The sequence below is a fragment of the Callithrix jacchus genome, chromosome 3 (assembly GCF_049354715.1).
Source record: "Callithrix jacchus isolate 240 chromosome 3, calJac240_pri, whole genome shotgun sequence".
NCBI classification, from domain to species: domain Eukaryota; kingdom Metazoa; phylum Chordata; class Mammalia; order Primates; family Cebidae; genus Callithrix; species Callithrix jacchus.
In genome coordinates, this window is record NC_133504.1 from 85,614,650 (window position 1) to 85,675,597 (window position 60,948).

At 34.5% G+C, this 60,948-nt stretch overlaps 1 long non-coding RNA gene across 3 annotated transcripts; it reads right to left on the minus strand.

The window, feature by feature from the left end:
- Positions 1–2,882: 2,882 nt before the first annotated feature.
- On the minus strand, positions 2,883–53,007 carry LOC118152220 (uncharacterized). 3 transcript variants are annotated; one of them, XR_013533417.1, is made up of 9 exons: positions 52,291–53,007; positions 51,852–51,880; positions 49,874–49,939; positions 49,477–49,568; positions 16,235–16,358; positions 9,711–9,857; positions 8,643–8,770; positions 5,243–5,350; positions 2,883–3,185 (listed from the first exon to the last, which is right to left on the minus strand). It is a non-coding gene; the product is annotated as an uncharacterized LOC118152220 (long non-coding RNA). The 3 variants fall into 3 exon arrangements; XR_013533415.1 differs by lacking the exon at positions 51,852–51,880 and having other exon boundaries at positions 2,885–3,185; XR_013533416.1 differs by lacking the exons at positions 49,874–49,939; positions 51,852–51,880 and having other exon boundaries at positions 2,886–3,185.
- Positions 53,008–60,948: the final 7,941 nt, after the last annotated feature.

A 60,948-nucleotide genomic window follows, 5' to 3' on the forward strand; every position in this document is an offset into this window, starting at 1 on the left:
CACCCTACCTTCTGTGTTAGTTATTCAGTTATTCATGAATTGATACAAACTTTAAGATTTTTACTTTCAAGACAGATATTTTCAAATAGATTTGTCTTTTCAAGCCCTAGAAGGGGATTAAGATATCCCCTTTGTATATATGCACTCACACACATATCCACACATAACATAATGGATTGTGTCTCAGTACTTACACATTCATGTATTATTATGCCTCTTTCCATATCCAGGTTAGCAGAATGCATTTCTGCATGTATGTGCATGAACTTCCAGTATATAGTGTTGCAGCCACACCCACATACTTTCCCAATTGTTATCTTCTGCCTTGCACATTACTATTTCCCAACTTTCATGGCCTCTAGCATAAACATACCTTTCCTCCCCTGTTTACTGATTTACTTTTCACCAGATAAACATTATCTTGTGACCATGACCTGCCTGCTCATCTGTCAGCCTTTGCAAACCAGGGGAACTGTGACTGCCCAAGATCCCTTACCAGGGGAAAATATTAATCAGTTGTAAAGTTTAGAGCTTGCACAACGGAAGCTGACACTTCTGAAAAGTCTACCAAATATCTGTAGCCAGCAGATGTTACTCTGCATGTTTTAGGCTTAACGACCTTTCCTAGCATGTAAAGTTTATAACATTTCATTTCTCAGTAAATGTAAATGAAAACCTACTATTTAAGAAAGAATATCCTAGGGAAAACAAATCAGTATCAGTTCTCTAGTTTCAATGCTTACAGTAAGTGCATATTTCTCATGTTTTACTCATAAAGGCATCCCTTTAACAAATAAGTTTTGACGCTTTCTAAAATTCAGCAGGGGCAGCCTAAATCAGTAAGAACATTGAGAAGCCAAAGTTTTCACACAAGGATCACATACACATTTGCTTGCATTACATTAAGTTAATAATCAAGAAATATGGTTGAAAATATGTATGCCGTTGATGACCACAAGTGTCTGTATTACAGCTTATATGCCTATGCTAAAAGTTACTGCATGCAAAGAATGCCCAGCACCAACTTGCTTTTTCTGACACCATGTTAGTTGGAATTATCATACATCTACAGCAAAAAATAAAATTGTTGAATCAAAAAGGATAAATTTAACCCTTGCAATCTAAGAAATGTGTGATATATGACTCTCACACCATGGACAAGAAAAAAAAATACTTTAACCATTGGCACTAGCCATGTTTTAAACTTCTCTCACTAGAAGGATGAAATTCCTTGTCAGTTTGAGTTTATTCAGGACACAATTTTATATTCCATTCTTTTGAGTATAAAACTATCATTCATTAAAAAAAATTTTAGTATGAATTTCCAGTGCAAAAACTCTGTTGTTTCTCCAAGTTATAGTTTTTACATGAAACTGGTTTTTGTGCTGTAACTGTTGAAACTTGTAATAAACAGCAAAAGAAAAAAATTTCAGTATCATTTTCTTTAACACCAGGGTCTCAAAATGAGTCATTTTTATACACAGTCTAACAAAGAGAGGCAAACCAAGTAAAGGCCAGAGATTTCTTTGACAGAGCAGATCTGTTTGTTGTCCATGTTATTAGCTTCTAGTATTGCATAGTAAAACACCCCAAGTGGATTCCAAATGTGCAGCAAATTTATATAAACTTACCAATTTTTTTTCTCGGCTGTGTTTTCCATTTCTTTCCCTTCCTGCCTGACAATATGTTGCCATGCTATAAAAGCCCTAATGCCCATTTTCAACGATTAGCTGTACATCAGCATTACCACCACAAATCCACAAGTTTCACATCAAGCATTAAATGGGATGAATATTGATCTGCTAAAGAGGATTTATTTATTTCTAGCTCTATCCAAAGATCAACTGCTAGCAGCTTTTGGGGGATCTGTGAAGCTCTCACAGCACAAAGCTACTGCATACATGACACTGGACTTGACATTTCAGTTCTGGAAGAAAACCAAACAGTAAATTCAGTGCAATAATCCTAGATAAATGAGATGATCACTAGAAAAGCTGAGATAGTTAAGTGGTCTATCAGAGAAGTCCAACGGATGGTATTGAACAGTTGCTACATAGAATCCTCACTCATGTCAATATGGTCCAAAGCACCCATCATATCAGATGCCAATATAATCACATTAAAACAATCTCTACCTCCTGCTTTCCTTTCTCTGCGTGTGTATTTTTCTGGATTTACAAGTGATTGTAAATAATGCACAATGTGACAAAGCTGTAGCCTGACAATTGTTTTGAATATGTATAAGCTGTATGGTAATATAGTGTTAAATATAGAAAATGCATTAAATCAACTTATGCTATGTAGCATGCGGGAATGCAGCTTCATATTCTTACTGGTCAATTAAAGGATGATGGGGCATCTTCTTTTTAAAAAGCAATAAAGGCCAAATTCTGTCTTAAATTTTTCAAGGTCACTGTGAAGTTCCTTTCCTTCTACCCTAATTTGTAATACCTATCCTCCTCCGTCCCATTCAAATACTGTAATTACCTTAAACTTACAACTGACATTCGCTGAATCAAGTAATACTCAGTGTTTGCATAAATTCAGTGTTGCTAAGAGAGGGGCCCTTTAAATTTCCCACAACAAAAATTTTACTTCTACCCATATGGGCATTTCATAAATATTTTTTCCTCTTAAAATCTCTTTTTATCAGAAAATGTGAAAATTTGAGTACATCCAGCTTATTTAATAGCATTAGACAAAATAATCTTTCTTTCATCGTCAGAAGTATGAAAAATAAAATTTTTGTCTATAAATATTATAAATGCTTATATTAATTATCTTGGTGTAACTCATCACACATTCATTTAAAAATCTAGCAACTCAGTCCTATAAATACAGATAAAATAATTTATAATGAAGACTGGTGTAGTAAAAATGATTGTGTTATGTGCCGTTTTAATATCAGTTTATTCATATTAAAACAGGTACATAAGCATTATCTTATTAGCTCACAAACTGTGTAAAAGCCAGGGTGGTGTCTTACTCCAGTTGTACAGGGAAGAATTCAAGAGGGTAAGTTATTTATTCAGTGATGGCGAAATGCTCCAGCTCAGTTCTTCTCATGCCAGCTCCCAGGTTCTCATTCACAGACTTTGTGGTCTGCAAGTGTCCAGCTTGGCGGTCCATACAAAACAAATTAGCTGGAAAACTGTCCATTTCACTTTGCTTTGTAGAGACAACATCTGAAAGTAAGTGTATCATAAATCAACAGAGGTCAAGGGAAAGTTTAACTAAGCCACTTCCTCACCAAAGAGAAAAAAAAATTCTTAGATTTTCTTCCAACCTCCACTATATAATCATGCTTTTCTGTTTAATTGTTTACATTCATTTTGATTACACCTGTCAAACTGTGTGTGGAGTAAGAGGATGTAAATAACTCTTAAAAAAAAAAAAGAAGTGACATAAGACTGGAAGTTTTGTAGCTCTAAAATAATGGGAGCAAAATCTCAAATCATAACTTTATCCTTTTGGAGAAAAATATTTTCATATTAATCATGTTTCTGGAAGTTGGAATATTATGTTTTGTTGTGGATATTTGAAACCTTTGGTAGCAGATGTCCTTGGAGAGATACCACTTAACTTAATTAGGGTTTATTCGCAGACTGGTGTGTCTAGATTGCCAAGGCCAAATGATGTTTATCAGTCTAAATAGTGTCATTGGAAGATAGAAAGACTGGAATAAGCAATGCATAATGATCTTCACTTTCTCATTGTGCAGTCCATTTTAATTCATGTTAGTCACCCAGAAAATAGAGATCATAAATACTGATTTTTAAAAAGACACTGTAATACACACAAACTGCATGACACAATAGTTTGGGGGTTTCTTCTGAGATTTTTCAATCACACATTTTGAAAATCTTTTAAAAATTGGTAATTATTTGGTTTTAGGCGTTTTTTTCCCCAAAGGAAATTAAAGCATTATAATAATATCATATGCCAATTAATAGTTCCTTTTTAGAAGATGTGTTTTCCACATCTCTGAATCATATATGCTTTGGGAAGGAAAACAATATCCCCCTTAAAGGAAAATTCAGGAGGCAGAGGTGGGACATGGGATGGTTATCACATAAAATTGTGATCCTGTATTTAGGGCATTTCTTAAGCATTGATCCAGGAAACTGGAAAAGTCTTCAGTTTGAAGGCATTGATGACATTATAGAATATGGATTTATTTTGATAGTATAACCTATCATTGGTACTTTTCAAAGTTACCTATGCATGAGAACAGTTTACTCTCTTGGTTCATGTTGTCTGCCCTCTCCTTCAAGGTCTCATTTTCCTTCTAAGAATCTCCTATCTCTGGCAGTTTTTGTGACATAAAACTCGCTATACATGGAAAATTTCTGTAAAAATCAGAGACTTGAAGACATTAAGAATCCCTAATGTCAACAAGCCATTCTTCTCTGTTATGCTTAAAAGTGATCAGTAGGCATAGAGTAGGACTCCAATAAGTAGTTTTATACTAAACTACTTTTAAAACTTTTTCACCATGACACTCAAATACTTAAGAGGAAATCAATCTATTTAAAAATATTAGGAAATGCATTAATGGATAACTTATAAAATTTTTAAAACAAATACATATTTTTTAAGATTCTAAAGTCATTTTATATATATCTTAGTAGATATGATTCTAGTATGCCTGCAGAAGGCTTACTAAAGTTGAGGGTGCAGAATATTTGCCTCATTCTTCTTGGGCATAATGCTGTTACCTAATAATAACGTCTTTCTTCAGAAACACTTAATAACATACGCTACATTAAAGCTGACAGCAATGCTTTCAGTTAGGATAACCTGGCACAATTTCAGAAAGGAAGGAAAACATCCCTTCTTTTCCAGCTTAAAAAAAAAAATATATGGTCAGCCATGCCTTTTCCCTTTCTGTTGGGTATGTAAGACAATATCCATTCTCCCTATTGTTGAAGGTAAACCAAGGCCATTTAGGTAATGTGTTGCTTTTGTCTTGATTGTTTATGCCAGGTATGAGCAAACACATAAGCAAAGTGCCAAAGGCAAGCTGTCAAGTCATTGTACTGAGAGCTGGACTAGAAATTCAAGTTGACTTAGTTAATCAAATGGCTCAATGTAAAAAAGAGGGTGGAAGTACTGTTTTGTGCTAGCTTATTTCAGAGACAGATATGCTTAGATCTCTGCTACCATTTTTTCCAATTTCCTACCAAGCATAAATTGGTTTTATTCACATTATTGTTCTTTCTCACGTTTCAGTTGGTCTTACCAGAGAAAATGGCTCAATGTGGTAGCAACGATTTGGAGAATACCAATCCTTTGATTTAGACAACAAGTTTTTATTTCTTCTCGCCCATTGTTCTGGATGCTTTTTCTTCTTTTTATAAACAGAACAGAACAAAAGACTATTGTTCTTAATATGCACTGCATGTGCTAGTAACATATATGGGAAAATTTAACAGGAGGGATTTTTTTTTTCCAGTTACATATATGCCTAAGCAGAAGTGCTAGCAGCATAAAATGATGCAATAAACCTCTCTAACAGTAGCTGATTTGTATGCAACAATGACCATAAGGTAACTCTTCAGCAAACCTGAATCTCATATATAATGCATAGCAGTTAATAAATCATAGTAAAATCAGATGGCTTAGAGCCAACAATACCCACCTAGTAATGGAAAGGGGTGGAAAGATTTATAGAGAGACAAATTCTGTTGGGATTTTGCTTTTAAGATGCTCACCAACTGCAGTGGAGTATCTGACATGGTTTCTAGCTAGACTTGTATTCTGTCGATACACTCCATCTTTTTGTCTGAGGATCTTTTGCAGAAAGCTGCTACCCTTTTTCTTCTACCACCAGGTGGAGTGTTTTCTACCATTATTTAAGGTTTTACACTTCAGCCCAATACACATGAGGGGAAAATGTTCTTTTTGAACATCTCGTTTTTTAAGTAAGATTTTAGTAAGCTGCTTTCCTCAATCAAATGCATTCAGATAAATAAACCTTAAAGCCTCCTCTCAAAAAACAAATTGTTGCTTTAAATGATGTCACATATCTTGACAGAGAAGCAGAGTTATATTTTTGCTTTATATTTTCAGAACAAAGTGTTCTGAGATGTGCTTATTGGATCTCACTGCCAGTGTTTTACTGGCTCTACCATGTGAATCTTAAAAATGCAGAATTTGCAAATTTGTCACATGTCACGGGAAAGAATATTGAGGACAACATGTGCTATACAGATCTGAGAGAAGCATTTACTTCAAATCTGTTTCTGGTTATTGGTAGGTCTTGGCCAATTTCCGGTGCTGACATGGGCTATTGAGATGTGTGGCAAACATGTCACCTCGGAGTTAGAAATATTTGAACCTACTGAATTATGATCCTCTACAAATTCTTAGCATTAAAAGAAATGAAGATAAATTGCTGAAGGGGGGGTGTTAGAAATTGTTAATGCCTCCACTTAGTTTTCTACATAATTGTCTATCCTGTGCAGACTCATATTTTTATTTTAGATTGAAACTTTACATTTTTCATTTACTGCTGGATTTTGATGAAATGTAGAACAGAGATCATCTTCCTGAATGCTCTAATGCTCATATACATATTTTCACTAAAAAACATTGTGTATCATAGTGTCTATTTAATGAGGTATGTTGAAATTAAAATGGATAAAATAGCACATAACATCTCAATCTTTTAATTTTTTTAAATTGTCTAGAGCATTAGAAATATTTACGTTCAATTATGGTAGCCACAAGATGGCAGTAATTCCTTATTAAATGGACAATCCTCTCTGCTCTGGATGGCCGGGTAGTGACTGACTCCTGGTAAGAGAGGTAGGAAAATAAAGAGAAGGTCCTCTTCGGGTTAAGAGTGAAAATAAAATGGTGCAAAGATTCAAAATAATAGAAGTGGCCTAAAGTAGAGTAAAATAGTTTTATCCTGATATCTATCATCAGGTTTTAAGATGGCAAAAATTTCAAGAGAAATGGTGTAATCAATCAGACTATTATTATAAAATATTATAAAATGACTACTTTGAAATAATCTGGAGATGTGACTAGTTTTATTTCTATGTGTAGTAATTAATTTCCTGTGACTATAAAATCTCAGGCTTGTTTTGGCAGGTTTAATCCTTGGCTCTCATGTGATGGTGCTGCATTAGTAACAGTGATTGTAGGCAATAGCTTGAGAGTCAGAGATGCTTCACTGTAAAAACAATCCCATGTCTCTGAAATAAAATATTAATTCAAAACAAAATAACTGGTGACAAAAATACATAATGAAGTGCCCTAACATTATATGTACCCTAGAACTCTCTGTGTTTGAGGGACTCAGAGCAGACTATATTTCAGGAGTGCTGGTGTATACCGGAGTGTAGACAACAAAGCAAATTTGAAAATAATAGGTTATTTTTCTGCTTAGTCTCTAGAATTAGCCCCAATTGATAAAGTGATCTTTATTTTTGTGAATGTTAACCGACATAGATAAGATATTTAGAAATTGGATTTTTATAAATACAAACTAATTGAAAATTGGAGATTTATTGTCATAAATACATATTTAAAAATTATATCAATCAGATAAAGCTATATAATAGCAACAAAGCTAAGGAAAGCAATGGATCAGAAAGTTATCATGGTGATTTGAAAGGCTAAATATGGCTAAAGTCTGAAAAATAACACATAAAATCAATGTTTCTACTATTTGATAAATTGGATTAACTTTTATACATCTGATGGAAAGGAATTTTATTCATTTTTGTCTGTAGGTGCAAAATCTAGTTTGACCTCATTTTATACCAATATTTTCTAATTTCCTACTGTGTATTAGAATTCTGATTATAGCATTTCAGAGTTGTGATATATTTTCTTTTTTCTATACATGAAAAATAAAGGATCAAGAGAGTTATATGGATGCTTAAGCCTCAAAATGTTATTACTGGGTACCATATTGTGTACTAAAATTTGCAGAGAGACTAGATCTTAAGTGTTCTCTCACACACATGAAAAGGTAACTATGCAAAGAGATGAATATGTTAATTAGCTTGATTATGGTAATCATTTCACAATATGCACATGTATCAGAACATGGCACTGTACACCAAAAATAATATACAATTTCTATTCATCAATTATGCCTTAATAATGCTGGAAAAAATGTTATTATTAAGAATATTTCAGTAATTAGAACAAAGGAGTATTTTGAAAACTAATCCTTATTATTTTAACTTATTTTTTTGTATTATATAATTTGCTAGCATAAATCAAATGAGTGAAAAATATTTATTTCTATTCTTCCTCATACTAAATTATCCAAATGATTATTTGTAGAAACAATTTGATGAAATTAACTGAATTCTCTTATTAAATATATTGGCAGAAGCTAAATCTAGTTCTTATAAATGTACAGTCAAAGATGGTTCACTGTAAAAACAATCCTATGTTCCTGAAATAAAATATTAATTCAAAATAAAATAACTGGTGATAAAAGTACATAATGAAGTGCCCTCACATTACATGTGCCCTAGAATTCTCTGTGCTTGAAGAACTCAGAACAGACTATATTTTAAGGGAGTACTGGTATATACAGGAGTGTAGATAATTGCAATTTATATATAATGTAATATACATATAAATATATAATTGTAATATATATTTACAGTTACCTCCGTGCATATTAAAGCCATGTGAATGTTGTCTTCTTTGGAGCTGAGTTCAAATCAGATGTACAGTTATTATAGCATGAGCATTGGTGAAGTTTGGTCACGATTTCTTCGTGAAAACTATGTTTGAACTATGTTTGAAAGGGGAGAGACTTTGTTCAGAAAGAGAAAGGGAAAGAGAGGAAGAGGGTGTTCAAATGAACCTGTTTCTTTTATCTTGTCCATTTCTAAGCTTATGATATAATAATACTTTAGAGTATAAATTTGAAAATTCCAGAAATACTAGGAAAATACATGTAAGTGGACACTTCTGAAGCTATAAAACTTTCAAAAGGAGAAAATGAAGACTCAGAATCTAAACTTTTTTCTCAAAAACCCTTCTGATTATAATCATCAAAGCCTTAAAAAGTTAACAGTTTGATTTAACATTAAAAACTACAGAGATGGCTGGCAAGATAACAGAATAGGAATAGCTCTGGTCTGCAGCTCCCAGAGAGATCAACACAGAAGATGGTTGATTTCTGCATTTCCAACTAAGGTACCCGGGTCATCTCTTTAGGACTGGTTAGATGTGGGTGCATCCCATAGAGGGTGAGCCAAAGCAGGATGGGTTGTTGCCTCACCTGGGAATTGCAAGGGGTCAGGGAACTCCCTCCTATAGCCAAGGGAAGCTCTGAAGGACTGTGCCATAAGGTACCATGCATTCCGACCCATCTGCTATACTTTTCCCACAGACTTGGCAACCCACAGACCAGGAGATTCCCTTGAGTGCCTACACCACCAGGGCCCTGGGTTTCAAGCACAAAACTGGGCAGCCATTTGGGCAGACACTGAGCTAGTGGCAGGAGGTTTTTTAATACCCCAGTGGCACCTGGAATGCCAGTGAGACAGAACCATTCACTCCTCTGGAAAGAAAGCTGAAGTCAGGGAACTAAATGGTCTAGCTCAGCGGATCCCACCCCCTACAGAGCCCAGCAAGCTAAGATCCATTGGCTTGAAATTCTTACTGCCAGCACAGCAGTCTGAAGTTGACCTGAAATGCTTGAACTTGGTGCGGGGAGGGGCATTCACCATTACTGAAGCTTGCGTAGGCAGTTTTTCCCTCACAGTATAAGCAAAGCTGCCAGGACTTTCAAAGCTGTGGAGCCCACGTCAGCTCTGCAAAGTGGCTATAGTTGGACTGCCTCTCTGGATTCCTCCTCTCTGGGCAGGCCAACTCTGAAAGAAAGGCAGGAGCTCCAGTCAGGGGCTTATAGATAAAACTCTCATCTCCCTGGGACAGAGCACCTGGGAAAGGGGAGGTTGTGGGTGTAGCTTCAGCTAATTGAAATGTTCCTGCTTGCTGGCTCTGAAGAGAGCAGCACATATCCCAGCACAGCACTTGCACTCTGCTAAGGGACAGACTACCTCCTCAAGTGGGTCCCTGACCTCAATGCTGCCTAACTAGGAGACATCTCCCAGCAGGGGCTGGCAGATACCTCACACAGGAAAGCTCTGGCTGGCATCTGTCAGGTTCCCCTATGGAATGAAGCTTCCAGAGGAAGGAACAGGCAGCAATCTTTGCTGTTCTACAGCCTCCACTGGTGATACCCAGGAAAACAGGGTCTGGAGTGGATCTCCAGCAAACTGCAGCAGATCTGCAGCAGAGACACCTGACTGTTAGAAGGAAAACTAACAAACAGAAAGAAATAGCATTAACATCAACAAAAAACATATCCACACAAAAACTGCACCTGTAGGTTACCAATATCCAAGACCAAAGGTAGATAAATCCATGACAGTGAGGAAAAACCAGCTCGAAAAGACTAAAATTTCCAAAAACCAGAATGCCTCTTCTTCTCCAGAGGATCACGATTCCTTGCCAGCAAGGGAACCAAACTGGGCAGAGAATGAGTTTGACGAGTTGACAGAAGTAGGCTTTAGAAGGTGACTAATAACAAACTCCTCTGAGCTAAATGAGCATGTTCTAACCCAAGGAAAGGAAGCTAAGAACCTTGAAAATAGGTTAGATGAATTGCTAACTAGAATAACCAGTGTAGAGAAGAACGTAAGTAACCTGATGTAGCTGAAAAACATACGAGAATTTCGTGAAACATACACAAGTATCAATAGCTGAATCAATTAAGCAGAAGAAAGGATATCAGAGACTGAAGATCAACTTAATGAAATAAATCCTGAAGAAAAGCTTAGAGAAAAAAGAATGAAAAGGAATGAACAAAGCCTCTAAGAAAATATGAGACTATGTGAAAAGACCAAACCTATGTTTGATTGGTGTACTTAAAAGTGATGGGGAGAATAGAACGAAGTTGAAAAACACTTTCAGGATATTATCCAGAAGAACTTCCCCAATCTAGCATGACAGGCAAACATTCAAATTCAGAAAATACAGAGACCACCACAAACATACTCCTCCGGAGGAGCAACCCTAAGACACATAATTGTCAGATTAACCAAGGTTGAAATGAAAGAAAAAATGTTAATGGTAGCCAGAAAGAAAGGTTGGGTTTCCCACAAAGGAAAGCCCATTCGACTAACAGCAGATGTCTCTACAGAAACCCTATAAGCCAGAAGAGAGTAGGGGCCAATATTCTTTAAAAAATCAATTTTCAACCCAGAATTACATATCAAACTAAACTAAGCTTCATCAGTAAAGGAGGAATAAAATCCTTTACAGACAAGCAACTACTGAGAGGTTTCATCACCACCAGGCCTACCTTACAAGAGTTCCTGAAGGAAGCACTAAATATGGAAAGAAACAACCCATACTAGCCACTGCAAAATGATACCAAATTGTAAAGACCATCAACACTATGAAGAAACCATATCACCTAATGGGCAAAATAACCAGCTAGCATCATAATGACAGGATCAAAGTCACACATGACAATATTAACCATAAATGTAAATGGGCTAAATCATCCAATTAAAAGACACAGACTGGCAAATTAGATAGAGTCAAAACCCATTGGTATGCTGTATTCAAGGGAGCTTCTCAATTGTAGACAAACATAGGCTCAAAATAAAGGAATGGAGAAATATTTACCAAGTAAATGAAAAGCAAAAAAAAAAAAAATGAGTTGCAATACTCGTCTCTGATAAAACACACTTTAAACAAATAAAGATCAAAAAAGACAAAGAAGGGCATTACATGATAGTAAAGGGATCAATACAGCAAGAAGTAACTATCCTAAATATATATACACCCAATACAGGAGCACACCGATTCATAAAGCAAGTTCTTTCAGACCTAAAGAAACTTAGACTCCCATACAATAATAGTGGAAGAATTTAACACCTCACTGTGAATATTCAATGAGACAGAAAATAAGCAAGAATATTCAGGACTTGAACTCATATTAGATAGATCAATGAGACAGAAAATTAGCAAGAGTATTAAGGACTTGAACTCAATTCTGGACCAAGTGGACCTAATAGACATCTATAGAACTCTCCACACCAAATCAAAAGAATATACATTCTCTTCAGCACCACATCACACTTATTCTAAAATTGACCACACAATTGGTAGTAAAACACTCTTCCACAAATACCAAAGAGTGGAAATAAACAGTCTTTCAGACTACAGTGCAATCAAATTAGAACTCAGGATTAAGAAACTCACTCAAAACTGCACAACTACATGGAAACTGAGCGATCTGCTTCTGAATAACTACTGGGTACATAATGAAATTAAGACAGAAATAAGTAAGTTCTTTGAAACCCATGAAAACAAAGACACAAACATATCAGAATCTCTGGGACACAGCTAAAGCAGTGTTTAGAGGGAAATTTATAGCACTAAGTACCCATAAGAGGGAGCTGGAAAGATCTAAAATCAACATCATAACATCACAATGAAAAAAAAACTAGAGAAGCAAGAGCAAACAAATTCAAAAGCTAGCAGAAGACAAGAAATATCTAAGATCAGAGAAGAACTGAATGAGATAAAGATATGAAAAACCCTTCAAAAAATGAATGAATCCAGGAACTGGTTTTTTGAAAAGATTAACAAAATAGGTAGACCATTAGCCAGACTAATAAACAAGAAAAGATAGAAGAATCAAATAGACACAATAAAAAAGCGGATATCACCTCTGATCCCACAGAAATACAAACTACTGTCAGAAAATACTATAAACACCTCTATGCAAACAAACTAGAAAATCTAGAAGAAATTGATAAATTCCTGGACACATATACCCTCCCAAGACTCAGGAAGAAGCCAATACCTGAATAGACCAATAACAAGTTCTGAAATTGAGGCAGTAATTAATAGCCTACCAACCAAAGAAAGCCCATGACTAGATAGATTCACAGCCGAATTCTACCAGAGGTGCAAAGAGGACCTGGTACCATTCCTTTTGAAACTATTCTAAACCATAGAAAAAAAGAGACTTCTTCCTAACTCATTTTATGAGGCCAGGATCATCCTGATAATAAAACACACACACACACACAAAGAAAATTTCAGGCCAATACCCCTGATGAACATCAATGCAAAAATTCTCAATAAAATATGGCAAACAACATCCAGAAGCATATCAAAAAGCTTATCCAGCATGATCAAGTCAGCTTCATTCCTGGGATGCAAGTCTGGTTCAACATATGCAAATCACTAAACAATTTGTCACATAAACAGAACCAATGACAAAAACCACATGATTATCTCAATAGATTCAGAAAAGGCCTTTGATAAAATTCAGTAGCCCTTCATGCTAAAAACTCTCGATAAACTATGTATCAATGGAACATATCTCAAAATAGTAAGAGCTGTTTATTACAAACCCACAGCCAATATCATACTGAATGGGCAAAAGCTCTGGAATCATTCCCTTTAAAAACTGGCATAAGACAAAGATGCCCTCTCTCACTACTCCTGTTCAACATAGTATTGGAAGTTCTGGTCAGGGCACTCAGCAAGAGAAAGAAATAAAGCACATTTGAATAGGAAGAGAGGAAGTCAAATTTGCCTCTGTTTCTAGAAGACATGATTGTATATTTAGAAAACCCCATAATATCAGCCTCAAATCTCCCTAATCTGATAAGCAACTTCAACAGTCTCAGGATAAAAAAAAATCAATGTGTATTCCTATACACCAAAAATAGACCAACAGAGAGCCAAATCATGAGTGAACTCCCATTGAGAATCACTACAAAGAGAACAAAATACCTAGGAATACAACTCACAAGGGATGTGAAGCACTGCTTCAAGGAGAATTACAAATTATTGCTCAAGGAAATAAGAGAGAACACAATCAAATGGAAAAACATTTCATGCTCATGAATAGGAAGAATCAATATCTTGAAAATAACCATACTGCCCAGAGAAATTTATAGATTCAATGCTATCCCCATCAAGCTACCATTGACTTTCTTCACACAAGTAGAAAAAGCTACTTTAAATTTCATATGAAACCAAAAAAGAGCACCTATAGGGAAGACAGTCTTAAGCAAAATGAACAAAGCTAGAGGCATCACACTACCTGACTTTAAAGTATACTACAAGGCTACAGTAACCAAAACAGCATGGTACTGGTACCAAAATATATAGACCAATGGTATGTATATATAGATCAAGATATATAAACCAATGGAACAGAACAGAGGCCTCAGAAATAAGACAACACATCTACAACTATCTTATCTTTGACAAACCTGACAAAAACAAGCAATGAGGAAAAGATTCCCTATTTAATAAATTGTGTTGGGAAAACTGGCTAGCCATAAGCAGAAAATGAAAACTGGACAATTCCTTACACCTTATACAAAAATTAACTCAAGTTGGATTAAATATAAACACTAAAATCATAAAATTCCTTGAAGAATACCTAGGCAATATTTTTCAGGATATAGGCATGGGCAAAGACTTCATGGCTAAAACACCAAAGGCAATGGCAACAAAAGCCAAAATTGACAAGTGGGATCTAATTCAAGTAAAGAGCTTCTGAATAGCAATAGAAACTATCATCAGAGTGAACAGGCATCCTACAGAAAGGGAGAAAATATTTGCAATCTATCCATCTGACAAAGGACTAATATCCAGAATGTACAAGGAACTTGAACATATTTTCAAGAAAAAAAGCAAGCAACACCATCAAAAAGTGAGTGAAGGATATGAACAGACACTTCTCAAAAGAAGACATTTATGCAGCCAACAAACATATGAAAAACAGCTCATCATCACTGGTCATTAGAGAAAAGCACCCGCATGTTTATTTCAGCACTATTCACAATAGCAAAGACTTGGAACCAACTTGCATGCCCATCAATGATAGACTGGATGAAGGAAATGTGGTGCATATACACCATGGAATACAATGCAGCTATAAAAAGGGATGAGTTCATGTACTTTGTAGAGACATAGATGAAGTTGGAAACCATCATTCTTAGCAAACTAATACAGGAACAGAAAACCAAACACTGCATGTTCTCACTTATAAGTGGAGGTCGAACAATGAGAACACATTGTCATGGGGAGGGAAATGTCACATATTGGGGCCTGTCGAGAACTGGGGGCTAGGGGAAGGATAGCATTAAAAGAAACACCTAATGTAGATGATTCACATGCAGTGAATCACCATGACATTTGTATACCTATGTAACAAATCTGCACATTCTGCACATGTATCCCAGAACATAAAGTATAATAATAATAAACTATAGATATTTTCTAATCAACTAGGAAGTTAATTAGAATATTAATTGATATAATATTCCATTATTATGACACAAAAACTGCATAGCTTATAGCTATACATAGCCAGTACTTGAGTAATAATAACAAAATGCAATACTGTTAAGCAGCCATTATTTGAATAAAATAGGCCGTAATAACGAGAATATTAGTTTCAGTTGCTCACAGATGGGAGATTTTTGAAGGAACATATTCTTTTGTTAATGATATAGATATAGAGAATAGACTTAATTTTAATGCATTTTTTTCAGTTTAGAAAATTCACTTTGCAGGTGGAAAGTTGGAATTACCCATGGAAATCATAGCAATTTTACTTGACAAGACAACCAGTAGTGTTCAGTTATAGGAAATGACTATGCTTTTCTTGAACTTATTCTAACCATACCAAATGAAAATGGTTTGGCTCTGTATCCCCACCCAAATCTCATCTCATATTGTAATCCCCATGAGTTAAGGGAGGGAGCTGTAATCCCCACATGTTGAGGGAGGGAGTTGATTAGATCATGGGGATGGTTTTCCCCATGCTGTTCTCATGATAGTGAGTTCTCACAAGAATCTGATAGTTGAATAAGTACTTGATAGTTCCTCCTTCACATACCCTCTCTCTCACCTGCCACCATATAATATGTGCCTGCTTCCCCTTCAGCCATGATTGTAAGTTTCCTGAGGCCTCCTTAGCCATGTGAAACTATGAGTAGATTAAACCTCTTTTCTTTATACATTACCCAGTTTGGGGCAGTTCTTTATAGCAGTGTGAGAATGGCTTAATACACCAAATATTTTTTAAGAACTGTATTAATGACCTGATTGAAAGCTGGTGTGACTTTCCCAGGAATTCAGGCCTTAAACATCTTTGCTAGAATAATCTGAATATTTAAAATAAAGTATGATTTTTACTTACATTATCTTCATGATTGTAGTGCTGCTTCATGTACCTGTAAGTGCTAGCTACATGACTGTTTAACATGGTTCCAAGTAAGCCATTCATTGATTTTCCAGCTCATAGATCATGGCTCAGTTGCAACCTAGAAATACAAACCCTTGCAAAGACTTTCTGTAGAAATGAACTTAGGAGAATATTATTAACTCAGCCCTGGATGGTAAAGAAGAAGGCTTCCTTTATTTCATTTATAATTTTGCTTACTCTATTCTTAGTTTTTGCAGACAAAAGGATCTTATTTCAATGTCATAATTTTAAGCAAAATACAGAATATAATTGTAATATTTCATGAAACACATCTAAACTAGCTTTAAATGCAAGGTATAGGTAGGCATATGTTTGAAACACCTGATATTTCTTATGCTTCAGCATATATATCACAATGCTTAAGAAAACATTTGAAACAAGCAACATGACTAATGAAGTTATAATCTCTATTCTGAATTCTATCCTTTGATTAGTAACATGTAATCTTAAGAGGAGATTTTATGATTGTAATCTATTATTGACCTCTGAACTATCCCAGATACTCTCATATTGAATTTGCAGACACTGGATTGTATGTAAAATGGGCAGTGTCCTGGTCAGAGGACGTCACAAGGCCATGTGGTGTCTAGGATTGAAATCTCACTCTAAAATCAATATTTGCCAAAATAGTTATCCTAATGAATTACTCGTAGTTATGAAAGGAAAATGTATGCTTCTTTGGCTATGAAAAGTAACAAAAGCAAAAGAGAAATACATGAGTCTCAAGGTGAATATTATTTCATATTGGGTAAGATCCTCTGAAAGTATCTTGTTGGAGAAAACATATATTTGGGAAATATTCTCACAGAAAATTATTTTTTTCTAACCTGAAAAAATTGTCAAATTATTTGATATTTTAATAGTGAAATTATGTAATTTTTCTGTAAAATTAACTGTCAATATAAACATACACTAACTTCAAAATATATGCTAATACCTATACACACATGATACTGAAACTTTTATATGACATCTTTCTTTTCATGACATGCATTTTAAGAAATTCACATCCAAATGAAGGAATAAAAGCAAAGATGTCAATAAACCATGCAAAATTACTCTTATGCTTTGACTCATTTGTGATTTCGTTTTTCCTAATTCTTTATGCTGACTGTGATACAGGAAAACCATAACCACTTGGAGTTCACACATGCAGGCACACACATACTCATTCACACCAGCAAAGAGAATTGTGTAGATTAGATGTGGCTTATATGACTTAGGGATCTCTAATAATGACTTATTTTAAGCTTGTAGAATATACTCAATAAGGTTAATCTGTTTTATGGTAGGTTATGTTCTGAAGAATTGAGTTATGGCTAGTTAAACCAATGATTTTAAATAATTTCCATGTTTTATTAGTTTTCTTTATTGTACTCATTAATGTTCAAACTAGTAGGTACTGAATATGAAATTCTTGGCAGATAATCAACCAGTCATTGAGGATGTGAGGGATATCAGACAGACCTCTGTCTTCTTCCTCATTTATTCATTCAGTAAACATTTATCAAACACATTCTATATACTCTTCTAAGAACTTAGAATATACCTGTGAACAAAATACAAAAGGTCACTAACTTTGTAGAATGTACATTCTAACTGAGAAAAATGAGCAATAAGCAAGAAACATGATTGATAAGTAAATTATATAGTATGATAGATGATAAGAGACAAGAAAAAGAAAAATAGAGCAGGGTGAAGGGCATTTGAAATATGAGTATGATAGTGCAGTCTGCAGTATTAAATAAGATGTCAAGGCAGGCTTTATTAATTCAGGAATTGGGCAAAGCATTAACATAATTGTAGAAATAATTACAGTTATCATATAATAATATGGGGGCCAAGTACAGGGCACAGTGAGAGTGTTTATAGACTAGAAGGTCAGGGAATGATTCCCTAGGTAATTGACATTTAAGCTGAGGCTTGAAGGATAAGACCCGAGATGACCTTGAGTTTTATTGTTCTGCACTCTGGTCTTCCACCCCTAACTCGGTGTACTCTGGGGCATTAAGTCATAGCTATTGAAAGTGTCACCTAACTACTTGCTGTTTTGAAGAAGTCAGCATTATAGCTTTAGTTCTACAACCACAAAAGAGAAAACAATCTGAAATCCCAAAGCTTCCAATGCAGTTCCCCAAAGGCCATTTAATTTAGTCTGCACAACTTTGAGGTTTAGATTTGTGTTGGATTATTGCCAGGCAAATGTGGGAGAAGTTTTCTGCTTGTCAGATAAAGGGTACTTTATCCCTGTTCTCGTTGGTTTGACATCAAGGGAGGGAGGATTTGTAAGCACTACATGGGCTCCCAAGGAGAAAGTCAAGCTGGAAGGAAGCTGGTGAACTACAGGAATCCTTAGTAATATGAATCATCCTCTACTCTCAAACTCTGGCTTTTATCAGGTGCAGACTAATGAAGAGGCAGATCATCAGTCTCTGTAACCCATTTTCTTCCTTCAACTGCTCCCCTCCTTCCTGTCTGCCCCACCCCCTCGCTTAGGGTACGCTGTTTAAAGAACGGAAATGGCAGCATATTCTATACCTTGAAACAGTGCATATATCCATTTCCTTGAAGATAATGAATAGGGCTGAGGGAAGGCTTGATGGATTCACAAGGTTGTGGGTTCCATGTATAAATAAAACTTTTAGAAATGAGACTGCACATTGACAGAAAGAGACAGTTTTCTACATAAATGAGAAAACTATTCAGAAGAAGTTTAGTAAAAACTCCAGGAGGTACTTAGAATTTTACAGGGGTTTGATATAAAAGTTCTCATGAGTAAGGTCATCAAACTATAGACAAAGAGGTTGGAGAACACCGTTGGAGAACGGCCAGGTAGAAGGAGATTTTTAAACTCCCACAGCAGCAGTCAGATATAAATGGCTTCTTTCTTCTCTTTTCCTCTGTTATTATTTTCTCCTCACTCTTCTCTTTTTTTCTGATAGGAGAGAGTAAGAAGAGGCTAGAAAGGTATCTGCTGATTTGGGGGGATTAGGTAGAAGAGATGAGGAATATGAAAATGGGATGAGATTGACAGCTACTTAACAAATCTGCATTTAAGCCAGAGAACAACCTGAAGAACCCACAGGAGAGAAAGTGGACGAGTTCCAGTCATCCTAGGTCATATTGTGAAACACAGTTCCTCCTCAGCCTTGAAGACTTTCTTTTCTGAACCACTCTTCAATACCCTGTGTTCTTGCTTCTAACTCTTCTCGTGCCCAGACACTTCCGATTTAAGTGATGGCCCACCATTCACTAGATCTTTGCATTATTTACTAATGTAAATACCAAATGCTTCAAAAACATTAATTGCTAATTATTATTACCATTATCATTAGTATTTATCCTTGGTACTTTTTATCTATATGATATTCAAAACATTCATATTACTGTGTATCAAGCATAATGTTAGGTTTCAGGACTTTGAGAATAGAGGGATGAACAAGACACAACCTCTAACCTCACAAATCTCTTAGTATAATATAGAGAAATTGTCAAAGAATGTAATAATTGCTTTAAAAGATATAGACAAAAAGCGCTAAGGAAGGAGTACAGAGCAGAAACTCTTAATTAGCTCATTAATTCAATGTCAATCTGGTTTACCTATCCAATTTCTTCTAGAACTATTTTCCAAGATTTCCCCCTTTTGCCATTTCTCTTCTAGTATCTTTAAATAGGTCTCTCTTTTTTTAAAATTCTTTTTTCATTTTCCCGGTAATTCTCCTCACTTTCTCATAACATACATTGCAAACTGATTTCATCCTTCATCCTCATTCAGGGATGTTCCTCTCACTGATCAACCCAGTTGATCATTTCCATATATGCACCACACAAGTAAGTCTGCTACTATTCTATCTAACAAAATAAACTGCAATCACTTGCTTACCTTGTTGTGTCTCCCTACTATGCAGAAAGCTCCTTGAGGATGGAGCTTTTGCCTTATTTATTCGCATGTACTTGGAACATAGCACTAAGCCTGTTACACAGTAGGCTTTCAATGATGGTTCAAAATAAACTAAAAGTCAAAATTTCTCTTTCTTGAAATGCTTCATAAGTGACTTTTTTTATCCCATTTGTCCTACATTCAGAACTCTCATTTGTTAATGATAATATCTCATATTATTAATTGCTCCTAAGGTAAGACAACTAATAGAGTTACTCTTTCTGGAGAATATAGATTCCCAAATCCAATTCATTCCTGAAAATGTACTCAGAAAGCAGGAACTCATATGCCATTGTATCAGATGAAAAAACATCAATACACTTAAAACCCTAAAACATTCAAATCCTTATATAACAATCTTTTGTAGATTTCTGCATAATACATAGTATTTTAAAAGCCAATTATCAAAATTGTGCAATAATTTATAAACTCATTAATGGATATGATTTTGTGTACTATTTTTGCAGTGATAGTATTGGGTATGAATTATTTTACTTTATACTATAATAAAATAGCAGTATTATTTAAATAAATAATGTAATCACCATAATCAAATCCCCTTTTCATTTTCATCTTTTTTTTTTTTTTTAAGAATGGGATTTATGGCTTTCTTAAGGTCATCTAATTTGTTTTCATCCATAGTGAGTCCTTTATTTGTGCTATGCCTGCATCCCTTTGGCTAGTGAGAATGTCTGCTGCTGATAGTCACAATTATGCACCTCACTGGGAGTTTCCAGAGGTCATAGGGACTGCCTTTCACAAGGTTATACCTCCCTTCATGACTCAGCCTGTGGACCAATTACTGGCTGATGTGGAGATAAAAAAACTGGGAAGACTTGCTTCAATTTGAGACAACAACAAAGGTGCAGCCCAGCTCCAGGGACTGCAGAAACCTCAGTTGTCACCACATGCAGGTCAAGCTCCTACTTTGCTCAGCATTGTTTCCTCAATTTCTTCCAGGTACATCTTCTGAGATTACTCAGCCAGAAACCTCTGTATGCAATTCTCTGTCTCATACTCTGTTTTTAAGAAACCCAATCAAGAACTTTTGGTACCAGGAGTGGTTCTAGGAAGAAAAACCTAGGATAGTATTTTTTGATTTAGATTATTTATTGAACTATTGGCATGAAGAACTTCAACATTGGTGGTAGACAGAGGATGACTATCCCCTGAAATTGTTAGAATTTGTCTTCGTGGTGAACTAAGGTGGGGTACTGAGGAAAGTGTTATACTAGCTGGTGCACTATCCTTGATAATGCTTGAGAGGTATGAGAAAAATGGTAACTATTTTCAGGAATATGGAGTTGTGAAGCTGTTACAGAACACTGATAGAGATAATGATAAGCTTGGGCTGATTAATCACCAATTTGTGAAAGCCTGAGGGCCTCCTTGGAAGCATTGAAGGAAACTTTCATCTTTTAAAGCTGAGTTCAGAAAGAATGAAGATTCAGGTTCAGGATTTAATTTTAAGAGTAACGCAGCTTCAGAGAACGTTGAATTCTTACTGCCAGCATACCTCCTATGCCAAAATCAGGAATGAATGGGATCCTGAGACTATGAATGGGAAATTCTGGGTAGATACAGTCGAGAACCTTGAACTCCCCTATTCCTCTAAACCTCCTGGGCCTGCAGGTATGGGCCCTCTGTTGGAAGAGTCCTCCCTTGTTAGAGGACTGCTTGCTTGAAGACCAGGGAAGGAGTCTTATGTGAGATAGGTGACCTATAAGACAATACTTTCCCCTTTCAGCATCTAGCACCTCCATTCTGGGCAAGCAAGGGAACAGCAAGCATCAAATCCCAGCATAGCCCAACTGAAGACTGCTGGGCTTCCTATGGCAGGAGTGGGACTATTGCCAAAGCAGCTGCTATGTGTGGCTAACATAGACTGGCTAGAATCTAAGGAGTATGCAAGAGATGTGATCCTAAGGACACTAGGTCAAGTGGACAGAGATTGAATAAGGAGAGTTATTACCAAGTTGAATAAGGGAGAGTTTTCCAATATGGAAACACTTCCCTGTGGTATAGAATTTAAAACAGTGGCATCAATCCTGAATATGGTGTTAGCAAAGGACTAAGATGGTTATTGAAGACTAAGAGGGAAAAAATAGAACAATGTCTTATAATAAATGAGGAAGACATGCCAGCACTATGTTAGCAGACTAACTATACGTTAGTTATATGGTGTAACTACTTCTCTGAGGTTGGTACCCTGCCCACTTCTATGATCCTGTTGATTCTATCTATTCGATCTCACAAACTGCAATCACCCGATATTGATCCTATTTATAGGCTGATAGAAGTGGGCAGGGTACCCACTTAGGATAAATAGTTATGCCTTATAAGGCTGGAAAACCTAGTAGCTGGATAAGTTGTCCAAAAGGGCCCAGAAGACATTTTTTAAATGTAAGTAAGAAATGCTCTGGTGAGAGAGGTATCATCATCATTGAAAGCTTAGTGTGACTCCATTATCATGGCTGATAATAGGAGATGATGTTGCAGAACTGGATTCCCTGATAGCAATGGGAATAATAATATCTTGAAATAATGTCATTTATGACAGTGACTGTGATGGTGGTGATTAACAATGTGAAAAAATAGGCATTATTATCTCAATAAATGGCAAAAGTGGGGTGGTAGCTGGAGGGGGAGCTGAAATGGAGTTATAGAGTAGATTAATAGAGCAGTGTTTCCAGGGGTGCTTTTGGTCTTTCTTTAAGAGACTTAACAAACACAAAGACAACTTACCCCCAACACACACACAACATTTCAGTATATTTCAGGTACGTTTATACCTCCACTTCAAAATTGTAAATATACATTCAGTATAATTTGCTCAGTAGCTTTCTTTATATATATTTCTGAACATGAGAATACTTTCCATCCCCCTCGCATAAAAGCCAGGAAAGAATTGTTTCAATTTCTTGAATGTTTTCAGTAAAACTAGCCAAATTTCACTATATTAGACCATGAGCAGAAAATATTTATATTTATATTTCATTTTTGGATTATTAAAATACTGACAGACTGATCCTAGGTATATTCTGTGCTCTCTGCAATTTTCTTGTGTTGTCCCTTTTAACTTTTTTTTTCTTTTTTCAGAGACAAAGTCTTTCTCTGTCACCTAGGCTAGAGTGCAGTGGCCCAATCTGAGCTCATTGCAACCTCTGCCTCCCAGGTTCAAGCACTTCTTCTGCCTCAGCCTCCCAAGTAACTGGGATTACAGGAGCCTGCCACCACACCTGGCTAATTTTTGTATTTTTGTTAGAGATGGGGTTTTACCATGTTGGCCAGGCTGATCTCAAACTCCTGACCTTGTAGTCCACCCATCTTGGCCTCCCAAAGTGCTGAGATTACAGGCATAAGCCACTGCTCCTGGCCCCTTTTTACCTTCTTATATTGGCAACTAACCACTTACGAACACGGTAAAAACATATTACAGAAAATTTTATTAGTTGGTTTTAAATGCAAATCACGAGATCCTTAGGATAAAATCAGAAATATTTGTAATGCTGAAATGAATAATATTACAGGTTGAATGTATCTTAGCCAAAATGTTTGGGACCAGAAGTGTTTCGGATTTTGGATTTCTTTTTCATATTTTAGAATATCTGCATTATACTTACTCGACTAAGCATTCATAATTCAAAAATCTTAAATTCACAGTACTTTAATGAGTGTTTCCTTTGAATGTAATGTAGATACCCAGAAAGTTACAGATTTTGGAGCATTTGGGATTTTGAATTTTCAGACTAGAGACACTGCACCCGTACAAATATAATTTTTCCAAATTTTGTACCTGGTATTTCTGTATACATATAAATTAAATTAAGTCAACATAACATGTTCTTTAAATTGTTAGTTTAATTGTCATACAGCTATTTATCATCTTTTGGGCATAGATTTTGAAAACCTTGGTTAGTTCGTTTCAGTATTTTTCCAGATCATACAATATCTGGATCAAGCTGACTGACACATAGTGTCTTATGTTGTCCTGCCCATCAAAATAACAGGAAGTGTTAAAAAGTGCTGTGTCTAATACAGTGATTTATTTCCCTGATAAAATGTCAATGATATATAAATATTAGTTCAATAATTTTTGTATCCTTGACAGGAAAGCAAATAATTGCTACTGTAATCCCTGGGTATTACATAATTCTAAATACTCTTGAAGATTATATCAAATGAGACTATGCTTACTAACATATCTACTTCTATATTATATAGTTACACTTCAATTACAACCTAATGCCCTTCTTACTGGAACTCTTGACAAATTCATTAATATGAAATATGGTTTCTGGTTCTCAAAGATTCTCTGCATCATTTGTATTTCCACAAAGAGCCTTAAGTAATTGCAAGGTACACTTCACCACATTAAATTATTTTATTTAAATGTGAATAGTCTTTAATCCTTAATAGTATGATGTAATTTTTGCATTAATTTTTGTTGAAATGCTTACTTCATTCTGAAATATGATTAGATTCTTAGTTAAGCAAAGTGACAAGGCTGATTGATTGTTCAACAAATATTTATTTGCTCCTAACTGTATACTAGGATCCTGTGCTACATACTGGTAGAGACAGAGTCCTTGTGCCCATATAGCTTATCATCTAGGGCTAGAGGACTCTTAGACAATTAAGCAAGCAGTAAGAATGAAATCTGGTATATGTTTGACAGGATGATATGATAATTACCACACATATATTCCTGTATAATAAAACAATATGAAAATAAATTGTTGGCTTTTCTGATTTGCTCGTAGCTCAAAAAGAGTGAAGCCTAATGTAATCTGGACTTTAGGTGATAATCATGTGTCAATATAGGCTCATCAATTGTAGCGAACATACCACTCTGGTGGGAAATGTTGGTAATAAGGGGAAGCTGTGCATGTGTGGGGCAGGAGATACAAAGTGACTCTATACCTTTCACGCAATTTTGCAGTGAACCAAAAACTGCTCTAAAAATAGAGACTGTAAAAGATGATGGGTTAAAACAGTAATAAAAACTGTAGATCAAAAGTCTTAATGGAACAGACAAAAAAATTAGGCCATCCCATGGTAAAAAAAAATTACAAATAAATAACTATATGTATTTTAGAATTTTTGATTGTAAAAGCCATTTTGTTTTAGTCATTTCAGAAAATTTATTTTTAACCATTTTGTTTTTTGCTGATTTCTATGGAGCCAGATGGTCATGTGTATTGGTAATGAGATTAGATTGATTTGCTAGTGTCAGGTATTAAGTGACATTAAAAAGTAGTCCTATTTCCAAACTGAAGAAAATGAAGACTTTTGAGAAGCTGTAAAAATCAAATCAATTTTATTTTAATTAAACAATAATTTTCTAGGAGTTGACTTAATTTCAATTAACATTAGTTATGTAATTCATAGAATACACCATAAAACTTTTCTAAGGATTATCACTTGTATTTTTATTTAATTTTCACAACAACTTAGGCATGCAGGACTTTCAAAAATTAATTTTACATATGAAAATACTGAGACATCAAGAGATGGTTTAAGTGGTAGAGTCATCTCAAACCCCAATCTCTTGTGCTTTTCTTTCTAGCCATCTATTTTACTTTTCTGAAGAATTATCACGTGTACTTTGTGCTATGTACCCTTTATCATATTTCACTATATGTTCTTGAATGTCTTCTGAGGCTTGCTATTTTATATTGGATTCTATAATTGTGAGGAATATTATATTTTTATAAAAATAATTGCCACACTATTCTCCCAAACACTATCACTGTCACAAGCACATTTAAGCATCCACTGGATTTCATTGCAAATGGCAAACATTCATGCCAAGCACCACAATAAAAAGTAAAATTAGAAAATGACTAAACTAGAATATTTTTATATAGAATTATATGCTTATTTTTTGTAATTGCTTACAAAAAGTAATAGATTTGAATATACATCTAGAGACTATGCATTACATTTATTTCCTAAGTATATTAAAAAAATTTAAATATAAGAAATCATGTCTATAGGTCACCAGATTAGTAAAATAAATGGTGTTCAATTTTATAATTTATTAATCAGCAGCCTATATTGTTAGCAGATTGTGTTATTATATTTAATATACAAAACTTTATCTTTCAAAAGATTAACATTTCAACTAAATAATGATTCAATGTGTCTTTAATTATACTTTTGTTGTTGCTTCCAGAATTTTATATAAGTATCACATACAGGCTTATTTATTTTTTTCATAAAACTTATTCTGCTCTGAAATTGAAGAAAAAAAGAGAAAGAGAACAAGATAGGGAGAAAAAGAAAAGGTAAAATATACTCAGAGTACTTAGACATAGGGGACAGTATTTAAGAGCCACACATGAAGCAACTTGTTGGTTCACAGAATAAGCAAGTAAATGACTAGAAGATTGGGACCTTTCATGGGAGAACAATGCTCGGATGAGCTGAAGGCATAATCTCTGAAAGAAAGCTGGCCCCATTACTAGTAATTATAGTTAATCAGCAACAATTGTCTTGACCAAGATACAGATCAACATTGAGCACTAACCTAACAGGACTAATGAGGGTAATGGAGGATGAAAACAGCCTGATTGAACTCAACAGGCATTGAATAACCTGAGCAGATGATGCATTTTCAGTCTCAGCTCACTTGCAACCTGTTGTTTTAATGCAGAAGGCAATAGCTTGCTTCAAATGAGGGGACCTTGGTTGTAACTCTCAGCACAGATATTGGAAAAAATGATTAATGTTTAGCACAGTGGGTAATATTTGTTTGTATGGCCTACATCACATTAGCATGGTGACACTGCCTTACATAATCTTTGCCTCTCAAAATGATTTGAGATTCAACTGAATCTCAAATTTAGTTTACTAGAATCTACAAGAACTGCAAGGGATCCTTATGCACTTTAAAGTTTGTGAAATGCTAGTAGTCTAAATCCAGGGATACCTTGGACCTAATTGTTACATTGTCTCACTTTATCTAGGTACAGTTTCTTAGAGAGGCTCAAACTCTAATAATTTGTACTCAAGGCTATAATAAAAGTAATGTGTTTGAAAAGAAAAAGCCATTTTTTTTTTTGTAGTATTCCTTTAATCCAAAACAGCACTAATGCTCAGAAAAGAAGAGGTGAAAGATCTCTGGAAGGAAGAATTGGATCTGGTCTGTGTAAACAGTCCATACAGCACAAAGCCTTCCATTAAATTAAAAAATACTTTTGTGTTGCGACACTCTTTTTCAGGAAGCCAATGTACTTAGCACAGATAATACTTTATTTTTGTGGCTCCAAATAGATAGCCAGCATCACTCTCTTTCATCCATATGGTGAAAACATCAGAATCATGAGAAAGTTATGTAATTTGGGTAACTTATTCAGTGAAAGTTTTGAGAACAAAAAAAATGTAATTGTTAATTTTCTGCCATGTCGTATAATACATTATCCTCAGCGAATGGCAAGGTCTATTCTAATCGTTGGGCACCTTCACTGCATGAATATAATACCAGATGTTTGCGTTACATATATTTTAGATTTGGCCTTCTGGGTCTCAGATATTTATGTTGTAAACTTAATTTTGGTGGTCTTTCTTAAAGGGTACAAGATACTCACATACTTCTTCACATAGCTGCAAACACAAAAGGCAGGGAGAAAGTGAGCTCACCCATTAAGACTTCTATATTCTAGTTTCTTTGTAATTGTTACCTTGCTTATTTCTCACAACATGAGCGTATTATCCTCATTTTTTTCCATATGGAAACTGAGGCTAAGAAAGGCTAAATAAATAATTTACCTAGCACAGTCAGTGGAAGAGGCTGAATGCAAATGATGTCTGCTTGACAGGAAAACTAGCTGTTTACCACACTAAATTTGCTTACTTGTATTGCTTGAGTAGGATTTCTGTGCATACTATATATCTATGGAATGCGTTATCCAGCAAAACTAAGAATTCTAGAAGATTGTGCTATGAATACAACAATCCCTTTCCCCAGACCTTCTATATACTCTTTTTTCCTTCTTCCACAGCCAAATAATATTAATTTTCAATCTGCATGTTCTTCCTCTTATATCCATGTGTCTATATATCATTACTTATTAAATCAACTTTTGATATTACCTATTGACTTTATATTTTGACAGTAGAATATTTGCCCCTTGTTATATTTGCTGACTTTTCCAACATTTTTTATTACTTCTGAGGTTAATAATCGCTTTGTTTAGTTTCATATTTGCCTATCAACATTTGTTTCCAAAGGCTCCAGTGGGTCTGTCAAATATTTATTACTTATAATTATTCAAAGTGCTCAAACTCTCTATAATTTTTTTTGTTTTAGAGACCTTCCTTCCATGGCTCTCCATGCTCTTGCTGAAGCTTGATCATTTGCCCGGAAGTTCTGGTACAGAGTTATAATCTCTAGGCCTCCCTTCTGAAGTCCAGTGCTGGATACCTTGCTTTTTAGATCTGATGTTTCTCTTTCTTGGCTCACCCATGATGTCGCTAGAGTATATCCTATGGTAATTTCTGACAAAATTATGTTTGGAAAATAAAATACAGTAATTCATGGCTTAACAATAGGGATACTTTCTAAGAAATGTGTCATTAGGTGATTTCATCCTTGTGTGATCATGGAGCATCCTTACCCAAACTAGATGATACAGCCTACCACACACCTAGCCTATATGTTATAACCTATTCCTTCTAGGCTATGGACCTGTACAGCATGTTACTGTACTGAACACTATAGGATAATGTAACATAATGGGTGGTATTTTTGTACCTAAACATACCTAAACATAGAAAAGGTACAATAAAAAAATCTGGTATTATAATCTTATGTTGTATATGTGTATATGTTGTGTGTGTTTGTGTGTGTGTGTGTATGTATATATATATATATATATATGCTGTTGTATATGTGGTTCATCATTGACTGAAATGTTATGTCATGAGACTGTATTGTGAATCCTTGGATGTCTGAAAATGTCACCATCCAGTTGATGAGTTAGCTGCTGTTCCTGTTATTTATTGCTGTGTAATACATCACCCTGAAATTTAGTGGCAATAACAACCATTTTATTATGTTCACAAATTTTTTGGGGCAGGAGTTGGGGCATGGCACAACTGAATGTCATGTCTCAACTCTACAGCATCTAGAGCTTAATCTGAGAAGGTTTAAAAGGCTGAGAAAGATTCAAATGGCTGTGCTGAGATCATTTAGAACTTCTTCACTCACAGATCTGGCCCTAGATTGGGTTCAGTGGAGATTATAGACTGGCATGCCTACATGTGACTTCTCCCTCTGGCTGGGGCTTTCTTACAGCATGAGGATTTCAAGGTTTTGAAACAGTTGCCATAGCCAGATGTGAAACTCTAGGTTGAATATCGCTTTTTCCTTCTTAGGAATTTGAATCCACTCAGTGAGAATATCTAACCTGAATGATTTTCAGTTTTATCTTTTTAAAATTTTCTTTTGTAATTTTCACTTTCTAAATTTCTCTTTGCTGAATTTCTACCGATAACCTAGTGACATTTTGAGCTTTATTTTCTAAATCTTCCTCTTTTTATTGTTTTGTTTAACTTTGTAGATTTTTTCAACTTTATACCAGTGCTCTTTGCTTGTGGTCTGGATATTTGTGTCCCCCCAAAAATTCATACAAAGATACATACGAAATTCATACCTAATGTGACAATATTAGAAGATGGGGCTTTTGAAAAGTGATTTGGTCATGAGGGTGGGATTAATGTACTTATAAAGTTAAATCCAGAAAGTTAACTAGCCCCTTCTGCAATGTGGGGACACTGCTAGAAGTCACCACCTATGAGGATGAGGACTCTCACCAAACACTGGCCAAGTCTTCTGATGCTCATCCTCCCAAACTGGGATACATGAATTTCCCTTGCTTATAAGTGACTCAGTTTCTGGCATTTTTGTAATGGCACCCTTAACAGACTAAGACTCTCTTCATTTTGAAAAATAATCCTATTTTAACCATGCAGAAACTCACTTTTGTGCTTTGATTAATTTTATACCTAATATTCTATTTCTGATTATGAATTTAGTTTTATTTCTCATTTATCTGGCAAAATTACAATAATAATGATGATTAGTTTTCATATGCTACCTGCATTACCTTAGTTTCATTTAAATTATTATTTTTTCACTTATTTTAGTGTCTGTGTTTGACTTTGAAGAATTTCTTCAAAACCGTGGTATTCTTTGACTTTTGAGAGGAAAACCTAAAAAAAATTGATGAAAAACATTGGTGAATGTGTGTGTGGTAGTGGTTGTATAAGGAAAGGCTCTTAATTCTGGAGACATTCTAAAGGAAAATTCTAGAATTTTTACAGAAAGAGCTAATGTATCCTATGTATTGAATCCTATTATTATCTATATAGGACTTTTCTCATTTAGTTTCTCTAATGAAGAATCTATTACTCTTGTATTCGTGGGTATGTGTAGATGTCAGTGCTCTGGGGGCAGTGTGGAGTGAGCTTTCCGGGAAGACCTCACCACTCTTGTGTGGACTTTATTTAATTAAATTGTTTTAATTTTGGCACCTGACTTTTCCCCTCCACTGGCTCTGGTATATCCTAGTTCAATTTGTTCAGCAAGAAAAGTTATGTTATATTCTCAAGATTTAGGAAATAGAGATCTATGGTGTGACTCTTCCTAATTAAGACTTTCAATCAACCCCCTCTTTGGAACAACTACCTAACCATGACCTGTTACGTTACCTTAGTTCCTCCAAGAAATAAGGAATTCAGGTAAGCCTAGCTCAGTTTCTCTTTAATTCTCCTTAACTCTCAGCCTCATTTCCTTTGCTTTATGTTCTCTCTTCTCAGTTCACTTTCCAGCTTCAGAATAATGAACTTTTAAAAGCACATTTCTGTTTTCTTTGCCTTTTTGGAAATTAACTAACATTTTAATATATTTTATTGGGGGCATTGAAATACAAGCAAGTTTTTCTCCTTAGAACCATATAAATATCATAGCAAAATGTCCCCAAATCTCATGAAGTTAACACAATGGATGTTTAATCCTACCGACATCAGAGTCTAATTGAGAGACTCAGTGCAATGAACAACTTTTAACTATGTGGTCATTTCGGAATCCAGCCCCCTTTCAACTTGATATTCCACCATCCTTTAGGACCTCTGTGGCCTCCTGGGTCCTCTGTAGATTTTGGAAAGAAGCTCATGCAGGATAGAATGGAAGGCAACTCCAGCCTGAGGAGCCATGTATATATCATAATTGTACATGTGGCTATCACAAAATTCAAGGGAGGCTCAGAAATATAGTTTAGCTGTGTCTCTGTAAGGAAGAGGAAGAAGTTTGGTGCATATCTAATTTAGGCTGGAAGATATATTTAGTTTTCTATGTATCATTGAATCAGTAGTCTCTAATACATGCTATTCCCAAAATGTACTCATCAGGTAAATACACAGGAAAATATAGTTTAATTCTTCATTTCTTCATGTCATTTATTAGGATATACATGTAAAATTTAATTTATGACAAGTGAATTAGAATAAAACTTAGGATAAAACATAAGAAATATTTTCTTGACATAATTGGAAGAGAGAAATCTAATTTTAATTTTGATCACCTGACAATAATTTCCCCATCTATATTACAAGAGTGGTTCTTGTACCCTTCTACTTGTATACTCTTTTGGATGAATATTGAAATAATTTTCTATCTAGAATATATTCTTCATATCTTAAAGGCAGTATGGAAATGCAAACAGAAGGACGAAACATTTACTAAAGAGAGAAATTGAAAGGACAAAATTTGTCCTTTTTTCTTTTTCACTGATTTAATTTTAAATTATTGGTTCTACTACTCAAACTTTGGACTGGATTATCTTAATGATTCATTCTCCTGCCATTTTACCTACAACTGGTCCTCCAGCTTTACTTGACTGTAAATTTTAATGTTAAGTCTGTTAATCTTTAATTTTTTTCTAGGTAAGTGGATATGATTGACTGTGTATTGAGTAGTTGATTCTGCATTGAGTATAGATTCATTCTATAAAACCTGTGTTTATACATATCCAGCTACAGAAGTTTTGTGTTATATAACTAAAATTAATAATCTATTCATAAGAACAACACATTTAAGTTGTTCTTGTACATGACAAGTTTTTCTTGTATATGAAAAGTTTTGTGCTAATATTACTCCCTGATAGTATATTAAATGTTTAAATGAGCAAGAACCTTTTTTATTTCCACTTAGTTCTTAAATTGACCCAAGAAAGAAAGCCCAATGGCCAAAGAGAACAAATAATGTGGAGAATCTATTTCTTAGAGGATGCATAGACACAAGCAGTCAGCTGAATATAAATATTTAAAGTCCTCATCATTAAAGCTTATATACAACTGTATAATACTCCCTAATATGTTTTTGCTTATTTTGATTTTAAATATTATTTTCCCTCTGAAATTTTCCAATTAAATGTATGCTTAAGGACATGCCATATTTACTACTGTAACAATACTTTTGGAGTATTTCTAATCGAAGTTGGAATAAACAGAATAAATATGAGGGTGCTTTTTTTCTTCCTTTAAGTAAGAGAAATAGTAAAACCCTATGGCTTTTTGCTTGAAATTTTATACAGCTGCTACTTATTTACTGTGCCAGTACAATTTTATCCATATTTAGTAACTGTTAATAAAGAATTTAGATAATCCATCTGGGCGCGGTGGCTCACGCCTATAATCCCAGCACTTTGAGAGAACAAGGGGGATGGATCACAAGGTTAGAAGTTCAAGACCAACCTGGCCAACACGGTGAAACCCTGTCCCTAGTAAAAATACAAAAATTAGCTGGGCATGGTGATGGGTGCCTGTAATCCCTACTACTCGGGAGGCTGAGGCAGGAGAATCATTTGAATCCAGGAAGTGGAGGTTGTGGTGAGCCAAGATTGTGCCATTGTACTCTAGCCTGGGCAACAGGGCGAGACTCTGTCTCAGAAAAAAACAAAACAACAACAACAGCAACAACAAAAAGAATTTAGATAATTCAATTATTTGTCTTATCAACTGGAAAAGCATTTTTTTTAGATTATTTCCTCTATGATAGTTGAGGTCACAATTACTTGGGAATCCTGCTGAGATGTGCAAGCAGATAGGGAAACGTTGATGGCCTAATTGCATAAGGTTTGCATTATGTGGAATGTTAAAAAATGTCTTGTATTTTTAATATTACAATGTAATCATGTTCTTTATGAAAAATTATAAAGTTGAAATCATGTCTTTTAATCTTTTAAAACTGTAGGTCATATTCTTCTAGATAAGATACTATAAAATTAAATATCAGCTGTCAGAATAATAGAATATTAGAATAAGAATTAGAGTCCATACTAAAGAAATATTTGAGAAAATTTTTCAAACATTTATGAAATATATAGACATAGAGACTGCCATTTAAAATTCTTGGGAGTTCAGAATTTGAGCCCATCTGTTAATGGTTTCTCCATCACCCTTTTTATAAACTTCCCTTTTTAATTGAAAATGATTTTGTTTCTAAAAGATTTTTTCAAGGCCAGAAGCAGTGGCTCATGCCTGTAATTCCAGCACTCTGGGAGGCCAAGGTGGGCAGATTACCTGAGGTCAGGAATTCGAGACCAGCCTGACCAACACAGCGAAATCCTATCTCTACTAAAAATGCAAAATTAGCCAGGTGAGATGGTGCATGCCTATAACCCCAGCTACTATGGATTACTGTAGGGAGGAGAATCTCTTGAACCCAGGAGGCAGAGGTTGCAGTGAGCTGAGTTCACACCATTGCACTCCAGCCTGGGCAAAAAGAGCAAAACTGTCCCCCCAAAAAATAGATGTTTAATTTTTTTTTTTGCCAGTATCTTGTTTCTCCTTGAACTCTTCAAATATCTACTCCTTGCTTCTTCGGTATCTCCTTTCCCAATAATTCCTTACCACTCCCTTATCTATTTCAGAATTTCTTGAAAACAGACCTTTTTTAGATTGAACCATATGGAATTGCTAATTGATTATTTTTTTGACCTACAAAAATGACAACTTTATGTGGTATGATCTCAACTTTGTTGACTCCATCATATTATTTTCTTCTTTTTAATGCCAGATTTCTCAAACATGGAATTTAGTTTCTCACAATTAGATAAAAATTCCTAATCACTTATACTGAATCTCCAATCCACTACTCCTGAAATGTCAGATTCACTTACCTCTTCTGAATTCTTTTTCCTTTTGCCCATTACAGCTTTTGAACATACTGACATTGCATTGGAAACTCTTAAAACTGATTCTTTACTTTAGTGTCCTGGCAGTGCTTCTACTTTTCTGACATCTTTTCATGGCTTCTTCTTGGTATAGTTTAACTGTGGGTCTCCTCTATGTCAACCTTGGGATTTTCTTTGGCTTTAATTTTTCTTCCTTGGAGACTGTCTTTTTTTTTTTTAGAAAGCCTGTCAAGCTTGGCAGCCTTGTCAAAAATTCGTAGTAACCTACTTGCTGAAGGCCAAAGCTGGGAAAAGGAATTCCTGTGCCAAATGTGGGTTCCAATAAAGTTCACATTTCTATTCCAGTCTCACTGACTGTGTGCATGTGTGTTTGTAGATATGGGTTCATTGACTGTTTATTTTTTCTTTCTTTTTTTTGGAAAAAAAGAAAGAGAAAGAAAAGAAAAATGAAGGAGAAAAAGAAAGAGGAAGAGGAAGAGGGAGAGAGAATGGGAGTGTTGCTTTATTGCCCTGGCTAGAATGCAGTCTAAAAATGGGTATTGAAAACCTCTTTTATGCCAATAATTGTGCTTAATAATGGAGACAGGAAAAAATGAGGGAAGAAAATAACAAATAAGTAGCCAACCAGTGTTTCATTTAAACCTGTCAGTAGGTGTGATGTGGAACTGATAAGAGTGTATATTTTGTGTATTTAAAGTGGAGAGTTCTATTAAGTAAACTTAATAAACATTCTGGATCTGAGTTCAAGTCCTGGATATCCTCGTTAATTTTCTGTCTTGTTGATCTATCTAATATTGATGTTGAAGTCTCCCACTATTATTGTGTGGGAGTCTAAGTCTCTTTATAAGTCTTTTGGGTGTTCCTGTATTGGGTGTGTCTATATTTAGGATCATTAACTCTTCTTGTTGCATTGATCCTTTTACCATTATGTAATTACCTTCTTTGCCTCTTTTGATCTTTGTTGCTTTAAAATCTATTTTATCAGAGGCGAGAATTGCAACTCCTGCTTTTTATTTATTTATTTATTTATTTTTGCTCCCCATTTGGTTGGTAAATCTTTCTCCAGCCCTTTGTTTTGAGTCTTTGTGTATCCTTGCATGTGAGATGGGTCTGGATGCAGCATACTGATGGGTTTTGGCTGTGCCTTTTAATTGGGGGATTTAGTCAATTTAAATTTAGGATTAATAATAATATATGTGAGTTTATTACTGCCATTTGATGTTAGCTGGCTGTTTTGCCCATTAGTTGATCTAAATTCTTTATTATGTTGATGCTCTTTGCTTTTTGGTTTATTTTTGTAAAGGCTAATACTGGTTGTTTAATGCTTCTTTCAGAAGCTCTTGTAAAGCAGGCCTGGTGATGAAATATCTGAGTACTTGCTTGTTCACAAAAGATTTTATTTTTCCTTTGCTTGTGAAGCTTAGTTTGGCTGGGTATGAAATTCTGGGTTGAAAGTTCTTTTCTTTAAGGATGTTGAATATTGGCACCCACTCTTCTGGCTTGTGGGGTTTCTGCTGAGAGATCTGCTGTGAGTCTGATAGGCTTCCCTTTATGGGTAACCTGACCTTTCTCTCTGGCTGCCCTTAGTACTTTCTCCTTCATTTCAACCCTAGTGAATCTTATGATTACGTGCCTTGGGCTTCCTCTTCTTGAGGAATATCTTTGTGGTGGTCTCTGTGTTACATGGAATTGAATATTGTCCTGCCTTGCTAGGTTGGGAAAGTTTTCCTGAATAATATCCTGAAGAGTATTTTCCAGGTTGGATTCATTCTCTTCGTCGCATTCAGGTCTTCCTTGGAGACTCTCGCACATGCTGATTGTATTGATGCTTGTTTTGGGCCACACTATTTTCCCCTCAAATTCATATATTGAAGCTCTAACCCCTAGTACCAAAGAATGTGACTGTTGATGGAGAAAGGGTCATTGAAGATGTGAGCAAATTAAAATGAGGCCACTAGGATGTGCCCTAATTCAATCTGGCTGGTGTTTAATAATACAAGAAAATTTGGATACAAACAGATACACCAGGAATATGCTTTTAGAGAGGAAAATCTATGTGAGGATACTGAGAAGGTGACTACCTGCTAGCCAAGAAAAGAGGCCTCTAAAGAAATTGACTCAATTGATACTTTGATCTTGGGCATCCAGACTCCAGAACTGTGACAAAATAAATTTCTATTGTGTAAGCCACCTAGTCTGTGGCATAGCAGTCCTAGTAAACTAACACAGTGATCTATGCCTTACTCACTTATACTTCTGTAAACAAGAGTCATAGTAAATGCTTTGTAATAAACAAAATGATGCTTAAATGTTTGGGGAACTTTATGTATATGAATCTACTGTATTGAGATTTATGATGCACATGGGACATTAAAAACTCATATATTCTAGAGTAGGGAAATATTTGACTCAATGCTTCTCAATCTCATCTTAGTTGGTCATGACTTTTCCTTTTTTTGTGTATATCTGGCTCAATATCTCCTAACATCCAGTGGACCGTACTTGGAAAATGCTAGCCTATCTCCCACTTTAATCTCTAAATGTATTTCTAGTTATATATCTCTACCTGCCTAATAGCCATTTCATAGTGAGCTCGGTAAAGAGACATGTCATTTCTTTAGTATATATTGATTTTTTGGTCTCATTCTTGAACAGGAGTTTGTTACGGTATGTGGCGTGCTTGGTGTACTGCAATTGGTCTTTAAGAAATCTTGTCTTTAGTTTCTCTTTCTCTAAGTCTAATCATACCACACGATGTTATCAGACTCAAATTCTCATATTAATTTTATTCCCAAAACTACTTTCATTATAATATTCTACTGCTCAAAAACCTTTAATAATTCTCTATTATCAGTAGTTTATCACAAAATTCTCAGGTTAACATTTAAGGTCCCTTCAAATCTGACCCCAACCTATATGTAATTTTTCTGTGTTGTTCCTTTGTCAGAGCTGTCCATTCTATTTGGGATTATCTGAAAATTTATTAATTCAGGTGGGTTCAACAAACATTTACTGAGTATCAGCTGGATTGAAAGTCTATAAACATCTACTGTGAATCAAATATTGTACTAGTTCTGCAATTGCTACACATTCTCTACCTCCCCCCACCTCTGGACATTTCATTCTCAATAATGCGATATAAGTTAACAGTCATTGTGACTCATTCATTCAACTCATAATTTCTGAGTATTTGCTACTTGCTCAAGCTGCTGAGGATACAGGAGTAAATAAATGCTCCCAATATGAGAAAAAGACTAAAAGAAAAAAATGAATATTTTAGACATTCATATATTCTATGAAAAATACACTAAAATGATGGAGACTGACAGCTGGAGAGAAAAAATGATGAGCTGAAACATAGAAATTGAGAAGGAGCCATCTGAGAAAATCTGGGTTGAGAGAATTGCTGGCAGAGGGAATAATTGCAAAGGTTTTAAAGCATGGCAGAGATGCGATGTTTGTAGAATAAACAAAATTGTCAAAAATTGGGTTTGATTATTCTAATATTAACAAATAATTATTATGTCTATACTCCTATTAGCATGCCTTTTCACTGTCTTTGTTTAAATCCTCCTGTTAACCCAGGGGTAAGTCTAAGTCTCCTCTGCAACGTCTCCATCTTTCATGGCCACTACCATCTTTCATGGCAAAGTATTTCTCTTTTGAGTCTCAGCATGCATTTGACTACACCTCACTGTGTACTGATATAAACAAACTGTTGCAGTAATATCTAATCCTTGTATCATTTAACATTCTTAATAATATATATCTTTGCTCTGCTATTAGATTATAAACTCTCTAGTGAAAGAAATGATGCATTATACAATTTTTGCACACCCAGTAGCTCTCTATCAGAGTGGGATTGAGCATAAAAGCTGTCTTTGTAGAGGTTACTTTGGGTTACAAAGAAAAATAACACTAAAACATATCATACAGTATTGTTTAAGAAGATATGGAGTGATTAAGGGTAGCATCCACATTTGCGTCTTGAAGCTTCTGAGCAATAGGACAAATCATGTGGTGTTCTGCTAATTCACCCTGCTATTGTGGTTTAGTACAATGTCAAAATTAGACCCACATTAAGCTATCACAAGAAAATAGTTACTATAGGCATGATGGGTACTTATGGTGATAACATGGTGAAAAAGACAGGCAGATGGTCAAAATCCTGCCCATGAATCCTGAACCCAAATTCTGCCCTGGCTTCAGCCACTTCCAAAATGATCCTCAGAGGATGTATGCACAGAGCAAATCAGAAAAAGAAAAACAAAAGAAACGAAAAACAACCTCTCTTAATTTTTAACTGGGCTTTGATATCAACTCCTGTGTAATTTTCGGGTAAACCATCCTGGATCAACAGTGGGCCACAAGGAGCCTCTTGTCTGCTTACCTCAGTACAAAATGTAGGTGTTTGTCATTGACATCTGACCTCTCTAATTTTCATATTGGAAAGATTAACACCATTAGTTTTGACTGGGTTCAAAGAGTGATTAAAAATAAAACCTGTGGGATAAAAATGTAGCATGTGAAAGAAAGGAACTTTTCTAAGTTCTGGAGCAGAGTTTACCTAAACTTCCAAATCCAAAACATCCCAAGGAAAGAAGGTAGAGTGGTTGGGGAGAAACAAGTGTAGAATGGTCCTTTTGCAATAGGAAGGTAACACAGGTTTCATTTATTGAATGACACTATCACAGGGTAGTATTGAGAGAGGAAATTATCCATAGAAGACTCATAGAAGTGAGAGAAGAAACCATGAAAGCAGAGAAGATATTCAGCCCTTGTACGTGGCCCACCCAGAACCGTGCCCTACTTCAGGCTTTTCTTTGCACCTCTGGCCCAGTAGAGTACAGAGCCAACCAACAGTGAGGCTGTAGACCAGACTGTACTCTCTCAGATGTAATTATTCCTCCTGTCTACAGTGTAAGTTAACTTCTGGTACCTTAGAGTATTACAATCTGGGTTTAATCCTCACTCCTTTACTCACTAGTTGAGGATGCTGGACTGGTTAATTCTCACTGTATAGTGAGGATCACACTTGTATGGCATTAGGTCATGGAGTTCACATGATTATACCAAAATGGCATGTAATATATAGTGAACGCTCAATAGATTATTTACTATCAATATTATCACTGTATATTACTTCTTTGAATACAGAGTATAACAAAATATATGTTATAAAATTACATGATTTAACATTTATCTCTCAAGTACTAAATACAAGAGCTTTAACTTATTGTTATTTAAATGTCCTGTATTTGTAAACATATTTGCATCTGTTTAGAAATTAATATTTTCTTAAGTGAGAAAGAGCTTTTGGATTCCTACGGCACATTTCAAAAGGGTATGATATAACATCTAGCCTTATAATGTGATAGGAAAAAATTAGCTAATATTTACTCTTAATACAATATGATAGCATTATTTAACATCTCTTACCAAGAATAAATATTACACAGAGCTACTTACTTTTTCGTTTTTTTTTTTTTTTTTTTTTAAAGAGATGCTCCTAAAATGTAAGTGCCATTGCTGGTGTACTAGTTTTTAGTTTAGGAACTCTTAGTGTGCTCCTTTGAAATATTAGCTAAGAAGTGCTCATTTTACAGAACAAGCACAATTAGCCACACAAAGGGGCTTTATTTGTATTCAGTTTAAAATTTTTACAGTAAACTTATGAATATGCTGATAAAGTATGAGACATGCCCAATAATATTTGATCAATAAGAAGTAAATCTATAATTTGAACCCGGTAGTCTGGTTTCTGAATCTGTAGCCAGCTAAGCCCTGGGATTTCAACCATAGAATTCTGATAGCTTTGAAAAAAAATTTATCAGAGATTATAACACGTTCATAAGTGGATCACCTGAGGTCAGGAGTCTGAGACCAGCCTGACCAACATGGTGAAACCCCTTCTCTATTAAAAATACAAAATTAGCCAGGAGTTTACAGGCACATGCCTGTAATCCAACTACTTGGAGGCTAAGGCAGGAGAATCACCTGAACCTGGGAAGCAGAGGTTGCACTGAGCTGAGATTTCACCATTGCACTCCAGCCTGGGAAACAAGAGTGAAACTCCGTCTAAAAAAAAAAAAAAAAGTCCATAAGCGGGGTGAGGTGGCTCAAGCCTGTAATCCCAGCACTTTGGAAGGCCGAGGTGGGTGGATCACGAGGTCAAGAGATCGAGATCATTCTGGTCAACAGGGTGAAACCCCGTCTCTACTAAAAATACAAAAAAATTAGCTGGGCATGGTGGCGCGTGCCTGGAATCCCAGCTATTCAGGAGGCTGAGGAAGGAGAATTGCCTGAACCCAGGAGGCGGAGGTTGCGATGAGCCGAGATCGCGCCATTGCACTCCAGCCTGGGTCACAAGAATGAAACTCTGTCTCAAAAAAAAAAAAAAGTCCATAAAACAGGCAAACAAGATGCAGTTTTCTCCAATTAAGGAATACTTAGGACATAGAGTAACATAGCTATTACCTTGAGCACAAGATTTAGTGCAAATGCCATCGACTAGTTTCATGAGACACATTGTAGAAAGAAGGTGATTTTGATAAGGAGGATTTTTTTTTTAAATTATACTTTAAGTTCTAGGGTACATGTGTAGAACATGCAGGCTTGTTACATAGGTATACATGTGCATGGTGGTGTGGTGCACTCATCAACCCATCATCTACATTAGGTATTTCCCCTAATGCTATCCCTCTGCTTGCCCCCACCCCTGACAGACTCTCTTATGTGATGTTCCCCTCCCTGTGTCCATGTGTTCTCATTGTTTAACTCCCAATTATGAGTGAGAACATGAGGCCTTTGATTTTCTTGTGTTAGTTTGCTGAGAATGATGGCTCTAGCTTTATCTGTGTCCCTGCAAAGGACATGAACTCATCCTTTTTCATGGCTGCATCATATTCCAATGTGTGTATGTGCCACATTTTCTTTAGCCAGTCTATCATTGATGGGCATTTGGGTTGGTTCCAAGTCTTTACTATTATGAATAGTGCTACAGTAAACATACATGTGCATGTGTCTTTATAGTAGAATGATTTATAATCCTTTGCGTATATACCCAGTAATGAGATTGCTGGGTCAAATGGATTTCTGGTTCTAGATCCTGTCTTCCACAATGGCTAAACTAATTTACACTCCTACCAACAGTGTAAATGCGTTCCTATTTCTCCACATCCTCTCCAGCATCTGTTGTCTCTTGATTTTTAAATGATCGCCATTCTGGCATGAGATAGTATCTCAATGTGGTTTTGATTTGCATTTCTCTCATGACCAGTGATGATGGGCTTTTCTTCATATGCTTGTTGTCTGCATAAATGTCTTCTTTTGAGAAATGTCTGTTCATATCCTTTGCACACTTTTTGATGAGGTTGTTTATTTTTTTCTTGTACATTTGTTTAAGTTCTTTGTAGATTCTGAATATTAGCCTTATAAGGGGGTTGTTTTAAATTGAGATGCCATAAGCTTGGTATCTTGATTATGATTCAGAAAAGTGCTCTTTCTGTTTAGATGGTCAAGGTTACTTGAAAAATTAAGAAGAAGGAAACTGAGAAGCCAGTGTTATAACTTTTATGCCCTCAAAGACTTTTACTTTTAATTCTCTGCAAATACTAGACCTATTCCCTTTCCTAGATTTGAATTTAGTATTTTTTTTTCTCTTTTTGACAGTGACTGACATGTCTCACTATAGCACAGATGGGTTTTTATGAATACAAAGTCTCTAGGAAAGGGCATGCTCAGTATCTGTGAATATCCACTTTAACATATGTACAAAAGGCAATATGTCATTTAGAAATGAAAACTAGGTGACTTTAAACAATAATTTCACAGTCATTCCACATTTTAAGAAGGAGCCAAATTATTTTCCTGCTGAGCACAAGCTAATTAGGTTAAATGAGCTAGTTTCTTAATACCTACTTATGGATATAATACACACTGTATACCACTCATGATTTCTAAAAGGAACATTGTGTCCCTTTTAATTGGCATAAAAACTGTGACAAGGAGTGCTTACATGAATCAAAGAACCAGCAGAGAGATGGTGGCTAAGGGAGGAGAAGGCTCCAAGAATGAAGGTGTGGTTCAATATGCCGTGCAGCACACCAAGCAGATGGAAGTATAGGTGACAGTAGGTACATCACTCCTCTTTTCCCTGGATGTCGTTGAAGTAATTGATAGTGTTTATTGATAACGGCTATGACTCAGCCCTTCACAAGGGTTGTTTTTACTTTAACATGTGGTTCTCAAGAGTGAAACAACATGATTCAAAGCACAAAAAGGTGTAATGAAGATAAAATTGCTATTGTGTGGAAAGGAGCCATCCACTTGGTCAGTCTATAGTCTTAGAAACCCTCAAATGTTACAATATAGTTTGATACAAATGTATTTGATAGATAAGGCAAATGAATCCCAGAATGTTAGATGACTTTCTTTAAGATACAGAACTCAGGGTTTTGTCTGTTGTTAATTGTGGTGGTAGTGTGAAAGCGCACGTGTGTTTTAGTTGTTGGGATACTATAACAAAATACCATTGATATGGTGGCTTAAATACTATTTATTTCTCATAGTTCTGAGTCTGGAAAGACCAAGTTCAAGGGACAGGCATATAATGTCTGGTGAGGGCCCTCTTCTTAGTTTGCAGATGGCTGTCGTCCCATCACATCCTCACATAGGAGAGAAAAATCATCTCTGTCCTGTCTCCTAATCCTTTTCATGAGGACTCCATCCTCATGACCTAATTACCTCTTGAAGGTTCCACCTGTAATATCATAACACTGGGCATTAGGATTTTAATGTATGAATTTTGGGGCACACAAACCTTTTTTTTTTTTTTTGAGATGGAGTTTTGCTCTTGTTACCCAGGCTGGAGTGCAATGGCATGATCTCTGCTCACCGCAACCTCTGCCTCCTGGGTTCAGGCAATTCTCCTGCCTCAGCCTCCCGAGTAGCTGGGATTACAGGCATGCGCCGACGAGGTTTCACCATGTTGACCAGGATGGTCTCGATCTCTTGACCTCGTGATCCACCCGCCTCAGCCTCCCAAAGTGCTGGGATTACAGGCATGAGCCACCACGCCCGGCCTGGGCACACAAACATTTAGTGTATTTGGCTATGTAGAGTTTACGTGTCCATGGGAATTGGGGTAATAAACTGTTCTTCATCTCCGTTATCTCTGACTTTCCTCTTCCTCTGATTGCCTATTTGCATAATCACTAAAACACTGGCATGGGAGATCTTTTCCTGCAATGTCTCCAGAAAGCTCTCAGCTGCCTAACTTGGTCAGATCACTTCACTTATTAAGTAAACATTTTTCATGAGCTAGAATAAAGTGAGAAAAAAAGGAGTGACCAAAACAGATTTCTAGCCTTTATGGAGGGTACAGCTTACTGGGAGGTGCAGAAATTGCGTAAACACATATGAAGACCCTGGCCATAAGAAGTGATTTTCAAAGTGTGAAGTATTATGAGAACAAGATATCATATGTAGGATGAGAGACAAGAGAAGGCCTTTTTGAATTTTAATATTTAAATTGAAAGATAAGTACAGGTGGATGGTAAAATGTAGACAAAAAAGTATTTTAAGGGCTGGGCACGGTGGCTCGTGCCTGTAATCTTAGCACTTTGGAAGGCCAAGGCGGGAGGATCACCTGAGGTCAGGAGTTCGATGTCTAACGTGGTGAAACTCCGTCTCTACTAAAAATACAAAAATTAGCTGGGAGTGGTGGCCCGCCCTTGTAATCCCAGTTACTCGGGAGGCTGAGGCAGGAGACTAGCTTGAATCCAGGAGGCAGAGGTTGCATTGAGCCAAGATTGCACCATTGCACCCCAGTCTGGGAGACAGAGTGAGACTCTGTCTCAAAAACAAAAGCGTTTTAGGCTGAGGTAACAGAAAGCACATAAGGCTGAGGCACCAAAAAGGCCCGAGTTGGAATGTTGAGTTGAGTGAGCTTAGTGCAATGTGAGGCTTGAGAGATTTGGACATGCTAGATGAAGGAAGGGACTCTGGGTGCATTAGTATTTTAGTTCTGATAGGGTAGATTAGAAAAATTTTAAGTAAGAGTGTGACAACATCCAGTTAATATAGCAAGAATATTTATTTAATGCTGTGAGGAGAGTTGATGGGGGAGATGTCAAAAATGGAATTGAGCAAATGATTGGTTAGTTTGTAATTCAATGGAAAAATGAAGGAAGCTGAGGGTGTGGGGAGAAATGAAGGAGGCATGGATTGGGAAGGCTGCAGTGGCAATACAGAGAAGTGAACAAAGGTAAGATGTATCTTCCCCATGGAGTCGACAGGTATTTTGCGTATATTCAATGTCTGGGGACAAAAGCATGCCAGGAATGGCTTCCTACCTCCTGCCATGTGCAGCTGTGGGGATAAGGTGTGGCCCCTTATATGAACACTGGAAGAGAAACTGCTCCGGCAGTGATTAAAGCTGGATTGTAGCTACTTAGTGAGATGAAAATAAACACAACACGTGTGATGTTTCATTCCTTCAAGTAATATTTATTCAATAAACTCCACTATAGATAAAACCCTGTGGTAGGTATTGTGGCTGAAGAAAATAGGTTCAACTCATAATTACTGCTCTTCAGGATCTTCCAATAAGGAAGGTATACATGCGAAGGAAGGTATAACTTCAGGGCTTTTTTTTTTTTTTTTTTATGGTGGACTTCTATTTATTTAAGTACCAAGCCCAGCTTTAAAAATTTAGAATTTTCAGGACTGAGTATTCTCATTTGTAAAATAAAATGGCATAGACAAAGTGTGGTCAAGGGGTCAATAGCATCTGCATTTCTTCGGAGCTTGTTAAAAATGGGGAACCACAAGCCACAGTTCAGACCTACTGAATCAGAATGCACATGTCTGCAAGTTCTTCAGCTAATTCTTATGCACATTAACGTCTGAGAATTGCTGCTTTAGATGATCTGTCAAGTCCCAAACTTTGGACATCTAGAGCTAAGTTATATTCTCTTTCTGAGGGGGTCCTGTATGCATCTGACTCATCTGTGTAAATACACATTAGTGAAAGAGGGCTGAAGCACTATTGGTATAATCAGCAGCAAGCCAACTCTAAAAATTAGTTAAAATATATATAGGAGAGCTTATATTATCTAGCTAAAAAAGAAGTATATACCAAGACTTGCTAACAATAAAAATGTATATTCAAGAATGACTCTTATGGGCCTTAATTAGGCTTCAGAGTTCACTTACCTTCTTTAAGACAAAAAATTTTAAATCTTGGTAAATAAGACATGTAATCCATTTTATGCCAATAATCCAGATGACATAGTAAGACAGTTTGATAAATACTATGTAACTAACCACCCACAATTCCTAGTAGTTAAATATCACAATAAAATTTATTATTGTTTAGGAGAATGCAATGGTGGCAATTATATTTACAAATGAAAATTTGTTGACTTGACTTTTATGATAATAAAACAAAAGACACAAATTAGAGAAAGAGGTATATGGCCTTTGAAGTGTAAGAAGACAAAATCATGTTATTAAATTGATGGCTTCCTTTATCACAAATTTATTACATATTTTTAATAGAGTAAACCAAATGGATTATTGCATCTTAAAATTATAGAGATAAATGGCTTTATTTTCAATCACATGTAGATTTAGTTTATAACCTATTTGCTTTTAATTAGATGTGTATCAAGAAATTGATAAAATACACAGTTAAAAATCATAATTCATAGATAATTATCTTTGTAAAAGAATTTTTACATATATAAATAATAAATTGAGTACCTTTAGGTGACAGTCTCATGTCCTGCTTTTGAAACAGAATATTTAGTTTAGATAAATTAAGTTTATACCAGTATTTTAAAAATGTATCTGTTGTGAAAAGTGATACTCATAGGTAGTATATGAGACTTAGATAATTTACAAATTAGTTCTCTATCCTTACAGGAGAAAGCTGATATTTGCATATGTATATGGCCCTGTGAATAACTTACCCAAATAAATGGTAAATTCCTAAAAAATAAGAAGTACTCTATTTTTCCTCTTTTGTTTTAGCAGAGCACACCACTAAGCAAAATGTAATAGACACTAAATGATTACATTGACCAACTATGCTGTAGATAGGCTTCTTCAATTTTGCTCTCATTTTTATGTTGATTATTTGGAGGTATTTTGAAATAATAAAACATTTAAGTAATTACTCTTTAAGTCTCTGTAAAACCTATTTTTCTACTGGCAAGTTTTGTGTAGACTATTGCAAAAGAAAAATTTCAAATGTAGTTTAAAATTTTTAAGTTTAAAAATTAAAGAGAAGCAAAATATTAATAGTTCAACAATGAATGCAGCATTTAAAATACAGTCTTTGTAAAGTTATTAATTTTATTCTTATACTATTTTTTGCCTAAATAAGTAATTGAAGATACTTTAATCAATTTTTATGTGTTCTTACGTGCTTAATACTTCTCTTCTTCATTAATGTACTAATAAGTCTTATGATCCTTAAAATGGATTGTGGGCTCAAAGTGTCTCTATTTACACTTCAACTCTCCTTGACAGCCACAGAGACAAACTTCTAAGACTCAAGATGAATTAGGCTGCCACAGAGTACAGTTAATCATTGTTTTTATATCCATATGTCTCAGTGTCTTTCTCTCTTTTCCCTCCCTCCTCTCAATACCACACTCTATATATGATGAATCAAATTTTTCCAATTCAAAAGATATAAAATGCTACTTTCTAGAACAGTATTTAAAACATGTTAACTACATAAAACATTGTCCTATTATTTTAATCTCCATCACAGAAAAAGAAGTCTATGAATCTATAGGAAGACAGAAGAAGGGATGGTGCAGTGGAACAGTCAGGGTACCATGATAAATAATAAAAGAAGCAAAATCGAATTATGGCTTGGAAAATAGTTCAAATGTTTTAATTAATTTGATATTTTAACTAATCATTGTAAAGTCAGGGAATTCCTAATTGAACAGAGTTATTACAATAGTAAACTTTTAGGGGATGTACATTTTATTTTAAAAATATGCTTACAAAATATTAAATCTCCTCTCAAAGATTTCCATAGTGTTTAACATTTTAAATTAAATTTAAAATTATATTGTTTAATTTTTAAATTTAAATTTAAAAACGTATGCTCTTACTTAGTGTAGTGTTCTAACTCCGGACTAAGAGGGATTTTGAAAACACTTAGCTATAAGCAAAAGGGGTAGAAATATCCTTGTTCATATTTTCCTTGATGAGCCCTTATAGTTTAATAGGTAATTTGAAGTGACACTATCTTCTTACTCATAAAAGTTTATATTCTAGTTTGAAATCTAAAAATATTGATTTTTTTCTGAGTTTATTATAAAACAGATTTATCATTTTACATAGAGCTGAAGTTTCTAAGTTTATTTTTTCTTGTTTATAGATTCAAATTAACAATAAAATTGTGAATGTACCTTTTGGGCACTAAATTTATAATTCTACATTAGGACCCTATGCAGTATACATAAATATTTATGACTGTATATGTACAAAATATGGGTGTCTGCAAAAAACTGAATATTTAATTACAATATCAGTAAACCAATTTGGGCATAAAGTTTGAACTATACCTAAAAGTATTTGATATATAGGGAAAAATCCAATAACTAACTTTGAAACTAGACCTACAGAAAGATTCCTTGAATGGGATTTTAATAGAAAGCTTACCACACTTACTACACATGCATCTCTCTAAAAAAAAAAAAAAGGAAACAATAAATTATTAAAAGTGCATTTTACTTGACATGTATGTTACTCCATTATGATGCTGACATTGTATATTTGGAGGAATGCTTCAGAATACTTACTGCATAAAAAGCACATAACTTGCTGGTCGTGGTGGCTCATGCCTGTAATCCCAGCACTTTAGGAGGCTGAAGTGGGAGGATCACGAGGTCAGAAGTTCGAGATAGCCTGACCAACATGGTGAAACCCAGTCTCTACTAAAAATTTAAAAATTGGCAGGGAGCAGTGGCAGGCGTTTGTCATCCACCTACTCAGGAGACTGAGGGAGGATAATAGCTTGAACCCAGGAGGTGGAGGTTGCAGTTTGCCGAGATCATGCCACTGCACTCCAGCCCGGGCTACAGAGCGAGACTCCATCTCAAAAAAAAAGCACATAATTATAAAAGATGTTAAGGAAGCCACTGAACTGGGAATTGAATAACTAAAAGGAATTCTTTTGGAAAGCTGTTCACTTTTCTATCACTTGGGTTTTCCAACAGAAAATTTCCCCTATGAATTAGATATAATTAACATATAAATGTGCGAGGTAGGTGAGATATATTTAATGGAGGAAATCTAGCAGAATTTCAATCTTATATATATAGTATGTACAGTATTAAGGTTTCATAACATTTTTTCTCTTATAACATCTTATGAATATATTCTTTACTTGATGTGCTGCTTAATGAGAGAAAAACTTCCCAAAGTATCAAAGAACTTCTGTTTTGCTATTTTTGTCCTACCCATGCTGTGTTTTACTTGGAACTTCTTGTAGAAAGTATGGATCTTATCTGTGTTTATTTTTTCCCAAAAAAGGAAGTGGGCAAAATGTTAGGAACAAATTAACTGTCTCATTGCAGTTATTGTTTCTGAATTTAAAGCATTATGCATTTGGAAATAAGGCACGATAATCTCCTAAAGAATTTTCTCAAAGCTGAAAGTTTTCTAAGACAGACTTTTTATTGAATATGGTTGCAGTGTTAGCACAATATTTTCTCATCCTATCAGGGAGGTTTGCATTTCCACATGGAGTTCTATTTAGTTCTCATCATGAAATCTTTCACTGTGATATTATCCTGCTGTGTGTTAGTGGTATGTTCTCTGGAGCATAATGTCTATGAGACTTGTTTGTAATTTGAAACAGATTCAGAAACAGTGATTATCACACAATAAAACCATAGTATTAATTAATATATGTATGAAACTGGGATTTTAATCTTCGTGTTTCTGTCAATAGAAACCTAAAACATTTGTAGTAGTGGCAAGGGTAGAGGAAGACATAAACTTACCAGGTTAGTTTATCATTTTGTTTTCGAATTTTGTCATTGAGTGGTTTATTTACATTACACATTTTCACAATGTGTTTCAGCATATTTTATTCCTATAAGGAGCAGAATCACAAGAATCAAGAAAAATATTAAGTTGATTCTATATGACCTACTTTTAAGGATTCATATATACATATTCTGTCTACACACACACACACACATACACACAAATATACTCTGGCTAGTTTTCAATTATTTTTAAAGCATGATCCCCCGTTTTCAACATCTTTTGGGTGGGGACATATGTGAGGTGGGGAAGGGGTGGGGATGTTTTACTTTGCATTCTGTACAGTATCTGGATTTCCCAACATATCCAGACAAGTTTTCCAAATCATTTCACATTCCTGTAACAACTCACCATCACATATTTTCTCTTATTAATGTCCTGATGATAAGTCCTTGAAATCCTAGGCAAGAATTTTCCCTAGAAGTGAGACAAATTTTATGTTTCTAACTCTCAAAAAAGTAAAACCTGTTTTATATGTTGTGTCCTTGGATTAATAAAATATTTCAAAGTTATGATAAACAGAGTTGTTTTATTCCAGATGTAATGCCCAAGTAGTTACATACTATAATAAAATTAATCCAGCAAAATGATGTAAGAAAAGCCAATAGTAATGAGGTCAGTTTCACTTTTACAATTATAAAGGAGCATTCATTTTAAATTAACTTCAGCCATTTAATGAAAAGCTATTTATGTACACATTAACTTGTTCAATACAACAGTAGTAAATAGAGAAAGTGATCACCAACATTATTCCCTGAAGTCTATCTAATGAATTCCCTTTTAACCTGGTGACCCAAACAACTCCACACCATGATTCAGATGACAGGAACATTCACTTTAATACTCTTAACTATAGGTTTGGAGAGCCGTCTGTAATTAAGGGTCAGGTGATTGAGAATCATTGATAAATCCAATCAACCCCCATCATTCAGAATCTAGTGGTATGGAAGCCATTTACACAAATAACCTTTAACTGCTCTTAATTAATGTGCAAGTGTATAATTTATACTATTTTCCTCTAGACCTGCTTAACCAAAGCACTCATTTCCTGTCCAGTAATGGCATTTAGTGCTAGATTTCGGACATTTGTGAAACATATCCTGCCATGGATATTGAATATATTATTTGGCGTTTCATAACTGATCCTATGCAGCATTGAGCAAAAAGAAAAAATAAAACTCAGTTCTTTACATAATGTTTTCATATCCAGCACTAAGTATATCTATCCGGAGTGATTTGTGAAATGAGGAGGAGAATAAATAAATAGTTGAATGGATATATGTGTTTATTTTGCCTAATAGTAGTTGTCTTTTTGTCTCTAACAGAAAAAGTTAAGCTAAACCTTCTTTGTATCCTTGACTTTTATATACTTGTGACATCACAATTCATACCACATGAAAGTAAGTCATTATTTATAAAAATATGCTTTCTTCTAATCACTATATTCCTTTCTCTTCTGATTTTTCTTCTTTATTTCTCTTTTTCTGTTATTTGACAAAAGAAAAAAGAAACTGAATTTTTATAGTTTGATGAAAAAGGTAAACAATTAATAATAGAAACAATATTAAAAAAGAAGGCAATAGCAATGTTAAGAATCTCTTTTTTTCCCTCATTTTCTTGCTTGTCTCACTATGGAGAACAATTAGTTCCACAGCTGTTAAAGACAAGATTTATGGTTTTAAGAGATGTTTTTGTTTTTAATCAGCTTAAAGTTTCACATTTGCCACACCCTGGGAAGGAAAAGTTGCTTCTAGTTCCCATCAGTCTGAAAGAATTAGGATGATGACATTATTGTGGCAGAAAAGTTTTTCATACACATTTTGGTAAACCTCTCCCATGAGGATGAACTTAACTAGCCAATTAGTAAATGAAGCCATACTGTTTGCTTTAGGTTCATGTCATTGCACCAGAAATTCTACTTGTGTTATTTTAATTAGCATATTCTATTTTTATTTTCTAAGTATGGGGACGTTACTGGTTATAGCAGCATGTATTTCTAAGTGAATTTATTAAGTATAGACATATGAAAAAGAAAAATACAATAAAAGTATACGAGGGCAAAACTACAGGTCAGTTAAGATTTAAAATAAGTAATTATGTTCAACAGGTATGTACACACATTGTGCATCATATATGAAAATTCATAAACAAAGGCTGAGTGTATAATTTCCATTCCTGATGTTATATTTTTGTCACTTTCCCACCCTCATCAAACATACATTTTCTTATTAACATGATAAAATAATTTTGTCTATGAGATATAAATATTTACATAATCTTATAAAAGAGAAGTTTAAATATAATTGGGACATAATTTAATTCTACTTACATAAATATACCAAGAGCAGCATTCTTTGACTTCATTACAGAAAAAAATAAGAAAGATAAGTCTCAAAAAGGAAACTATTTCAAATGTCTATTATTTGTGATAGTACTATGTCAGTAGCTTTCTGTTCCCTTGGGGATCAAATTTGAATGTCATATTTACCTAGTAGCTATAAAGTATATTGAAATAGATACCAACTTAGGACAAAAACAAGACCATTTTGACAAGGGAGCTACACACAAGTCAAGGTATTAATCTTTTAACTCACAGGCACCAAAGTTTAAAATGTGCTTTAAATGAAAGATTAAATCATTGTGATATCTCAGTTTCAAACCAGCTAATATTTGTCTACATCTATAAAAACTAACAATTGAAATATCACACATTAATTATGGCTTGTATGAGTTATGCATTAGAAAGGAAAGAGATGATAGTTACTCACTGATTAGGCAGATGGCTCTTGGAAGAGAAGATGAGGAGATGTACAAAAGGAGCAATGAACAGAGAAGAAGTTTTAATTAAGATGAATGTCAAATGACTGATTCACTCACTGTAAACAATCAGGGGTTCAAACCCTTATTCTTAGATACTCTTAAAAACCCTGTCTGTACTGCTCTGAATGTTTATGTACACTCATAATTTATATGTCTAAACCTAATCACCAATGCAGTGGTATTAAGAGGTAGGACATTCCAGAAGTGATTAAGTTATGAGGATGGAGCTCTCATAAATGGGATTAGTGTTCTTATGAAAGAGGCCCTAGAGAGTTGCCTTCACCCTTCCACTGTGAGGACACAGTGGGAAAGTTCCATCCCAGAACAGACCCTCACCAGATGCCAAATCTACTTGATCTTGGACTTTGCACCCTCCAGAACTGTGAGAAATAGTTTTCTGTTGCTTATAAGTTAACTTCCCAGTCTATTGTGTTTGTTTTAGCAGCCTGAATGGACTGAGACACTGTCTTATGTGTACTTTTTTAGCTGCCTTCATTTTTTTAGGGGTGCTTCCTCTAGTTCCATTAATAATAGAACGAACATTATTTTTGAAAGATTTCCCTTGAAAACCGAGAATGCTGGTCAGGTTAAATAAAAACATGTATGCATTTATCCTATTGACTATATTCATTAGGTAATAACTCTATTTTATTTACTTTTGCATTTTCAGGATCTGTTACAGTGATTGAATACAACAGAAATTTATAAATGAAGGTATAATGAATAAAATGAACTACCATTTTGGGTTTGATACAAGAGGCTTTAAAAATATTAAAAGTATAATTATAATATAATTTACATATTACAGTAAAAATTTTATGAGACCACATATAAAGAATCACAGATTCTGATCTTGGCAATGTCCTTTAGTGACATAGTGAAAAGGTTTTATTTGTTTTAAACTCATCTCTTAGTCAAGGATAATGCTTATCCTACATAACATACCTGATATTGAATATCAAAGAATATGGATACTCTTTAAAGTTAAAATATTACATGAATGCAAAATTTGACTCTCCCATTACTGTCAATATCGGGCTAATGGAATTTGATACAGGATATCAGTTAATAGATATGAGAATGAACATAAAATTTCTGAAAAAACATTAAATAGAGATTCTAATATTTGGAAAATATGAAATAAGTAATATAAAACACAATGTGAGTTTATTGCTGAAAAGGAAATATGAATGAAAATAATTACCTGTCTAGGCTTATTATAAGTATCAAATACATTCATTTTATGGCAAATTTAAAAATGACCATAAATTAGATAATTTCTTATTGCAGCAGTATTGTTGCTTAATTGTGAAACAGCATGCGTATCTATACATATTGAAATATTTTGTTGTGTTCAGATTGTTTTTAACATGTCTGATTACTCTCTGCATATATATTTATATGTGTGTATAGTTACATATGTACATACATATATGCACATACATGATATTTATATAGGAGTTATCACTGTGAATACATTGAATGGCATCACCTTCCAATATTGCCTCTGAGCAGAGAATTGGGTATTGAGAAACTATGGAAACATGGTATGTTGTTATTTTAAATTACTCATTCTTATAATAGAGCCCAATGATAATTGAACATTTTATAATCAGCTGAAACTTGCTTCATCTTAATTGTTGAAATTTGAGTTAAATGTTTTATTTCTTAAATAGAAAAATATTTGCAATTGTAGGCTAATTAGTCATAAGTCAAAAATTTGGTATCATGTTTAATATATAGTGCCAGATATATTAAATTCACAAACTTTTATCATTCTTTTTGAAATATACTTGAGGCTTACACCTAGAGATAAAGATCAGAATACATTTCTTTAATATAAATAAAAGCATGTGCCACATCACACTTTAAATAAACACCCAAATAGCAAGATGAAAAAAATGATATACATTTGGTTAAACACATGTTATTGTCACATGACTTACCATTTTTGGCCTAAGAGGAATATGAGCTCCAGGCTTAAATTGAGAAAATATACATAGGACATGTTGAACAAAATGACCATATTCTGTGTTACTTTCTTGCCATCGAATTTTTTCAGCAGAATTCAGTTTTTTCCATGTGAAAGTAAGAAACAGAGATGGACATAAGATAGCAAGGTTTACAAGGAAAATAAAACTCTATAGTGTTCGCTATTGTTCATAGTGGTGATCACTGCTTCTAGTACATTGTAGGTATACAATCAAATATGAATAGATAATAATGCATATAAACAACGTCATGTTTGCAAGGGGGCCTAATTCTATTTCTTACCAGAATGTTTATGTTGGGTATGTAACAAAAGTTCAACTAGTTACATCAGCTATAAAATGAAGATCATCAACTTTCTCTCTGAACTTCAAAGAACATAAATTAAAATAGTATTTGAAAACTTATTTTGTAAACTATTAAACAGTATGCACAAAATATAAGCAGCCTTCACTTTTGTTAGTGTGAACTGTAAATGTTACTGTGCTAGCTGACACATTGAAAGTGATTTTTAATAATAGAAAAAAATCATAATCTTTAAAAATTTATGTAACAAAATGTGAAAAACATTAAAAAATTTGACATATATATGCATATAAGGAAATAAAAATAGTAAAACTAACATTTTTAGTATATTATAATTCAAAAGATTAGAAACAATGAGAACTAAAATGTTTTCTTTGCAAATAACTTATCAGGTATATATTGAATATTGCTTGCCTTCTCATCATATACTTGGCAATACCTATAGAATGATCATTTTTTTATTCATTGATAAATTGTCATATTTCTTTCTGAGTTTGGATCAGCTTCCAACATTGTATTCTTTGTACTTACAATGTCACGAAATATTTGAGAGTTCCTTTAATGTGAAGTGGTTTTGTAGCATAACTTCCACTGGGACCTTATGATCCTTTTTGTCACAACTATTTCCTTATTTAGGTTGATAAATTTGTCTTCCCTGAGTTCCTCTGGCTGTGTATCTAGAGTCTCAAATGTCAAATACCAACATGCTCACATTCAATTAGCCCTTCTATAATTCCATTTACATTTGATTCAGGTTTCTTTTCTAGCATTATCATTTTTGCTGTTACTGCACTTCCATCTTTATTTACCTATTTCTTTTAATGATTGATTTTTGTAAAGTGGCACATTGGTGGGTTTGTCCCTGAGAAACAAGGGGCAACAAAGAGAGATGCATGCTTAGCTGTCTGAGAGTGAACTGAATATAGGTACCAAGCCCTGGCACACTGCAGAAACAGTGACATGCTTGGTCACTAATCATAATGGGTATCTGTTATCACATAGTAGGGATTTGTGATATGAAGAGCTAGCAGTGAAATTTGTACTTTTTGCAATTGTTCTCAGTTAATATAATGTGGTAATTGAAATATAAACTATGCTGCTGAGAGGCTAGTATTTAACTAATCTGTGTAATTGAAATTCATGCATGTTGCCAGCAGGCACAGCAGGGACTGCATTTTTATTATGCCCATACCTCTATGAAGTCGTTTTGATAGATTTCCATAGAAAAATGGAGCTCTTCATAGCAAATCATGCTTCTTTGTTATTTGTATGATAGTCAATGGTTTATAACTGAAGGGGTTAACAGTTTTTATTAATATGAAGAATGATTTGCAAGGTAAATAGATTTTGACTGTTTATATTTTAAAGAATCAAAACATAATCAGTTTCTTTGATGAGAGCAATGTTTATTCTAATCCCTTTCAATTTATCACAATACAAAAAATTGTATTTAGCTAATCAGATTTTGATAGAAAAATGTTTTAAATAAATTGCTATAACTGTAATTTCACTACTCTCCCAGTAGAGTCAGTTTTCCCTTATGAAATTTTAAAAAAATATAATAGGTAGTCACAATATAAAATTAGGGCTTCAGTTCTTTCTTCAGAAAGAGTGACAAAGGATCTGTTTTGGTGTTTGGTTCAAATTGTGCTATATACACAGGTTTTAGGGAAGAGTCTGAGGTTGCACAATGAGATGAAAATGGTATGATGCTCTTTCATAGAATATTCTTTCCAAGTGATTGGAGGGAACTTGTTACAGTCTTCCTTTTAGATAGAGTTACAACATTGTCGAGAAAGAAGAAAGAACTTAATTTGCAAAGCACCTCTCTAAATTTTCCCACAATATACTTTGAATTAAAGAGGACAATGAAAATGATTACTTCTAACTATCGCTGAATTCACTTCCATTTGGTAGCTATTTGCCTTATACTTTATCATATAAATAGTATCTGAATATTTGTACTGACCCAGTAAAATTTTCTATGGTCTCTTCATTAAGTGTGTATTTTTTAAAAAAGAATATTTTGTATACTTTTTGATTTAATGGTAATCAATTATTCTATCAGATAGCTAGTTGCAATCAAAACATTACAAGAGAACAAAACTAGAATGATTAATATTATTTATGTAGCAACCAGATTCGAATTTATCAAACATGTACTAATTTTGACTTTTATTTCTTCTTGAGAAATTATTGCATGCAAATACATAGCCATATCCTAGCTTTTTTAAAAAAATTCAAAGAATGCAAAAAAAAAAGCGACAAGTTAAACACTCCATACCTTATGGTATATTATTATCATTTTTGTGAAAGTTTCTTTTTTTTTTTTTAATGTTCCATTCCCCTTCATCCTTATTCTTCTCTATTGGCAACATTCAAAGACATTTGAAATAAGTCTTTTTACTAATATACTATTATTTTCTTTCACATACTTTAGAGCATATAAATGATATGCAAAAGGTCTCTTGATGTGGCTTCCTATATATTTCATTCATTGCATCTAATTGTTTTGTTACACAGTGGTTCACCAAATTTTACTTATCCATACCTCCATTGATGAGCATCTAATTTCTTCTCTCTGTATCCTACAGCAATGTTACTAGGAAGAATATTTTCATTATGTCTCTGTTATAGACCTCTGTGTCAATTTCTCTAGGATATTATCCCAGGAGCAGAACTTGGATTCTGTAGTTATGAATTCTTAATTTGATTAAGTGCTACCATCAAAACTGTACTTCAGCATGGCTACACAAATCTGTATCTCCAGTTGTATTTCCTTTGGTCCTTTTAAACTTTTCATTTACATTTTTTGAAAACTAACTATATCTTTTCCCATTTTACTAATAGAGTTGCTATCTTACTCTGTGGATTTGTGCATTCTAGATAAGATATTTTCTTGTCAGTTTTAAGTATTGAAAATTTCTTCTCCCTCTCATCTGGTATTTGCATATTAATTCTATCTATGTCATTCTTTGTTAGATACCTTAATTTATTTTAATCAAATCCATAAACTTTTTTGGACTTAAGGTTTGTTTTGTTTTCTATTTTATAATAGGAAAGTTTTAATCCTATAAAACAAGATATTCAGAGTTAAGCATTTGTTATGATTTTGCAAATGTTGGGTAGCATTTGTTCTATTTATGTTTTTGTAACAACTTGTATAAAATTGTAATTAATTACTTCTTGAACATTTGTTTACCCACACACTTAAGCAACCCGAAGCTGTTTTAATATTATGAAATCTACCAGGATGTATGATCTCAAAATTCATTTTATAATAACACATGACAAAATTAATTATACTACTTCTGTAGAACACTAGGAATAAAAGGCTATTCTGTATCAACAACATGTTTAGTGGCATAAGACTAAGAGGATATGGTGCCTAGTCCCCAGTGATGGCTCCAAATAATCCCTTTCCTTCCTATATGCACAAGTCACACCTCATATGGAGGTAAAGCTTAATTGCCCTTCCCTTGATGCTCATCTGCTTTTGTGCTCATTTGGCTTTGAATGCAGTCAGCGAGGAGAGTAAAATTAATGACAACTGATCTCTTAGCTGGTGACCAGTAGCACCTGTCAGCCATGGAAATAAGGCCATATTGTAGCTTCCTGCCATCCAGAACCTCGGTGAACTCTATGTGAGTTGAAAGGATTGTCCAGTAGTTTTCAAAAATTGTGAACATTTATAGGTTGTAGTTTCAAGCCAACATATTTTGGAATAATTTGTTATGCAACAATAGGTAAACAGAACAGGGATTAACAAAAAAAACTAAACAAATATGGTTAATAGCACAATTTTTACTTTATATTTTAGTCACATCAATAAAGATAAAACAGATATAATAAATAAAATATTAAGAGGGAGAAAATAATTGTATTTGGAGATAATGTTTTTCACAGTCTAGATAAACAGGATAATGAAATCTGAAATAAAAATCTATAACATTGTTCTTCAAGAAATAAAAAGCATTAAAAATGGTAATTATAAAATATTATTTTTCTTCACGATTTTATTAACATGTAACAGTGTCTTATGGGCTTTATAATCTACCTGTCTTTATAATATATATGAGAAACAGCAATATTCTGATAACATGTAATAGATGAAACTCTAAAATATTACATAGAATAAAAAAAGTCTTATGGAAAAGAATATCTATTGTGCAACTTCATTTACACTAGGATCCACAACAAGCAAAACTAATCTGTAATGAAAAAAATCAACAGTTGTTCCCTCAGGTAGTTGTGGGAACTGACCAGGAAGGGGCATAAAGACTATTTTTGGAGTAATGGTGATGACCTATGTCTCAGGAGAGATTTTGGTTCCACAAGTATATACATTTGTCAAGGGCACATGATTAAGTTTAGGTGTTGTAGTGTATATTTGACATAAAAACATTTTAAATATTAAACTGATTAATATATGCTGAGGTATGTATTGGAAAGTGAACAGAAGTTTGAAATTTATTTGAAATGCATAAAAATATGAGGAATTAATAGATGGATAGAGCCATGGACATAGCATGTGGAGGCCAATGGGAGAATCTAGAACGTGGACATACAGTGTTCAGGGTAATGTTATTTCTATTTTTGGTACATTGAAAAATTTTCATAATAAATTATTGGGGGAAATACAGAATGAAGGACAATCTTATACATTGATGGTGAGAATGTAAATCTATACAGCATTTCTCTAAAATGATCTCTTGATGTGTATATAATATTCATACTTTGATATAATAACTAAACATCAAGAAATATAGGCTGGACCCATTGGCTCACACCTATAATCCCAGTACTTTGAGAGGCTGAGGCAGATGTGGGGCTGTGTGCCTGTAATCACAGCTATTTGGGAGGCTGAGAAACTAGAATCACTTGACCCCAGGAGGCATTGGTTGCAGTGAGCTGAGATTGTGCCACTGTATTCCAGCCTCGGCGACAGAGCAAGACTCTTTCTCCACACACACACACACACACACACACACACACACACACACACACGAAATAATCCAATAGGAAGTGATTTAAAAAACAGTAAACAAAGCTTCATGTTCATAAAGATGCATTAAAAAATAAATGCCTAGTTTTAAAATAGTTAAGTATTTTTTGGATAAACTTTTTATTCTGGAATTGTTCTTTGGGAGGTCAAGGCAGATGGAATACTTGAGGTCGGGAGCTCTAGACCAGCCTGGCCAACGTGGTAAAACCCTGTCTCTACTAAAAATACAAAAATTAGCCAGGCTTGGTAGCACAGGCCTGTAATCCCAGCTACTGGGGAGGCTGAGACAGGAGAATCTCTTGAATTCAGGAGGCAGAGATTGCAGTGAGTCAAGATTGTGCCACTGCACTCCGGCCTGGGTGACAAAGTGAGACACTGTCTCAAAAAAAAATTGTTTTAGATATGCAAAAATGTTAAAATGACAGTAGAGTTCCAATTTGTCCTGTGCTAAGTTTCCCTTATTGTTAATATCTTACATTATTATGGCACATTTGTCATAACTAATAAACCAATAAGCTTAAATATATACTTTAGATCTTCTTAATTTTTTACCTTATTTGTGGGTTAAATATTATGCAGCCATTAAAACGATTTTAAAGTTTTTAACGTCATAAAATATGATTCAGTATTAAGGAAGCAACATAATTCTTTCTTCTTGTATTTCTTCTTCATTGAATTAAATATTTGGTGTTCAAATATACATATTTAATGTTTGAATGAAATGAAAATGTAAAGCTTTACTTAAATCACATTTAGTTAGGAATGGCTTTATAACTGATATTGGGATACAGGACCTTGAAACAGATATCTCAACAAAATAACAACCTATTTCCAAAGAAGATATTTAATTTAAAATAATTATTGAATATGTTTTCCCAACCCAGTGATACTAATATATAATATTGTAATGGACTTCATCTGGCACAAAAACCCATACAATGTGTTACAACACTGGAAAACAGAATGCAAGCTGACACATAACAACGCCCATCAAAATGTAGGAGGAAACTGGAAACAGATACTGTGTTGGGGAGTAATGGCTGTTCTAATGTTAAATGGTGTGATTTGAAGTGGTTACCTAAAATGGGATGTGTAGCTCTTTTGCCCCAGGATCATGTCTGCTGTATTCATGATTTATTTAAACATGTGGCATTCTACAATGCTCTCCCTCCATAAAAATCATCCTTAGCCAGCTGGGTAATGTTAACTAGGAACTAATCATAAACATCTGGTTAGTTTACATACAAGTTTTCTTTTTTTCCAGATTTTCCTTAAATGAAGTATCTGTTACCTTCATACAAATTGT